Source organism: Leptinotarsa decemlineata, unplaced genomic scaffold, assembly GCF_025532065.1.
Source record: "Leptinotarsa decemlineata unplaced genomic scaffold, Ldec_3_MD MMD2_tig00001719_RagTag_RagTag, whole genome shotgun sequence".
In the NCBI taxonomy this organism is placed as follows: domain Eukaryota; kingdom Metazoa; phylum Arthropoda; class Insecta; order Coleoptera; family Chrysomelidae; genus Leptinotarsa; species Leptinotarsa decemlineata.
In genome coordinates this window covers 1646371-1702139 of record NW_027412569.1, presented here as the reverse complement: position 1 = coordinate 1702139, position 55769 = coordinate 1646371, and the positions used below count along the sequence as shown (strand labels likewise).

Below are 55769 nucleotides of genomic sequence, written 5' to 3'. Positions count from 1 at the left end.
GTGAAGTGAACTGTATTATTCAAGAAGCAATGTAGAATATTTCGTCAAAAACTCTTTACCTACGGTATTCTTGATGAAGGAATATTAACAATTTTCAATGTTGTTTATAGTTATTTCAAAAACTACTATGGTTCTTCATCAAGTAACGGCCGAATAGATCAGAAAACAAATATTTACATTTGGGAACGAATTTGATATTAGGTGACAGATTTTTTATTTTACATTATGGTCCATACATTGAAGATCAGAACAAAATACGCGTAACCGATTTCTCTTGAACTATCTATCAACATTAGTAAAACACTAGTGTTTCTATGCATCTTGGCATTATTATCAAAAACTTTGTTTTTCTGAATGTTCGTGAAACAATGGTGAGTGACACTGACGTTTGGTGAGAGTTATTGAAAGTCAAATCGAGTTTGAATTGTAGACTATTTTAAAATTTCAAATTGGAATTTCTAAGACTCATAAAAATCAAAATTGATTAAAATGTATAACTGGAATCTCTGGCGTAGAATACATCCAAAACAGTCACTTTTTCCACAAACTGAAATTGCAATAGGTATTTTTTTCGATGCACGTTTCTCCAACCACGTTGGTGTCTTCAGGAGATGAAGAAACTAGCATTGCATTTGCGTTTTCCTATTTTCGGTGAATACAGAATATGGTATATGAGGTGATTAAAATAAGCATATTTATACTCATAAAATGCTTTCTGTAAAATTGCAATGAAATGTCATAAATGACGCGTAAAAAATTGTGACTAATTTTTTTTGCATTAGTACAGACTTTGATCCATAGATGTCATCGTGAACCTTAACAACAGGTTCAAAACATGTTAACTCAGGTTTTGTTAATTGCATTTGGCGCAAGAATTACTTCAATTATTAATATCTCTATCTGTGAGAAAATAACTGAACACATATCTCTTTTATTGAAATGATATAATTGTGAAAATTGAATTTGTACATTGGTAGTGAACATAACATACATAAAAAATGTTAAATTCAAGAAATATAATATGAATACTATTTACTATTATCAGGACTTGGGAACATTTTCCTCCACATAATATGATAATTAAAGGCGAATTTTGTGGAAATGAAAAAAAAACAAAATAAATTTAAAGTGTAATTTGAGTTATAATTGAAGGGAATTGAACGAATATTCAAGCAAAATTACTATTTCTGACTGAAGATTATTTTGCGCCCTTTCATAATCGAGTTTGCATTTTAATTGTGGGTAAGCGTCAAGTTTATTGAAGTGCTTATTCCCTATAAGAGATCTTTATTTCCCTGGCAGCCACTCCTGACGCCAGCCTTCAACTGCGACGCTGTAAATACGCATTACCCATCAATCGGGTTTTGTCGGATTTATTCCAGCTGGCAGCCATGTAAACATCGTTTAAACATGGAATATAAAAATGAGAATAATCTGGAAGTAAAAAATACTAAAAAACTGACACTGAATGAGAGCGTTGAGTTCAAGCATTAAAAAAAAGTTGTATTTAAACACAAATTGAGATGAGAGAAAGATGAAAGATGAGAGAAATACACAATAAGCTCACGAGACTGCAGTGTTTTCCAGAGATTCGGGAGAAACGAGTAAGACGGCTCGACGGGTCCCAAGTTGTAGAGAAAAACCTACAATAACTGACACAATTTACTGCAATATTTTCTATACACGGGTTCAATATGTTCTGAACTTGAAACAGTTGCAGTACTTTTATGAAAATATGATTATAGATCTGACTGATGAATCTACTCGAGAAAAGCTTCTATCACCCGAATAATTCGTCGCTGGTATACATAAGGCCATACGAAAGGCTATGTCAGATAAACGTTCTGCAAACTCTGTTTTCGCAGAAACAAAGATAAACTCTCTGATGATGTAGAATCTAGTTTTACCAAAATACGTTGCGAAAATATGTGGCTTCAATATTGTATGCTTCCTTGAACTAGCTCAGACTCTAAATCATTAGGATACACTTTTTCTAAGGACAGATCCTTTTTCGGAAGGGTTGATAATGACAATTCGCTCATTTTGGTGAGAAATGAAAGTTTTTCATTGAAAACAGTCATGCCAAAATCTTTTTGATTTCCATGATATAGCAAGAAAAGGTCCCTAAATTTGCCGCTACAAAAATCTGCCGCCCTAGGCTCCAGCCTACTGAGCCTGCTGGTAAATCCGCCAATGATCTGCTTCTGTCCATCTCAAATATAGAATCAAGAGCAAGAACTTCTCAGTTCAACTAATTATGATTCTGTTGACAAACTTTGGAGACTAGGTGGTGCAACCAGGAAATGATTCATCACCTCCTTATGAATCTATTTTTCACCAAATTCTTGAGCAGTAAAGGCAGAATCTGCATCAAGAGATAGAATAAACTTCCCCGAGCGGGACAGCAAATGCTTTCACTCGAACGATGATTCATAGAACCATAGACAAAAAAAGTCCTGCATGGCCGAATCTTGTGTATCGTCAGGTAAATGAGTTGACTTAGACAGCGACACAACCGACTCAAATAACTAGTTGCATCAATCTGTAAGGATTTCGTAGAAGCATTCACACTAGCGCAATCCGACTGGTTGTGTGCGACTGGACATGCAGGTCACATCGCGATCAGTTGCATTGGTTTTTGTATGTATCGTCATTATTTTCTTTATTTTAAAACAAAATGAACGATGCATGCCAGGAGTAATTAGGTCAAGTAGTTCTGAGAAGGTTTTTGGACTCATCCTATACATACCTATATTTAAATTTAACCAGGTCATGGAGGTCCCTTGCAGCTACAAACATTCTTCGTTCAAAATTTTTTACAAAATATGGGTGTACCCAAAAACATCTTCTTTGTCTCCTACGAGAATACCAAGAAATGCTAACATCCTCGTCTTCTGACGACTCTATTTCGACTCGATTATAGAATCATCAATTGTAACTTGGAACTAATTGCATGAGTCGGTCGTGTGAGTTGCGTGTGTAGCTGCCGTACAGATGCTTTCATATGGAAAGGTGGAAATCTTGCACCTTGAACAATACCAATATCGACCAACCAACTATAATCATTTCAGTATGCCATTATGGCTTCCTCAGAGGATATTCCAGAGAATGGTCCACAGGTACGGTTTCAGAGAGCTTCCTCTGGCTGGTATGTGGGCAACTCCCTGAAATAAGTTACAAGAGATCTACTTCTCAAGTCGCACATTTGTGTTGTTCACCTATCTGACGAAGGTAGACGCATACTGACCACTGATCCGGTCTTCATTAGATTGAGGAAAATATACTAAGGTCTGTCAACCTTGGCGTGGAACGATCTACAGGACCTACGTAGTCCTCTGAGGTTGATTTGAAAAGTTTAAAAAAAATCGGTACATTAGTAACTGTAGTTATCCCCGTGGATTGGGCTACCTATCGGCCGCGTCCCCAGGTGGCGGATAGGGGAACGGCCAGAGGACTGGAGGCCCTGTCCGTGAAACCAATGTGGTCTTACGAACGGGGTCACCGGACTCCTGGTCAGTGGCAGAAATAAGTAGGGTGAAGGGAACTAAGACCCCTCAAAAGCTTTTGCAAAACATGCAACCGTGGACCAGCCTACCCCAGCTAAGGTGTAAGGAATCGTGCGACAGCTGAATGGCGGCAGGGTGATATGCGGTCACTAGCGATCCCCTTGGGGAACTGGGCGAAACCTCATTGTGATCAGCCTACCTCTGGTAATGCGGGGTTCTGCCAAAGGTGACCAACTCTTTCCTTGCTACTCGTGGGAACACATATGAATGAAACAACACAAAAACAGAAACAACAAAAACGAAAACCAATCCCGAGGCTGGACTGAAGTGCTCACCTCAATCTAAGGTGGTGGCTGGGGACGAACAGAAATGTCCACCCCTATCTACCGCTTGGAATGAGGCTGGATATAGCAGATCACCTCCAACAGCCAGGACAATTTCTGCGGCGGCAAAGGCAAGGAACCGGCTGCCCTGCAGGAAAGCTCCCTCACTTGTGCACCTCCACGGAGGGAACCCCAAGAAGGTTGAAGAAGCCGCGCAACGACAGTAATATCGCTGCACCTTCCAAAACCTTCGCGGAGGCCACCGTGAGACACCTCAAGGTTGCCAAAGAGAGTGTGTGTTCGGCGAGTCTTGGCCTACACCTGCCAATATGAAGGACATGTGTCATAGTGACCTGTTCACCTTCCTGGAAAGGACAGGATAGACGATGACCTAGGAGGAGAACTCCTCGGGAGGATGTAGAATGGGTCACATGTGACCTAAGTGCTGTGAGTCTACACTCACCCTTTCTACTCTACAGATACCAGATATACAGAGCTGTAGTTATCTTTGTATTTCACCTTGTTGATATGAGGGACTTTGGTGGCTGACGAAAAACTGGTTTTCATGGGATTTATGTCCGATAATGCCATAGAATCTGCTCCAACCTGGACTTCCAATTGGCAGACTACTTTACCCATGGGTTTTTTACCTTTTGTTTGCCATAATGAGCAATTTATGTTTTCCACTCATGAAATCGAAAACATTGTTACATTAACGAAATGTTATCTGGAAAGAAATTTCATTCTGTAATGCTATCTCATCATTGATATCTTAAGGATTCAGGAATATAGTAAGAAAAAGTACAATTATTTTATTCGACTGATATATTTACAAGTGAATTATGTACATTTTGCATAAAAATCGCATACATTATTGAATAAATAAATACACTCTACTGGTATACGTTAAAATTGTTCGGAAAATGGATCCTTTCAGCGTTGTTTGCAAGTTTTTGTACCTAGGTACTTGATATGATGAATATTCTGACTCGCTACGAGGTGCCTTATATAGAAGTCTCAATTAAATATCATTTTTCAATCACACAATGTTTGCACACCATACGTCTCACTTTTCTTTATACGTGGGATTATCTAACCCTATTCTTATCACTTTGTCGTCATCTCCATCTTCATTTGTCTCCCTTAGTTCCTCCACTTCACTAGTCTCCACTGTTACGTACTTGTATTTCATTGCCAAGAAAGTGAATAGAATCATGTCCACTACCATCAAACCAGTATAAAGGAAGAAATCATTGGACTGAAAAAAAATATATTTTTGGATTATAGAATGATACAAACTTTGAAGCCATTGTCTTGAAATAGAATCAGTTAGATAAAGAATGCTTCACATTTCATTGGATAACTTAATCGAAACGGAGAAATCCTGGTGAGTTTCAATGTTGTGAGTTAACCCTTAGATGCATATTGCTTTTCGGCAACACACTTTCTACTTTCTATTATACCATTAAGACTCACGCTAGCGCAAATATTAATTTGCTGCATGATGAATCCATTCGACAACGAAATACTTTATAATAGGCTACAAACTTTTGTTGGTAGATGGCGGCCATGTCAGAGTATTATTGACATTTCTCAGTCTGCAGACAACTTTTGAGTAATGTGCTTATATCAGTTTTTCTATTGACTATAGTTTGGGTCAGAGACGTGTTTCGTTTCAAAAAAATTTTAGAAATTTTACCGGTTTAAGTGACGACGACATTGATTTTAGCAATACAGATAGCGATGGGGATGGTTTTTTGCCCGAAAGTGAGGATAAAGTAGAAGTGGAACACGCTGAAAAAAGTGCTCGAGGAATTGGTGTTCTAGAAGATTCAGAGGACGTAGAAGATAACTTGCCTATCTCTTCTTTCTGTTCGTTGATACGAAGTAAGGACCCCGTAAAAAAGATATACTTTGGAAATCTAAGTCTTTAATCTTGAATGATGATCAGCTGAGGTTCCATGGAGACAACAAAGTTTCAGAAGAAACTTCAGCCTTGGAACGGTCGTTATAGTTATTCAATTACTTTTTGTCGAGTGAGTTGGTAAAAAAAATTGTTGAAGAATTCAATTTGTATGCTGTTCAAATCGAAATTGATAGAACCATTCTCCTTTACCAAAAATGAGATAAAGCGTTTTTTGGTATAATTATATATACTTCATTAGTAAACATGCCCAACACGAGGCCATTTTGAAGTGATCAACTAAGATTTGCACCAGTAGCTGATGTAATGTCAATCAACAAATTCGAGATGATAAAAAGGTTTCTACGCTTCAACAATAACTACTCTTTCATACCCTTGATCATCCAGCACCTGATAGGCTTCACAAAATTAGGCCAATTGTTGATTGGTTAAACAACAGATTTCTGCTGTTACCTTGGAGCAAAATCTCAGTATTAACAAGCATTATATGAAACAATATATGCCAATGAAGCTCCACCAATGGGGATTCAAATTGTTTGTTATGTCAAGTATTTCAGGATTTGCCTATAAATTCGAAATATATGCTGTCCAAGAACAAAAAGAAGTGCCAGTTGATGAGCGTGACCTTGGAGTAACATCTAGTGTCGTTTTACAGCCCACAGAATAATCTATGAAAGATGCTAGTCGTGGTACAAGTCATGAATTTGTTGCAATAATTGATAGTGTGGATGTTTCATCTGTTATTTGGAAGGACAATAAATATGTGACATTAGTATCCTCATTTGCTGGAAAAAATCCAATTTTGAAAGTGAGAAGATATGATAGAAAGGAAAAAAAGTAATAGAGGTTGATTGTCCATATATTATCACCGAATACAACAAACATATGGGAGGCGTGGATCTGTTGGATAGCTTTATGGAAAGATCCACCTACTACCTTTTAAACTTGACCTTAGTGAATTCTTGGTTACTTTACAAGCGAGTTCATTCTAAGAAGCAACCTGGATGCAAATTATTAAATCAAGTCCAATTTCGTTCAGAAGTAACTTGTGCCATATAAGATCAGCTACCACTGAACGCGATCGCTCTGGTAATAGTTTAGAGCAAGAAATTGAAAATAAGAGAAAGAGAGGAGTGATGAAGCATATTCCGCCAGCGCAGCGGAAGTTCGCGCTGACCAAACTGGGCATTGATAATAAGAAAATGAGATGAAAGCTATCCAACTGCAGAGGATTTACCCATAGCAAGTGTAAAAATTGCAGTGTAGAACTATGAATCAATAAACATAATAATTGTTTCAAAAAATTTCACATTTAATTTTTTATCATAATATGCACGTAATGCGAAATATTGCCATTTGGATACAAACCTTTTTTCAAATAAAAAAATTGTTCAGAATGGAATATCATTTTTTTTCTATTTTTCCTTGTATCAGTAATACTCTTACTTCGTAAGAAGGTATCATCTTTCCCTCCAACCGATTTCCTGGAGTCTTTGAAGTCCACTAGATACTCGTTAGGACAAGAGGATTGTTCCGAATTCTTGGGCTTCTTGTTGAATACTCTTCGTGAGCAAAACAATAGCAAAATCAATACTCCTGACCGCTCTGGACTGAATGATTCCGTACTGCCCATCTCGTCTTGTGTTTGTAAATCGCACAAACGAACGGAGTCACCAACAGGAGCCTACCGCACATTTGTGATTTCAATTAGGAGACCTAGAATTTCTAGGATATCATAACATCACCGCGGAGGCAGCTACAGCTACCTGCGTGACTTCCGAGTCCAGGATATAAATATATAGAAGGAGGTGTTATCGAGTGTATATGATTTAATTCAAAAAGGAAAGGATTAGTCGGAACAGCACTCAAGAAAAATTATTGGCAAACCGCGGACACGTGTTTCTGGCTATTGGCATCATCTGCGCGGTGTAGCCAAGTGCAGAGATGGGCAACACTTGGTTGTCAAAAAAGAAAAAACAGCACAAAAGAACGGAGTCACCAACAGGAGCCTACCGCACATTTGTGATTTCAATTAGGAGACCTAGAATTCCTAGGATATCATAACATCATCACGGAGGCAGCTACAGCTACCTGCGTGACTTCCGAGTCCAGGATATAAATATATAGAAGGTGTTATCGAGTGTATATGATTTAATTCAAAAAGGAAAGGATTAGTCGGAACAGCACTCAAGAAAAATTATTGGCAAACCGCGGACATGTGTTTCTGGCTATTGGCCTCATCAGCGCGGTGTAGCCAAGTGCAGAGATGGGCAACACTTGGTTGTCAAAAAAGAAAAAACAGCACAAACGAACGGAGTCACCAACAGGAGCCTACCGCACATTTGTGATTTCAATTAGGAGACCTAGAATTTCTAGGATATCATAACATCACCACGGAGGCAGCTACAGCTACCTGCGTGACTTCCGAGTCCAGGATATAAATATATAGAAGGTGTTATCGAGTGTATATGATTCAATTCAAAAAGGAAAGGATTAGTCGGAACAGCACTCAAGAAAAATTATTGGCAAACCGCGGACATGTGTTTCTGGCTATTGGCCTCATCAGCGCGGTGTAGCCAAGTGCAGAGATGGGCAACACTTGGTTGTCAAAAAAGAAAAAACAGCACAAACGAACGGAGTCACCAACAGGAGCCTACCGCACATTTGTGATTTCAATTAGGAGACCTAGAATATCTAGGATATCATAACATCACCACGGAGGCAGCTACAGCTATCTACGTAACTTCCGAAATATATATATATATATATATATATATATATATATATATATATATATATATATATTATATATATATATATATATATATATATATATTTATTTGACTGGCTATTATATAACTATAGGTTATTTTTGAGTTGGGTATTTCAGTCAATCTCTGCGGGCTAAGAAAACACTATTTTTTCGAGCCCCTCTTGCTAGAGGTCATTCCGAATCGAATGAGCCCTAGATCATAATTTTCTGTGCCCTTGGACAGAAGTTCCAAAAAAGGATCTTGTGACCCACACTATAATGGCATCAATATATTTGTAGAAAGATGCCTCACTAGGACATTGTTTCTAACCCACATGCACTTATTACACAATCATCAAAAACCCAATAATAACAACAATGATCCCAATGTTATTTTTAAGGTTCTGTCATGAGAAGAAAGCTTTTTCTTCTTGAATATTGTTGATATACTAAGCTATATCTGTTATATATCGTTTACATCGTTCTCTATAATTTTCGAGGTCACTGATACTGATAGTGAAGCAATTTGTCTGTAGTAGTTAAATTTTCTTGCCTTTTTGGGAATGTCTTGCAGCAAGAATGAAAAATAATATCTTGTAACACAGGTCGAATAATCTACAAAGTAGTGGAACAATTTCATTGTTGACTTTCAAAATTGTATGTAATCAAATGTGGAGAGGATTTCGTTCGTTACTTAGACTTCCGTCCTATTAGTAAACGCACTGATGATGCCGCATTAATAGACGAAACCGTTGGTACTTCAGATACCATTCGACCATGGCCTACTAGTCCAGATTCTGTACTCTTCAATCTCCAGTCGCTTTTTATGTCTATTTGATTGCTTTTGTTGTTATTTTCAGTCCAACTTTACAGCATTTTGTCAAGTCAAGTTAAATTCATTCTAGATAAGCTCAACTTCTTACCTGCTTTTCGAATATTTTCGCAGACTCAATTATGACAATGATCAAGTTTCCGAATGCAGTCGTCAGGAGCCAGCAGGCTTGCATCAAGGATTTCATGGAACTTGGCGCTTGCGAGTATGAAAATTCCAAGCCGGTGATGGAAAACATAATTTCTCCAGCAGTGATGAAAACGTATTGGGGAAGCAACCACAGCATATGTACACTATTGGGTTTTGTAACCGTAATCACCTTGTGCTGCTTCTGTAAAGAAAAAGTGAGCAAATGTGACAAATTAATGATAATAATAACAAATTTTCGAAAGAGATTAGAAATATCACAGTTTGAGGCGAGATTTTCATAGTGAACACAGGTTTTGAATACGGAAAAGGTTTGTTTTCCGAAACTTTAACTACTAAAAGAAAGCTGAGAATCAATAAATAATTTTTTCAATTAATTTTTTTCAATTTGTAGGCAAAATTTATGAACACGAGAAGTTACTGACTAATTGGACTCTCCAGTAGTTTATATTACGGGGTAAACTTTTCAGTGTGCCCTTTACTATATTTCAGCAGATTCTCTATTGATTCATCTTCCATTTTTTTCAGATTGTGGAAAATGATAAACCCAAAAATGCAGTGTGAAATATTGAGTCCTCCACAAAAAAGCCGTTCAAAGAATATTTACAAAATTATCTATCCATCATTATATACCACGACACAATAAAATAAAAATGTATTGAGATATGGAGCTAAAAACACATGACATTAAAACGGACAAAACTTTCTCACCGGAAGAACTTTCGCCAATGAGGGTCAGGCAAAAACGGCCTTCGTCGACGTCATAGAATCTCGAGCACACAATTTTTATGATGACGCCACTTGTGTTACGTTGGCAAACGTGCCCTGATTTAAATGGGGATTATTTTGATTGAATTGATTGAGTATCCACTGAGATATTACACTTTAAAGTAGACTCATAAAAACGGACAAAATTTTTGAAACAACCCAATAGAATTATAAGTGGACCACTACAGCTACATTCTAGTCTTCGAACAATAATAATTATTACATTGATTATTTAAAAGCATAAAGGTGTCCTAGGTTAGGTCTAGTTTAGGTTAGGTTGGGTCTAAAGTGAGTGGGTCTACTCGATCATTCACTGCAACCCGCAAGGGTTTATTGTGGCTCACACCTATTCACACTCGACCAAATAAATCCAGCTTCTTAACGAAGCCGATTAGTTTGTATGGTGAGTGGTCTTTCAGGTCAGATGGTAAGATTACGGCTCTGCCGAACTCCAAAAATCTGATTCGGTCCCCATAATATGGGGGTTCCATAATATGGAACCCCAGACAGTGTATTCTCGAGCCATTCATCCATTAATCTTTCTTGGGATTCAAGCCCCGTATTGTTTGAAACTGGGTTGGAATCAAATGGTTTGATGATGCTCTGAGAAGACCGAAAATAAACAAAACTTATTCGTTCCAGAATCACTTTGAAGCAAATGGTCATCGTTTTTCCTAGAAAATCGGGTTCTAATGGTACCATTGAAAGAATCGAGGATTTTTTACGTTAATCAACTGTTTTCCAAGACTAACAGTCCAGATTAGGAAAAAGGCAATATCTTCCTCATCTGGCATATAATTTAACGATTTTTTTCTGCTTCCAAATGTTGAAAATACAAGGAAAATCATTTTCGAAGCCTGATAGTGGTTTTTCAGGACGTCAAAACATATGCTTTCAAAATATTTTTCATGTGTTCTTCCCCACTTTTGAATGAAAAAGAACTGCTGGTGGTTTATGAAGATTTAAAAGGATTTACGTAGAGTCATATATAATAGGTATTGTATACTTCAGTGCCGAAATTACCACAGACCAGTTGGTATTATTGACAGGAACAGTATATTGAAAAACGTGGAGGTAATATTTCAAATGTCCATCAGTCATGACCAGCGACTCTGACACCGAAGCCAAATTTTATTGACTTTCGTTTGCAAATTTTAAATTCGTTATGATAGGGATCCCTGTTTTTGAAATTTAAATACTATGTTAATCACTGACAATTTAGCTTACTATAGGTGAAATAGTATTTACAATCGGTTGAGTAGTTTTTCAATTTATCTATTACAAATGAACAAACATTTTCTCTCCATAATATTAGAATATATGCAGTGACGGCTCGTGCATTGGAGAACAGGGGAGGCTTAAGTCATATAGACTATATACACACAGAAAAACCCGCCGGAGGCGCGAAAATTTTTATGTTGTTGCACGCTTTGCTTAATACTTAAGTTAGGGCATCTGCATAACAATGCGTAAAAAGTGCATGAGGAGCTATGGACTTTATTTTAGTTTGTAAACCATTTAAATGGCCGGCCATGACCGCATCCCCATCATAGGTTTGCGCAATTAACTTTTGCCTAAAATTATAGATATCACACGTACGAATTAAAAAATTAAACAAATCGTTAGCTGTGCGCCCAGATGAAACATCATGAAAACCCATAAAACGTTCTACCACATTACCATCTTTGACATCTAAAAACGATTGAAAGTTGTGATTTTCAGGTAATATTGGTAGTTTCATCAATTTCCCATGCAAAAAAAGAAACACTTTCAATTTCCGTGTTTATATTTTCCTTAATAATGTATGCCACACTGTCTATAATAAGCTCATTTTGGATGGTTTTTGAGGTGGCCGAAAAAACGCTACCGTTTAAAAAAGTGCCAAATTGTGAATCATATTTGCCCCATAACACGAGGTACATTTTTTATATTGAAATAGGAGTATCCTATTTTAGACCACGTTTGGTATTCGGTTTGTACGGGAAATAACACACAGGGCCAACAAAAAAGTTTTTCTCGTTTAATGGAGCCGGTTAACCAATCGCATTTATCGTACCAACTAATATTAAATCCACGATTTTTTCGATTATCTGACGATTTAATTGAAATCAAATTTGGTTGAGGCCTTTCCAGAGTTTTAATAATGTAAAATTTATTATCATAAGATAAAGACTTAAAATTATTTGTCAGCAACCAATCGACTATATCGTCAGATTTTTTAATTTCGTCCAACTTATCCATAATAAATGAAAAAAAAAAAACTTATCGAAAAGTGAAAACCCGAAAACACCTTGAAATTGAAAGAAAACACTTTACAAACACATTAAAAATATTATCAAAAAGCACTGCTATATACACAAATATTATCAAGAAACACTGAAACGATTTACCGGAATATTTTTTAGTCCTGGTCCGTCACGGTATCCCGTCTGAATAATTGAATAAAAAACAAACGCATTCGTACACTAACGGAGACCAACTGGAGGCAAGCCTCCTCTGACGCTATAATTTCTGCAACTGAAATTACAAATCGGGACGTATGTCTCTGGTTGGATCGGTCTTGTGGAGCCTGTGTTTTTTAAAGCGGTCGGAGGCTTGGCTCCCTTGCAACGTATGGCATTTATTATTTTGGCTTGATAGTTTATTCGTTATTCGTTCATGGGCGGTGCGTTTGAGTTTCGTTGATACGTACTACGTAGTGAGTGATAGTGTTTTTTCGGGCATATTATGTATTTATATTAAAAATTAATGGTAAAGTAATGATACCCAAGCACTTTTAGAAAAAAATAATCATAATTATTTGTCAATATCTTTTAATTTATTGCGATGAATAGTCTCAAATTTTATGGGGAGGCTAAGCCTCCCTTGCCTCCTCTGACGAGCCGCCGCTGAATATATGAACTCTAAAAGTGTATGAGATTTGGTACTTACTTCATTCAACATGACTGTATAAATTCCCCCCAAGGAAAACTTGAAAGAGAACCTTTCCCCATTTCTTCTTCCAAATTCATATTTTCCCGGTTCTTCTAAAGATACTAGCCCATCATTTCCAGCTAAAACGGCAACTGAATAAGTTTCCATTGTGTAGGTTACGTTTTCATCAGCTGAGTAATCCAACGTCCTTCAGAAGAAACAAAAGGGAATTAGAGGTTGTTAAACTATTTTCAAATGGTATCACGTGGAAAGTGCTTCAATTTTCTGGAAATATAGAGATATGGTTGAACTAGTCTGAAGAGAGGATTTTTAAAGGAGAACATATATTGTTTCACATTCGTTATGGTAAAAAAGTTACGAGATTGCAGAGAAGTCATTCCACGTAATATCTGAAAAATGTATCTCAAAATTTCAGTAAAATATCAAATATTTCTTGTGATTGCTATTGAATGAAGAACTTGAAGTTCATACCAGTTTGTTATTGAACCATTTCAAATAATTGAAAGTGAAATTTTTGGTATTCTGCTGAAGATTTTGAGTCCAACTACATTTCAATCACAAAACCGTTTATGAAGAAGTCGTAATATATCGGTTAGAAACAAACTTAACAAGTGCAAGGGAATTGAGTTTATTGTAAATATCGTTATTTGATTTTATAATTGATCTGGAAAAATTTGAAAAATTTTCAATGATTTCATTTTGAGTGTTTCCAAAAGTTTTGCTATTCGTTTACATTCTCACTCACTCCTAACTGAAATGGTAGCTTATTGAATCTCCCGTGGGTATTATGAGAACTGAACTATATACAAATATGTGTAGATCATGAGAAGTAATTTTCAGACACAAACTGGGAGAAAACCTCTCTCGACACAGCTACTTTCATAAAAACATTGAATTACACGAATGAAAATTTGGAAACAAATACGTGTCTATGAATACTCTATTCAGTTTGTGTTCCAAACATTCATTATGGACTTGAATCAGATATATTTACAGTATTCACACAATATTGTAAATGAAAGGGGTGAAATTTCACTTACACGGAACACTGTCATCCTCACTTGGGGACATCGGTATAAGACAGTCATCTTAGCGGTTTTTCAGCACCAGATCAGATAAATATTATAAGAAAAAGCACTCAATTGATACATAAAATTAGGAATGAGTTCAATCTATTCATTAATTAAATTGATTAAATCCCAGCCATACGAATCTTGTTTAAATTGAAAGAGGTATATTTTTAGAAGAGATTAATTTTTAGTTAAGATAGGTTTTGGCTTTCTACTTCCCCATCTTTATATAAAAAAATATGGTAATCATAATGAATGTTATAATGAATTGTCAGAAGGAATTAAAATCTGAAATAAACAAAATATTTTTCAAGAACATCAAAGATGAAAAAGTAGAAAGACAAAATCTTCATTTCCCAAAAAATAATTTCTCCTAAAAATATAACCCTTCCTTCCCTTCCCTAGTTGATATCTCAAAGTTATTTCTTTGCATGATCTACAAATCTTTGTATAGAGTAAATTTTTTGAAATTGTGCTTCCTTTTTTCCATTTCTTTCGAATGAAGATACAGAAGTAGAAACCCGAAACTTTTCTTCCCAAAAAAAAATTGTTATTGATTTTTACTTAACATATGTCAACTTCCTAATACCAGCATGTGTTATTTTTTAAAGATTTTCACTGAACCAAAACAAAATGAATGAAAATTATTATTCAACCATTTCGATATACTGAAAACTCACCTCACTCTTGGAAAACCAATTTCACTTTTCGCAATCTCATCCAGGTAGTAATGAATTTCACCATTTGCGAAATAAATACCATACGAATTTCCTCCTTTTACCGGGACGGATATATTTCGAACACTTTCGCAGGCTGCACAAGATAACCGGAAGGTTAAAGTTCTGTGTTCCAAAAGCTCAATGTCGGTTTTCTCGTAGTAACCCATACTTTCAATACTCTGATTCTTCAAGTTGAGTTCATCCACGGAAATAGATACATTGTATGGAGACGGATTGTATATTCGCAGCTGAATATTTCCTTCAGATGGCAAGATTGGGTCAGTATTTTCCAAGGCAATTGACACCAAAGCAGACAAGGCAAACGCAACAGCTGCTAACATGCCTCCTGCAGCCATTCTTTGCAGTGGAGTCTTCAACAAGTTGCACTTCGACAGGAGAGGATAAACCCAGTAAGAGAACATTGGAATGAAAGCTAGAATAAGCAGCGGATTAACCACTTGCATCTGGTCAGGAAGGATGGTGTAAAATCCCATGTCTCCATCCATTCGAACAGCTTGAAGGGTCCAACCTGACCCTTGCTGGTGGGATAGCGTCCAAAAGAAGGGAAGAGGAAGATAAAGTACCAGAACACTTAGAGTGGATTTGATGTCGGTCACCAATTTGGCGCCATATTTTTCTTCTGCGTGATCAATCCAGTGGTCCTTTTTGTCTTTCGATCTGATTTTCTTTTTGATTGCGTACTGAAACAGAAATAGTTGGATTCACCTAGTCCAGCGGTTCCCAAACGTTTTATTTCCGGGACCCATTTCAGCCTGAACATTTTAGCCGTGACCCCCGTTTTAGCGCAGGTGTCTGTGAGGGGAAGGGCAAAGGTAGAGGGGCTAGCTATAGCAGAAGCAGTGGGTGGGGCGGTCCTTAGGTACCCAAGATCGGGCTACAAAGAAGAGCTGAGTATTACATCTTAACATCTGTGGCTCTGAGAATTATCATACCCTTTGCAACACCCTTTCTCTGCGAACTCGGATTTTCTATATTGGTCAACATTAAAACTTAGCCAAGAAATTGGCTGGACGTTGGAGACGACCTTATTGTATGTGCATCTAAAATTTTCGGGTATAATCCAACGCTGTTCGTGGTATTAGCCAGTGAAGTAGTTGTTTTCTGAAAGGTGTCAGTCCATTCAACCTACTGTGGGCTTGCACATTTTAAGTTCATTTCTTTAGATTTGAAACTGAGCCAGATTTTAAGAAATTTTTTGACAAAAACAGGCCCATATTTCTCATTGAAGAAGTCATTTTTACTTAGAAATTACATATCAGAATGATTGAATGATTATGTTTTGTTTGACAAAATCTGTAGAATATATAGTGGCCGATACTTGATGAAAATCTATATTAAAACTCATAAATAAACTGTATTCATGAGTATTTTTATATAGTGATATTTTGTGATATTCAAAACTGTCGATGGCCGTCTGAGTTTGAGTACAGAGTTAACCATCATTTATATACATCTCGCGACCCCTTTGCGAATGACCCGCGACCTCTCCGGGAGCCGCGACCCCCAGTTTGGGAACCGCTTACCTAGTGTATTGCTACCTATTGTATTACTCTACCACTCAAATAACAGCCCTCGTTAATAAAAGCTAATGAATTTCGTCGTTCATCTGTTGACAGTTTCAGTCATTTTGGACGTCCAAAAACGTGTTCGAATTAACATTTCCAACGCTCTGTTGGCGCAGTTTAGGCGCAATAAATCCGAGTTTTGACGCCAATTAATTACTGTAGATGTAAGTTGGACACACCATTATACGCCAGAGACCAAAATACAGTCCAAACAGTGGACGGCAAAGGTGGAACCGGCTTTAATAAAAGCAATTTTTTTTTGGCTGGGAAAGTGATGGCGACTGTTTTTTGGGATAGTCAAAAAGGAAAATTCATTACAGGAGCATACTGCTTATCATTACTTGCGTAAAAACGGCCACATTTGCAGAAAAAAAAATGTGTTTCACTAAGATAACGCCTCACTCACCAGATCTAGCCTCAAGCGACTTCTTTTTGTTCTCTCATCTGAAAACTGCGCTCATCTGAAAACTGGCAGTCAAATATATGCGTAATTCCGCATATATTTGACTGCCAGATTGATAGACCAACATACATCTAAAGCTCCACCGTTTGTTCAAAAAAAGAAAAAACAAATTCTATTAAATACTTGTAACGAAGATATCGCTGAAAATAAAAGCATGTCTGATGAAGCAGGTACACAGGGAAATACCTTTGATGTTGGAAATCGAGTTAATAAACAAGTTTTTCGAAGATCAAAAGCTACACAGACCGTAAATATTATATACCTACCACAGAAAAAGAAGGACAGTGAGAATTCGAGTATATCAGACATGACTTCTGTTGATACATCATCAGATTCTACTTTGTCTGGAATATTTGTTCAAAATTGGAATTCGAAAAACAATGTTTGTTTGAAGGTGATTGACAATGTTTTATGATGAATTTCACTAGTTCGGACTTCCATTGTCTACTGTACAAAATGATTCGAAATCCCTGAAACAACTTAAAAAGAAGAATTAAAAATGAATAGCTGAAAATAACAATTATATTAAGCAAAAAAAACCTGACGTGAGATAATAGTGAAATAAAATACAAGTAAAAATAGAACAATTGAATAAATAAAAAATAAAGAAATGAAAAAAGAAAAATAAAATAAAAAGTGGAGAGATTTCAAGTCACGTTAGTTCGCGACGTTTCGATTGTTAGTATCTACAATCGTCTTCGGGTGATGACTGGACTGATTCCTCCGAGAGATGACTATTTATAGGTCGTTCGAGTACTTTCACTTATCCCCGCTTTAGATTTTCCGCTTCACTGGTTCCGTGGGAGATGACCGTTTTGGCGGGAGTTGGGAATTTTTCGCTTGATGATGGGTTTCCATATGTTGCGTATTTCTACGCTGGCTTGGCTGAATACGTTGTTGGACAGCATGTATGCGGCTTCCCTGAATTTTCTCCTAAACCAGTGTTCCTCTCTGTGCAAGATCTCAGCTTGTTACCACTCGATGTTTTGTTGATGGGTCCAAACATGGTCTGCTATTCTTGATTTGCTGGTTTCCTCTCGCTATGTGTGTTTCTTGTGCTCGGCAATGCGAACATTCAATGGCCTCTTAGTTTCACCAATATAGTAGACAATGGGAGTCCGAACTAGTGAAATTTGAAAAACAATATTGAGGCTAAGATCTATTCACGTCATGGAGAAAAATCCGAAATTATTTTTTGGAATCACAAGGGATTATTCATTATAGAACTTTTGTCTCAAAAATGCCTGTCACCTAGAATTGATATATACATTACTTTGAAGAAAATTAAATTGAATTGATGATAGCAGCGATTCATAATAATCTCCAACTACAGCCCGGTTGCCACCGTTCGTTGCCTGGTGTGACGTCAAGATGTACCGCTCTTGCTCAGTTGTTAATTGACATATAAACCGAAAAAAATTGTGGGAGATGATTTAATTTTATAATATATAATTTAAAAACAAACTAAAATAGCCATAATGAGCCCATTGTTGTCTGACTCAAAATCATAATCGAAATATCACGTTATACGAGAAAAACATTTCCCTACGGAGTTTTCCATTAGAAAAAGTTATCTCCCGATTACGATCTGCCTGCATACTATTGAATTCAATAGTATATTGATTATACTCCCAACAAAATTATTCAAAAACTTGATACTCACTGTTATGCAATTAGAAACATCTACTATAACATTGCCTCCTGGCTTCTCCAATTTATACATGGGTTTCCCAAGAGCGAAAAGGACTGAAAATGATGAATTTTATGAACATAAAATACATAATTCATATTTTGGATGAACCTGGGTGTACTGAAGTAAAAAATATAGGTCACAATGAAATAGAAATCAGTTGAAAAATTTGCAAGTGAAAATTGAATTATTTCAAGAACAATTTACTAATTTTACCAAATAATGTACAAAACCGCACTATGTGAAAACTTTTTAGGCGTGTTTATCTGAATTCTAAATAGGAACATGTAATAAGAACTCTCTGTGTTCTCATTTAACCTCATTCAAAATCATTCACCAATTTCATCATCGAGAATAAAGTCAACATACCTACTACAGCTTGAATTTCACTAGTTCTGACTTCCATTGTCTACTATGATTTGAAATCCCTGAAACAACTAAAAAAGAAGAATTAAAAATGAATAGCTGAAAATAACAATTATATTAAGCAAAATAAACCTGAAATGAAATAATAGTGAAATAAAATACAAGTAAAATAGAACCACTGAACAAAAATAAATAAAAATAAAGGAATGAAAAAAGAAAATAAAAATAAAAAGTTGAGAGATTCCAAGTAACCTTAGTTCACGACGTTTCGATTGTTAGCATCTACAATCGTCTTCGGGTGATGACTGGACTGATTTCTCCGAGAGATGACTATTTATAGGTCGTTCGTGTACTTTCACTTATCCCCGCTTTCCATTTTCCGCTTCACTGGTTCCGTGGGAGATGACCGTTTTGGCGGGAGTTGGCCATTTTTCGTTTGATGATGGGTTTCCATATGTTGCCTATTTCTACGATGGCTTGGCTAAATACGTTGTTGGACAACATGTAAGCGGCTTCCTTGAATTTTCTTCTAAACCACTGTTCCTCTCTGTGCAAGATCTCAGCTTGGGACCACTCGATGTTGTGTTGATGGGTCCAAACATGGTCTGCTATTCCTGATTTGCTGGTTTCCCCTGGCTGTGTGTGTTTCTTGTGCTCGGCAATGTGAAGATTCAATGGCCTCTTAGTTTCACCAATATAGGATTTTCCGCATTCACAGGGTATCCGGTAAATGCAATTCTTGGAATCGCAGTCCGCATTTGGCGGCCTGGTTTTCGGGAGGCTGATACGGATAGTGTTACCGGATCTGAAGCAGGTTCTGATGTTGTACTTGGAACCAGCAAATCAGGAATAGCAGACCATGTTTGGAACCATCAACACAACATCGAGTGGTCCCAAGCTGAGATCTTGCACAGAAAGGAACATTGGTTTAGGAGAAAATTCAAAGAAGCCGCTTACATGTTGTCCAAGAATGTATTCAGCCAAGCCAGCGTAGAAATACGCAAAATATGGAAACCTATCATCAAGCGAAAAATGGGCAACTCCCGCCAAACGGTCATCTCCCACGGAACCAGTGAAGCGAAAAATGAAAAGCGGGGATAAGTGAAAGTACTTGAACGACCTATAAATAGTCATCTTTCGGAGGAATCACTCCAGTCATCACCCGAAGACGATTGTAGATACTAACAATCGAAACGCCGTGAACTAACGTGACTTTGAATCTCTCAAGTTTTTATTTTCATATTCTTTATTCATTTCTTCATTTTTATTTATTTTTGTTCAATTGATCTATTTTACTTGTATTTTATTTCACTATTATTTCATTTCAGGTTTATTTTGCTTAATATAATTGTTATTTTCAGCTATTCATTTTTAATTCTTCTTGTTTAGTTGTTTCAGGGATTCCAAATCATTTTATATAGTAGACAATGGAAGTCCGAACTAGTGAAATTCATCATGAAACATTGTCAATCGCCTTCAAACAATAGTACAGCTTGTCAAGTCTAGGAAGCGACTTCGAAGTCTCGGCTTAGGACCTCTCTAGAGATGCGGGTGATAGAAAACCCTAAAGACGATCGGAGCTCAGTCTTAACGACCATTTTGTAGTGTCCCCTTCGGTGAAGCATAGTACGCGACAAAAGTCTGTGCTCTAAGAAAATGGCATTCGAATCGAAATTTGAAACGAAAAGTTTTGTGTGGTCAAGCGAGAGAATATATTGCTAATGTACTTTTTTCATGCAACAAGGAGCTGATAATGGCATAAGCATGGATCTGAAAAAAGTACAAGAGCGTTGTGCAACAGCGGCGGGTGTAAGTTTGGTTAGCATTAAAAAAATAGCTCGTGAAATGAAAACAATTGAATTAGTCAATTTTTCATAGAAAAACTGGCGAAGAAATTTTCTCAGAGACATGAGGAAATACCGTGAAGAAGGCCAAACAATGTATTTCATCAGTTCGAACTTCCATTGTCTGATATAATATAAATTGATTTGAAATCCCTGAAAGAAATTGAAAAGATTAGCCGAAAAATAACAATTATTGAACAAAAAACTGAAATTACAAAGAAATAACATACAAGCAACAACCGAAGGAACCCGAAGACGATTGTGGATACTAACAATCGAAACGTCGTGACGTAACTTGGTTTAGAATATTTTAATTTCAAGTTTCATTTCTTGTTAATAATATTTTTTAATTTTCAGCTTACATTGACTTTTCAATTTTTTAAATTTTTATTTTTATTTTTTTTTTAGTTGTTGCTTGTATGTTATTTCTTTGTAATTTCAGTTTTTGTTTATTGAAAATTGTTATTTTTCGGTTAATCTTTATAATTTCTTTCAAGGATTTCAAATCGATTTATATTATATTAAACAATGAAAACAAAGGTCAAACAATAACTTATATGGATGAAACATATATCCATGCTTCACATACATGAGAAGAGTTGGAATGATGGTTTGAATGAAGGGTTACTTGCACCAATTTTAAAAAGGCAGAGACTTATAATTGTGAATGCAGGAGGAGATAATGGATTTGTGAAAAATTCATATCTGAAATTGAAATCCAACACAAAATCGGGCGACTATCATAGTGAACTCAATTACGACAATTTCAAAAAGTTGTTGCAAGAAATTTTAATTTCCAATCTTCAAAAAAAGCATGCCCTATACCAGAATGAAAAGTGCCTAAACATGTCCTCGAGGAAAGATGATATGAGAGAATGGTTAAGACGACGGAGCATTCATTTCACGGATGATATACTGGAAATTGATCTCTATTCCATTATTAAAATCCATAAACGACGATTCAAGTTGTATGAAATTGATAGGATTATGGAAAATCATGGACATACTATACTCAGATTGACTGCTCATCATCCAAATTTGAACCCAATAGAATTAGTATGGGCATCACTGAAACAATATGTGGGCGATGAAAATATAGATTTCAATTTCAAACTCGTAGAAAGTTTATGTGACAAATTCTTCACTTCATTTTCTCAAGAGCAGTGGAAAAAAATTGCGAACACGCTGATTGTTTCGAAGAATTTTATGCTTCGAAGAAACTTGCTCTTGATTTTGCAATAACAAAATTATTATGAATTTTCAGGGAGGATAGTGATAACTCTACAAGCGATTCCAATCTGTCTGGAGTTGAGCCTTTGTGATTTTTGGATCACAACACAAATTATTTTTGTTTGCATTCATTCATATTAATAAATATAATGTTTTCCGAAAAATTTTCATTTTGAAATTGAATCCTTAACCCAAATGAATTACATTATCAGAATAGGTCTCTCAGGTCACTCGAAAACCCAAATAGGCGCACTAAGTAGCACGGTAGATTTCATCATTTTCAATCCTAATGGATTATTCTCTGTTGTTTACACAGGTGGCGATATACAACAAAACAAGTCACTTCAATTACATTATCAGAATAGGTCTTTCTACCTTTCCTTGATAAACCCGAAATTAAATGCAATACAGACTGCAGAAAAATGAACTTATTCAAATTCAATTACGTGAATGCCGTATTATCATACTGAACTAATAATTGACCATCAATTAAAAAACCATCACACTTTATTGCTATTCTCAGGTCACTGGAAAACCCAAATAGGCGCACCAAGTAGCACGGTAGATTTCATCCTTTTCAATCCCAATGCATTCTCTGTAGTGTACGCAGGTGGCGATATGTAACAAAACAATTCACTTCCTAGATTTGACAACCTCTAGTATTCAATTCTATTTCGACACAAGGCAACTTCTTAAATTTGCTGATTTCTTGATATTCCAAAAGTTTCAGTTAACCATCGTCTTTCAAATGTAATACATTTCAGTCATTATTATTTTCATGCACACTGCCAGAAGATGGTTCGGAAATTTTGACTTGTTTGCTCATTCGAATAACTACTTTTATGTTCTTTCATAAGAAGAAGAGCAATATCTGCCATGATTTATCATGTGCAGATATTGAATTCTGTTCATTTGTTAGGTTAGTTTAGCATTTATTATCAAGAAAGTTCTTTTCGTTTGGCTAATATGAAAGATGGAAAATGAATCACAAGACAACACCCAACACAAGTCACAACCAGTTCTTGTACTTCCCTACTTCCCCCACATCAGAGGATTGTCGGAAAGGATAAGAAAAATCGGGTCCAAGTATACCATCAGAACCTGCTTCAGATTTGGGAACACTATCCGTAGCAGCCTCACGAAAACCAGGCCACCAAACGCGGACTGCGGTTCCAAGAATTACATTTACCGGATACCCTGCGAGTGCGGAGAATCATACTTCGGTGAAACTAAGAGGCCATTGAAAGTTCGCATTGCCGAGCACATGAAATACAGACAGCGAGGAGCAATCAGCAGATCAGGAATAGCAAAGCATGTTTTGACTCATCAACATAACATCAAGTGGTCTCAAGCTGAAATTATCCACAAGGACGAACACTGGTTTAGGAGAAAACTCTGAAAAGCCGCATATATGTTGTCCAACAACATATTTAGCCAAGCTAACATAGATATACGAAACATATGGAAACCTATAATCAAGCGGAAAACGGCCAACTCCCGCCAAACGGCCAGCTCTCGCTAAAACCGATGAAGCGGAGAGAGGGAAGACGGGATAGGTGAAAGCACTCGAATGACCTATAAATAGTCAGCTCTTGGAGGAATGAGTTCACTCATCACCCGAAGACATTTTTGGATACAAACATTCGAAACGTCGTGAATTAATTCGGCTTGAAATCATTCAATTTTAATTTTCATTTCTTTTCAATTGTTCAGTTTTCAATTGTTGCTTGTATTTCATTTCATTGTAATTTCCGTTTTTTGCTTGATACAATTGTTATTTTTTTAGCTAATCCTCTCACTTTTATTGATTCTTTCAGGTCTTTCAAATCATTTTATATCATATTAGATAATGGAAGTCCGAACTAATGAAACCATGAAACATTGTTTACCACCTTCAAACAAAATTTTTCTTTATATCAGAAAAACGCTTTATTTTTTGTTGCAGCTGTGAGAAAAATTATGTCAACAGGCGACTTGTTTTTATATGCTATGTCCATATCTTAATTGATGATATCAGTTTCTTGAGAAGGGTTAATGTCGGAACAATGTTTTATCCATCGTCACATATCCACGATTAAATTAAGGTTTTTTAAAGTGGAAAAACTTCCAACACTGCTCAGAATCATCAATTCGTTGTTATTTTCGGTCGATTATGATTCAATACTAGTAGCACCGTCTGTGTGAGACCCTACGAACTTTTTAGTCAATCTAGGGAATGATGTTCTCCTCATGAGTCAGCTAAATTTTATCAAGAGAAGCGACACCAATATGCTTCTCTTTAAGAGAAGCATATTGATATTTAATGCAGCAACTTATCAGAGTTGGCAATTGCATGAAAGTTTTCACTAAAAGTGTTCTAGTTTTTGGAAGGTGAGTATATCCTTCAGAAATGACCACAAACTTAAAACTTTGATATAGACAAAATCATCTTTATTTTTCAACATTTCTTCTACCATGCTCACCAACTTACCTATTGACAGTATCATCAAAACTCCGGGTAATGCGAAGGCAAGTGGATAACAGCTATTCTCGTCGAAACAGTGGACATTTTGCCTCAATACCGGAGTTACAGAAGTCGATATCAAACTTCCGGCGTTGATCGAGAAGTAGTAAAGAGAAAAAAACAAAGCCAACTGAGTCTCCTGCTGCGGTAGGATGAACTGATCTCCTCCAAAAGCGGCAACGCAAGGTTTGATTCCTCCGGTTCCAACAGCGATGAGCAAAAGTCCCAAGATGGAAATTTCCCTCTGGGGAAAATTCAGCAGTTTTATGGACGTGAGAGCCAGGAGAATACTTCCAACCGCGTATATCATGGACACATATAGTATAGTCCTAAACTTTCCTAAGTAACTGTCCGATAAGATAGCGCCCAGAACGGGGAAAAAGTAGGCGAACATTGTGAACGAGTGATAAATGATCTTGGCATCTGCTCTTGAGTACTGTAGAATGTCTGTGAGGTAGATGACGAGGATGGCTGAAAAAAAAATGAGTGAAGATATTGAAATGCTACTTTAGATTTTGCGAAAGTCGGAATGACAGTTTTTCTAACAACAGAAACATTGTGTGGGGAACCTACTTGCTCTTTTTTTTTTTTCGGGACTCTGATAACACTAAACAACTCAGTTCGTTATGTTCGACAGATAATGCAAAAAAATAAGGTATTGAAAGAGTTCATTTGCAATTTCCACACTAAAAAAATAATGTTGAGAAGTGTGGTTGAAAAAAAAGTAACTTATATCCAAAAAAAATCGCATATATTCAGTTCCATCTAGTGTATATCCATAAAAACTACGTTTTACATTGGTGCCGTTATACTAATTAATATACGATTTTTTTTCGAAAAAGCCTCGAGAAACCCATCATACATATAGTTAAAAACCTAAATAATTCTGTCCCCGATTCAAAATGTTTCAAATAACATGAAGAACAAAACCATCATCATCAAAATCGGAGCTACTTCTGATTTCTACAGATAATAATAATTGTACTGGAGATGTCAAGTCATATATTCCAAATCGTTGAGACCACTCAAGCCAATGTCTGAATTTCGTGAATTTTTTCATATAATTATGTTCGATTTGATATCATTTTACCTGTAAGTTATGTTAGTTTTTCAGGTAAGTCTGTTTCTGGGTTTGTGTATTATGATCATCACAAGGATTATTTCCACAACGTTTCGGCAAAGTCTCATTTGCCATTTTCTGGTGATGTCTGAAGTTAAGGACCAGACTGATTCACTCGAAATCTATTTCTTAATTTGTAGCGGTGGATGCTACCAGGTACCTACTACTCTATGTTGGCCATATTGCCTATGTTGGCCCTATTGCCTGTGTTGGTCTGATCCATAACTGGAACCACTTATTGGTGTGACACCCAAGTCAACTTGTCAAGTTTTTATGTCACTAATGGTGGCTTGACCAATCAACCGACAACTATGGTAGCAGAATTTGGGAAGCTACCTTGGAATGATTTTCATGGAATTATTTTCCAGTAGCTTGACTGTATAAACATTTCTTGATTTCATATCATTTCTAGAAATATGTGGATTAATTTTCCAGTGGCATGCCAGGATAGTTTCCAAAATGTCTTCTACCGCAGTTGTCGGTTGATTGGTCAAACCACCAATACTGACATAAAAATTTGGCAAATGGACTTGGGTGTTATAGCAATAGGTGGTTCCACTTATGTCTCGCTTGCGTTTACGCAGTTATTTTTATCAAGTACTTTTCTTGGTTATTCACATTTTGTCTCCACCGAGTTGCAGGCCCTGAGACTGGTCGAAAATTCTATCCCAGACCTTAACAACAGGAAGACAGTTCATCTAGTCTTGGACATTTCGAAAGCCTCCGACCGAGTGTGGCATGAAGGCCGGCTACACAAAATGCTCGATTTCGACCTGTCTCAGGGCCTGATCCGATGGATCAGATCATTTCAGGTCCGAGTTGAAGGAACCCTGTCTTCCGTCAGGAAATTCCAGGATGGAGTGCCTCAAGGAGCTGTGCTGTCTCCACTATTATTGTACAGCCTTTACGTGAGCGACCTTCCAAAGTTCGATCACATGAAGGTTTCCCTTTACGCCGATGATACGGCTCTCCTCGCTTCTTCCATGGGTCGAGCGTTGGCGGTCGTCTACATGCAACGCGCATTGGACGACTTCGAACGCTGGTACCTTGACTGGAAGATTCGAGTGAATCCAGATAAAACTCAGGCAATAGACTTGGGGAGACGTAATGTTTCTCCAGACACAAGGTAACGATTTCAGGCAGATAGATCGAATGGCAAACGCGAGTTAAGTACCTATGTCTGTGGGTATATCGCCGACTCACCTGGGCAAATCAAATTGATTATATCAAGAGCAAAGTGCAGTCAAGGATAGCTAAACTCTATCCTCTGATTAACAGAAACTCAAAGCTCAATCTTAAAAATAAGATTCTACTATACAATACGATGTTCAAGCCTGTCATGTATGCTACAGACACCTGGGGACAAACCGCTCTTTCCATTTTGGAAAGATTGCAAAATAAACTTCTTAGGATGCTGGTGAGTGCTCCATGGTTCGTGCGGAATGAAGCCATCTGCGGAGATTTGAAGCTGTTAACTATACGACAGTCCATTCAATCGAGGAATCAGAGAGTTTTCGAGTCAGTGGAAACTCATGATAACCCATTAATTAGGGAAGCTGTAGATTATACTATAGACGACCCCTCCCGATACAGAAGGCCCTGTCCCTCGGTTGAGTGAAGGTCCCACGAAGTCTGTTGAAACGAACAGTTTGTTGATCAAATACCCCAGTCAGGAAGGGGTACACAAGGCCAGAGCGGCATAGAGGTCATTCATTGATCTTTATGTCGTCAGCAAAAAATACACCTTCAGTTATGAATCATTCTTCCTTCTGACGAAAGACAGTTGAAAGGGTAAGGGAAAAAATTTCCAATCTGGAGAAAATGAAGATGACAGTACCACATTTTGTCTTCAATCGAGGACCGCCTGCCCGGTACATTCCAGGCATTCCAGGATAGAGTCCAAAATTGCTGCTACCACAGTTGTCGGTTGATTGGCAAACCACCAACACTGACATAAAAACCTGGCAAGTTGACTCGAGTGTCACACCAATAGGTGGTATAATTTGAAATACTTACTGCTCATTCCATAATAACTGAACCTTTCGCAAAACTCGTTGCAGATGATGAAGAAAACCGACTTGGGATAGGGTAATTTCTGAAAAAAGAAAAGCAATGAGAAAATACTCTAATGAAAGTCCCTTATTATCAATATTATCTTAGAGATGATGAAGAGACACATTTTTTCAATTTATGAAAAGAAAATATATATTTTGTTTTTTTATTATTTCTTTACGGTCTGGAGATCCAAACAAAACTATTAACCTTGAATTGATTAGGATTCTAACAATGTCATTATTCGATCAACCAATAACACAATCCTTCGATGAGTAAATGAATGAGATGAAATGATGGATAAAGAATGAAGAAACGAGAATTGAAACTTTGTATGAAAGTGGTTAAAACATAGAAAGTTTAAATTCTTTTTTCTTCATTATGATTTTTTACCACATAGTAACGGCTACATCCATCAATTTAATCGATAAAGAAATTGTAGAAGCGACATTCACGCACTTCCGTCGGTTCTTTTGAAGTCAATTCTCTCCAATCCTAATTATATCTTTAATCGATGAGTTGGGAATTCTTGTGGACTGTACAAGCTGTTTCAATTAGACGATGGCATTGAAACAATTATACAAGGAATGAATATGCTGATCAACTGATACTCTAGCAAAGTATTTGATTGATTTGATCTTCACAGGCTTAGTAAAATCCTAGAATTGAGATAATTGATGTTCAATAGTATTATAGGCAGACATGTAAATATATTTCAAAAATTTTTATCTCAACATCGCCGAACAGATTTTCAAGAATTTCATCAAATAAATGTTATTAACGATAAGTTGAATTTCTTGCATGAAAATATCTTGGTAGTTTTTATACCCGTGCACCAATTGATAGCGAATATGAATAACAAAAGTATATACCCCTCAGATTACAGAAAAAAATCAGGCTAATGATCGCTTTGAGAAACACCGCTTATACAACTTATATGATATGCATAATGGAAAAAACTTATCATCAACATATAATGCATATAAGTGGAGTAGATGAAACGTGGACAAGTTTGGAACTTTGCCGAAAATAAGGACAATAAACTGACTTCTCTCAAATCGTGAAGAAAGGTTATTTGATAGAGGCAAGGCAAGTTGGCACAGCCGAAGGCAGAAGAGACGAAACAATAAATTGGAGAGACGTATCATGATATATAATAAAAATACCAATAAATATATTGGTATTTATATATATATATATATATATATATATATATATATATATATATATATATATATATATATATATATATATCTGTATATATCTGTATATATATATATATATATATACAGATAGAGATTTCATCGAGTGTGTATGATACAAATCAAGAATGAAATAATTCGTGGACACAACACTCATCAGGCACCGCGCTGATGAGGCCAATAGCCAGAAACACGTGTCCGCGGTTTCCCCCCCTTTTTTTGAGTGTTGTGTCCACGAATTATTTCATTCTTCATCTCGTGAGTAAAGCTCCAAGCGAGAAAGAAACATCCCATGTACCAATACTCTAACAGGGATCAAAGCGTGTCTGAAGACTGTATCGAAGCGAGACTACCTACGTCGTATGTTCTGGTAATTGCCCGACGGAAAACTTCTACTTCCTCGGTTGATATCACGGTGGGTATATATATCTCCTCGATACAGTCTTCAGACATAATGTATAATATGAAACAGAAAAGAAAACAATAGCATGGCAAGTATTGCTATGCTATTGCATTCTGCGCCCTGTGCGATAGAGGCAGGATGGACTCAAATTAATAGAAACATGATGTAAGGAACACTCACTGCCGATCATTCCCAAGAAGCTGAGATGGCCCTTCACACCGGAAAAAGAAGTTTATCGGGCTTAAAACCTCTCTAAATTTTCAAAAACAAACTAAACTTCTCTGAAAAGGTGAAATACCTTGCTACTATCCTCGACAGGAAGCTAACATGGAACTCTCACCTACAGAATAGAGCAAAAAGAACGTAATATATGACTTATGAGCAATGTCGGAGGATAGTGGGACGCGCATGGGGTTTTCACCCCGTGTGGTCACCCGGATCTACACTGCAATAATAAGACCTATGCTAACGTATGGAGCCATTGCACGGGGACCAAAAGTTCTACAAGCAACGGTCATCCAAAAATTATATCAAATACAGCGATTGGCTTATTTAAACATCACAGAAGCCATGAGAACAACACCAACCGCGGCAACGGAATTAATTACTGGTCTGACCCCTCTGGACCTGTACGTTGAGGAGGTTGTGTTAATGACCATGTTACGATTGCGCACGGCTGGTGTAAACCTCGAGTTGGAATTGGTCTGCTGAAGACAACCAGTGATGCAATTGAACCCAGGTTTGTGTTTAATGAACCCTACAAAATACAAATGAAACAGAACACAGAGTTAGATGCCACAAATGCAATACGCATATATACAGACGGTTCAAAAATCAGAGAAGGCTCAGGATGTGGAGTGTACTCCAGATTACTAAGCCTAAGGATTAAATAGGGAATGGAAAAAAATACCAGCGTGTTTCAAATAGAACTGACTGGATCTCAATCACCACAAAAGAAATAACAAGGAAGGGAATTTCTGGCGAAAACATAACAATCTCCACTGATAGCTGACAAGCCCTATTAGCCTTGAACAGACAACGTGTTTCCTCAGGGCTAGTACTAGAGTGCCACAAAGATTTAGCCAAATCTTTGGTAGATAATGATATTATCCTGAGGTGGATAAAAGAGCACGACATGAGTAAAGGTAATCAGATTGCCAACTCTTTAGTCACGGAAGCGGATGGACTGAAAATTTTAGAACCCACTGGACCCTACGGCCTGATGACATTGACAATTGCGGAACTAGCCAATGTTACACCCATGCTGAATCCATAAAGAGATGGGATGAAATCAAAGGATGCAATCTTGCCAGGATCTCATTGGGCGAGCCTGGGAAGGTGGCACTGAAGAAATATCTGGCGATGACCGGGAAAAATCTACGCTTAGCAGTAGGATTTCTGACTGGCCACTGTCAACTAAGGAAACACCTCCATAATATGGGGCTAGAGGAGTTATCATCAATAAGAGAGTGTGTGTTCGGCGAGTCTTGACCTACATCTGTCGATATAAAGAAGATGTCTCCCAGTGACCTGTCCACTTTCCTGGAAAAGGCAGGATGGACGATGACCTAGAAGGACAACTCTTCGGGAGGATGTACAATGGGTCATATTTGGCCTAAGTGCTGTGTGCCTACACCCACCCTCCCTAATCTTGGGTTCATCTATTTTAGCAAATGAAAATACAGGTTTAGATTCGAGGAATTTTAAAGACGAGTTAGGTAGAGAAAATAAAATTTTTGGGCAGAACCGGTTATTGGAGAAATTGGGAATTTTATGAACAAGATGTTGCTTTTATGATAAAATCGGAACAGAAAAATTATCAGAACGAAATGGGTTTAGAAGATGATGATTTAGGATGACTGGAATATTCTTCAGATGACTTAATTGAAACTATTAGCATTGAGGTATCCGATAGAGTTTTCAAAAGTGACTGGAGAAAAATAATATTCAATATCCAGTCAGTTGATTTAGTTACACAGAAGAACCCTCGAGGGAGGGAGATTCTTTAACTAAAAAATACCGTTACATCTTAAACCTTTTGGAAATATTTTCAAATAACTTGACATGGGAAATAAGGCTTTACCAAAAATTTATTGGTAACATACAATACTCACTAAGCACAACTGAAGTCAATCTAACTTTCCCAGCATTGTTTATGAAACAATATGATCAATAGTCCACCAAATAGCATTCATAATTGCATATATCATAACTGGGATGACTGGGAATTTACATTTTTGTAAAAACTGGGAAATGAAATCCACAAAGAGATATTTGTGAAAGGCCATTTTCTGCTTTCATAGACAGTCAACGAGCACTGAAATTTGCCGAGAAAAATACAACATCTAAATGATTCAAAAAAATATCCCAAAGTATATGGAAATTCAAATTCTGTAATGTTACTCAACCATGATTTCAATGAAAACTTGAAAAAATTGAGGATCAGACATATAGATGTGACTGTGGTCAGCACACTTAGTTTCCAAAACCGACATCTAAATATTCTACCTCTATATTTTTTATTCGTGTTGTTGTTGATGACAGATATTTGTATTGTAGGGTTCAATGGAACATCAAATATTTCAAATTTGTTCGATATCTTTTATCCACTTGTGATGCACTGTTTGGGACCTTTGGTGTAGTAATGAATATTACCGAAGTTTTTTGCCAACACCAAACCGTTATTTTAACACATCGACACTTGTTTCGATCACAAAGTGATCATCTTTCAAGAGGAAGATCAAACTAAACTCAGTTCGAACTAAACTCAGTTTAATCTTCAAAAGAAAGATTAAACTAAACTTAGTTTGTTTGATCTTCCTCTTGAAGATGATGACTTAACTTAGTTTCAGCTTTCTCTTAAAGATGATCACTTGATGATTGAAACACGTGTCTAGGTGTTAAAATAACAGTTTGGTGTTGGAACTCAACAAATTGATCGATGAAGTTTTGACATGTTTATGTCAGGTTTCAATTATTTTCTGGTCTTCACTAAGAACTGAATTTTCCTATTGTTGACAAAGATGTGTATTGAAAATGCAATGATTAAATAGACAAGTTTTATAGGCCCTTGATGTACAGGAGAAGAGGTCAGAGATAATACTAGAGTAGATGAGAAAGAGGTCAGAAAGATGAAGAGAAGAAGAGTTAGACGAAGATCCATTTATGGTCACTGTTGTGTCATTTTGTATTAAAAAAACTTTGTAAACAGTTTCATCGATTGATTTATTTTATTCTTTATTTTTGTAGAAGTTCATTCAATTTCTATATAATTATGGAGAAATGAGAGGCCAAAAGGTTCCTATCCCAAAAAATAATCATCCGTAAGAAATTTTCCTCTTTCTACATACTCTTTTTCACCATTTGCATAAATCGATATGACGATGAATAGAAAACATTACCTTGTTTTTTGCATCTTGTCCCATCTTGTTCATGTCCATTTGAGACCGATTATACGAAAGTGAGGTAACTAGGATCCTACGTTGTTTTATTATCACACAACATGAATTAACTTTTGATCGGAAATATAACAGATAGATATGATCTAACTGCACAATCCTTTCCCTCAATCGGTGGAATCAACTCCGTACAATTGCAGGATATTTATGCTGCATTCTGGGCATATTTAAGTTTTTTAATCGGCATTGTACTAACTGTGCAACTCTTAACTATATCACGTTTTGAACTCGAGCAGGAACAATTCGTCAATGGCTACAAATATAGTCGGTGAGAGGATTAACAATGATTTAAATTGTTAATATATTTACAATTCTTATCGAGTTTACCCGTAATCCACCTGTTGCCTTTTAGATAATAACGTTCTTATGCTATATTAGCATACAAATCAGGCAATGAATATGAATTCAAAAATTGTGAACATTCAAGCGTTCCCTTCCATTCTAATGCCGTATTACTTCTTGATCGGTTTTTTTGTGTGGGTACCTGGAGAATAGGATTTAAAAGAGGTTTGGTTAGAAAATAACCTCTTTTTATTTTTTCCTTTATAACTTTCACTTTATCGTCTTTAATACATTCCCTTATCTTATCCCTAATTTTTCCATTCGAACTTTTCTTTATTCAGAATAGTAATTCAAGTCAATTCCTACAAGCATTTTCATAGTCTTGTCGCCTTTTCTTCACAACTTTCACTACATGAAACCTGGCCCTTTTCACTGCTTTCCTCACTTTCAGGAACATGAAAAAGTCACACCGAGCAGTTGTAGTGAATAGGGTGGATGCTTCCTCACAAGGATTCCATCGTGCTTGATCAAAAATAAAAACAGTCAGATCTGGATCAGTGTCCTGATAAAGTATCCAACACTTATTCTTCCGCAATTGTGATCGATTTCTTCTTGGTTGCTTGAGGAGGTTAGGTTGGGTCCAAAGTGAGTGGCTCTATTCATCCCTACTGTAGTCTAACATCTGTTTGGTATCAAGCTTCTTAGGGTGAATAAACGACTTGGAGTGAGCAATCCTGGACGATTCTGCTAGAAGTCCATACATCTTCGTGCCATCCAGATGTTCAATCTTTATTTGGCAAAGCCTAAATCGATGTTAATGACAGGTTATGGTCCGATGAAACTGCTTTTAGCACCCTCCTTTGCAAGGAAGTCAGCAGCCTCATTGCTTTCCAGGCCAGTATGGCCAGGAATCCAGACCAGAGATAATCTGTTAAGTGTTTCTATAGAGGAGAGTCGTATTTGGCAATTTGCTACCAGTTTAGACGTTGCTCGGTAGGAGCCGAAAGCTTTCAACGCCGCTTGACTGTCCGATAATATTTTTATTGACTTGTGTCTCTCCGCACACAATTCAATAGCGTAAATTTCAACTTGAAATACAGTCGCATAGGTTCCTAGGCAGATTGATAGTCGCATAGGTTCTTAGACAGGTTGATCTCTGTCCTGGGTTTGCGACTGAAAACACTTGCACCAGAGCCGGAAGTTGTTTTTGATCCATCTGTGAACCAACAACTATCTGCTCTTAATATTTCCTTCTCCCGGAGGATCTAGTCCTATCTACTCGGGAACATTACTTTATAAGGCAGTTCGTAGTTGACAGTTGGATGCATAAAGTAAGAGGTCATTTCCAGAATGCTGTGACTTCCAGTGTCAACCAAGAATCTGTTGCACTCTGCATTAAATTGATTTGTGCAATTGGCAATGTGCACAAGTCTATATGCAGTCTATCTAGCGTCTCTCTCCAGAAAAATATGGAGAGGGGGTAAAATTCAAAAGGATCTTCATGGCCGCTGACGGTGTGTTTCTGATGGCACCACTGATGCCCAGAAAAGCCTCTCTCTGTATCGATCAAGGAAAGTGGCTAGGACCTCAGAATGATATTCTTTATTTACTGTTAGTCCCACAGGAACCCATTTTACAAACAGAGTTTCATGTATGTCAAAAAACATTCTGTCTTTGAAATTGGATTAGAACCGTCGAGTTTTCTCAATTATGGTGACTGCTTATTGTGATTCTTCAGATGCAATAACTCTTTCCAACAGTTCTTCATCTTTCTTCATGTTTTTCGGAATGTTAATGTCGAATGTTCATTCATGAGTCCTTTCCTTCAGGCGTGGATATTTTAGGCACAGTTTTAGAACACACTCTTCTTATATTCGGATATATTCATTATTATCATTATTGTTATTGATATTATTTTTTTCTGATGATGAGCTTGTCGGGCCCTATCCTCGAAGCTTCAATACAGTCGTAAAAACGCGCCAACATTATTAACCAATGATCACCGTGGGATAAGTGATCATTCGGTTCGAGAATCATGTGCTCCAAGCAGACGCAATGAACCACGAAGGTAAGGCGCTTTGATAAGCTAAGGTCTTTAATGTTGTTGAAGAAGTCTCCATGCATTCGTTTATCCTTGTGAAATGATTTCTGCTGCTTCTATGTGGGCCTTTGGCTGAAGGTGTTTCAACTCGGTATCAGAGTTGTGATCACTTCGTCCAGTTTCGAAATCTATTAACATTATTAGTTTTTAACTTGAGTTTTCGCTGGTCAGGCCGCATCCCCCAGAGCCCCGATACATTCAGGGTGGCGTGCCAGCATTATGGGGTAAGTGATCATTGGGCTTGAGAATCATGTGCCCTGACTAAGCGTAGTGAACCGAGAATGACAGCCTTTTACATTTGTCCGGCTAGTATTTCTGTCTTAGTGCGGCAAGCCGCATGATTTTGAGATTTGAGAGTAGGACTCCAATAGAAGAACCATCTTGACAGAGTGGACTAGATAGAGTCTGCGGAGTTCGAAGAGAAAATCTCGATATTTCATCCGTTTCCCCCTTTTTTAGGGCGATATTCGTCTCGTCAGGAGCTGAAAACTTCACGACAAATATCGTTTTGCTCTGGTGGTCGAGATGGACTACGTCAGGCTCATAAGCTTGTAGGAGCCAGAGGGTGGAAACGAATAGTTCCAATAAATTCGGGACTTCACAACAGATTCCCTACACTTCGAAGAGTAGAGCCACACTGGTGTCTCGTCAATACCGTAAAATTGTCGTTAAGTGAATGAATTTTTGATGTTTTCTATTTTTTCTATGAAATAAACAGAATATCTCCCGCTAGGTACAGTAATTGATAAAATATTAGACTCTGGTGATGTTCACTAAATAGCTCAACTTTCATTTATTCATAGCAAAAATTTCATCTCAAATACGCCCCCCTCAAAAATTCCTAGAACCGCTCCTGGCTCATGTTTCAAACTAAGTGATATAAATCATATTTTCGAACGAAACTAGTTTGCTTAACGTACCTTTTGGATCGACTCTTCATCTTTAGATGTATCTTGAAAATTGTCCTTGGGTTCTGTAATTAGAAAAAAAATCTTGATAATGTTGTAAAGAAGCCAACATGATTATATTATAAAGATCTTATCACCTTCATACTATGGCATGATGAAAAATTGAAATAATCGAGTATATTGAACTTCAAACTCACAAGCTACTATTTCAGAAAAAAAAAAGAAATTTTGTGTGGTGTTCCACAAGTATCAGTTTTAGGACTCATCTTATTCTCATTATATATCAATGACATTGCAAATTTGAGCATTTCTGCTCACTCTTTTCGGTGATGACAAGACGATAAGGAGTGGTGTGATGCTAACTTGCTATCCAGCAATATCACTAAAACAAACATTTTATCATTCAGATGTGCTCTTGATGACCTGTCATTTGGTGATAACTCAGTGATCAAAAACTAAACCCAATCTAAATTTCTAGATATTCACATTGACAATAAGTAAAGAATATTACTGGAGTTTTTTCCCAACACCAAATCGTTATTTTTACACCTCGACACGTGTTTCGATCACCAAGTGATCATCTTCAAGAGGAAGATAACGATTTGGTGTTGGGAAAAAACTCCAGTAATATTCATTACTACACCAAAGGTTCCAAACAGCATATCACAAATTGACAATAAGCTCAATTTCATTGAACATATCAAACAACTTAAAAGTAAAATTTGTTCTGAGTGTTATGCAGTGAGAGTAACTTCAATAAATTTGGGAATCAAAACAGCCAGAACGGTGTATTATGCCCTTGTTGAATCCCACCTACGTTTTGGAATGCCGTTTTGGGGAGTATACAATTCATCAGCACTTCTGTCTGTATTAGTACTGCAGAAACGGGCTATCAGGTATATATGTAAGATTAAAGCTCGTGATTTGTGCCGACACAAATTCGTTGAGCAAAAGATTTTAACAGTGATTGCTTTGTTCATTTCGGAATCGATTTGCCTCATTTACAAAAATATCTCCCTAACTGAGGCTTCATGCCATTCTTAGAGCACCCGTTCCACCGCGTTGAAATTGCCAATTCCTTCAACAAATTTGGTCAGGAATTCTATTTATTAAAATGAGGTCAAGATGTTTAATCACAGATATAAGACAGGCAAATTTGACCAACAAAAAGTTTAGAATAAGACATGTTTGGCTGATAGACCCTATTATAATATGCAAGAGTTCTATAATGATAAATTTACGTGACAAAATGTTCATATTTGAATTTAGGTTATATAAGATTTTTGTTTATATTCTTGTTTGGATATAAATCTTTGATTGTCTGGTGCAATAAGTGTGTTTATTTATGTTATATTATATATATGTATATGTGTTTATATGTCTATTATATAAGTGTTGATAATTTTTTTAAACAAGTCTGTACACAATCATGTTGATACAAAATTTCAGCGTTGAACTATAGTGTATGTTCAAATTTTAATTTTTTGTAGGTGTTTTTATATTCACATTTTATATTTCTATATTTATATTTGTATTTATTTTTCACAAGCTTTGTCCACAAGATTTATTCTTAATGACAATGAAGTATATTATTATTATTATTATGAATCCAGGTATCATATGAAGTATAGTTAATATTAAACCTCAATCATTCACTTAATATTCTTTCAAGATGAAAGAATGTGGCTACCTACAGGCCGTTTTTTTAAGGTGATCCCAATATTGCTATCCCGAAAACGGTAAGACTTACAAGGTCGCTTGAATTGAACAAAAGTTTTCTATTTTGGAAAACTAGATGAGTCTCTTTCCAAATTTGAAAATATCAGTGGTTGTTTTTTAAATATTCGTCTATTTTCGTTTTTTGGCCCTACCATCTCTATTTTGAAGAATATAAAAAGGCAGAAAAACTTTCAATACACTCTTATACTTTCTATAGTCTGATATTAACCAATTTGCGTTTGCGACGTTTCGCTCATTAGATTTCATCATCAACTTTTATTTTTTTAAAACGGACATGTATTGTGATACAGAGATTGAATTTGACATTTCACAATATCTCATTTGCTTAGAAATCAGTAATTTTTGATCGATGTCACCCACTTGTTAATATCCAGATGTTTCGTTACATTGCTTTGGAATTCATAGAGAGCAGACTCTTTTTATTTTCTTCTTTGATGAAATCTTGCTGTGTTGACGAGAATTGAATATATTTGTCGAAGAAAACACGCATAACTGATTTTTATTCTTCACTTCAGATTTTTGAAATTTCGAAAGATAATATTGACCTAAAGTTTTGTAAATCACTCCAGTTTTTTGATCTAGGAGGGAATTTGGAATTTTGGAAAAAGTATCTATCCTTGTCAAGTGATGTTGAGTTTTTTAGGCTGAGAGTTGATTCAGAAGGTCATTGATGATGATGAGTAGCTTTCTATAGGTGAAGGAATTTTTAAAATTGGTTAAGTGATTTTTGAGTCCATCCAGTACAAATCAAAAATCAAATATTTTCTCTTCATTATCTAAGTTTAGACAAACACATTAATTGATTATTAAGGTATACGATATAAATAGGTGAGATAAATGAATCACATGAATCATATTACAAATCAATGAATCAGATCATTTGTTTCAAAACAATAACCTCACGCGAAATAACAGTGTGGTCCAACAAAGAGGAATTTTTTATTCATTGCTTAGTCGATATTTGAATTTACCTAAAAAAAAGGATATTCATCTTGGAATTGATGAAAATGTTTTTGCAAAAATGGTAAGGATATCAGTTATACTCAAACACAAAGTCACTCATTGAAAGTTTTTGTAAATTTTTGATTTATTCCTGTATAAAATATGTTTTCAATATCCAAAGGAGCCACAATTGAGTCGCCTCATGCTTGTTGCAACTACATTTATCAGAATCATATACTTCTTTACAAGAAAAATGCAACTCTTCGATTTGGAGGTATTTAAAATTCTTCTTATTAAAACATATCAAAACTTTCGGGAAAGAAAGGTATCGCATTTTTACTTCTCCATCCTCATACAAAAAAATGTGGTAGGAGTAGAAAGCCAAACCTTCATTATAAAAAAAATCATCTCTCCTAAAAATATACACCTTCACATTTATATCAAAACTATTCCAACAGGCAACTGAACATATTTATATAATTAATTTTGTATCAAATGTCTCTGAAATGGAAAATGTTGAAACCTTATTTTGCGATGTTTTGTGATTCTAAGACTACTCCAAGTAACTATGATCATTCACGTTTTTTAAGAGAAAAAAAACAGCCTCTATTTTGAAATGCATCTTAGTATATATACACGGTATTTATTTTCCCAAAAAGTTTTTTTTAGACATTCACATGCGGACTTTCCCATAACTATCAATACTTTTAGATGGTTTTCTTCTGCACATACACTTTCGGTACTCTGAAAATTATTTTGATGATTTTTTTTCTTTCAAACGTTTGAAAATTTTGAACGATAGTCATTTTGTGGAGGAAAATCAGTTTTGTATTGACCTTCTTTGGGTATTTTCACCTTCCACAGTCTGAAAAATATGAAAATAGTAATGGAGAAGTTTATACACGTGTAGAAAGGGCAAACTTTTCAGGTTACCCCGATAAGTTACTATTGACCAGTAACTTGTCGTATTTATCAAAAAAGAGCTAAGAAATTGTGAAAAATACTTTGAATTTGCGCAGTAACTCATCGAGGTGAAAAAAAGTTTGCCTTTCTATGCATGTACAAAGTTGTCCATTACAATTTTCATATTTTTCAGACTGTGTAAGGTGGAAAAGTTTCAAAATTATATTGATTACCGAATAGTGAACATTTATTTTCTGATTTTTTTTTATATTTGGAGCCTTGGCATTGTTATATAACCATTTCTACAAATTGAAACTAATTCTGCCTTTTCAGATAACATAAAAACACTGGACGAAGCATTTGTAATTACCAATATTTAATGAACAGAAACTTTTACAAATATGAAGTTTAAAAACTAATTTGTCAAACTACAGATTTTTCAAGTGCCTGTTTGTTATTCGTAATGATTTTGGCGTGTTTTTTGATATCTGTTCCAAATGGGAACATTTTTACCCATAATTACAAAATTTCTTGATTCTTTCAACTATCAATTTACAAAATTTAAGGGAAATTGCAATGTGAATATGTATTAGACACTGAATAAATATATCACACAGTAGTAACTGAACATTATTTGAACTTTCTTTAAGAACTTCAATTGTAAATAACATTTTATAGTATTTTTCGAAATGAAGCTCCATTATCCTTGAAAAATTCAATATTTTTGGACCGACTGAATAGTGATTGAAATTTGAAAATTTTCAGCAAACAAAAAAATTGAAAATAAAGAAAGTTTCCTATCCTATTTGAAATCGTGAAACTTTTTTTAAATTGTTATTTTTTTCCTCATAAACACTGTTCATTTCTTGCGAAATTTGTTTGTTTTTATCGTTATTTTGAAGTATTTTTGTAAAAATTCATCCTTTACATAATGATCATCAATTCGATCCGTGATTTAGTCGCTCACTATGTATTCACAAAGAAATATGAATTCAAAAACGGTTTTAGAACATGAAAATATGTGTATCAAATATATTTTCATGAACTCTATAATGAAAATTTGAAATGCTACACAGAATAAAGAAATCAAAACTACAACAATTTGCTGGTGTGTACAAAGTTATGAAAAATTATTTTATGAATTTAATCTCGAAGAGGTCTGCAATCTAGCTGCCTGTCAGTTTTAGGTTATAGTTACTCTTAAAAAAAAACAGTCATTTGCATGAAACAAATTGAATTTGACAGGTTCACTTATTTTAAATTCCAAGACTTACAGTGATATATTAGTGCATATCATGTATATGAACAAGTCACAATCAATTATTATTGCATACATCGATACATACATCTTCAGTTTGTTGCATTTAGCGTTCAAAATTTGCCTACCTTCAACGGGAACTGGTTTGAACGTAGTTGTTGTATTTTTTATACTTTTCTTCGGTAAATGAGACATCACAAAACAATTGTAACGACCACAATCTAATCTGCACCACACACTACTACCTTTCAGGTTTGATAACAAATAAATCAATTCATTTCTTGTCGAAATTACCATCAAATCGCGATAATGGGTTACACTGTTTCCACCGGCATTTTTTTGGAAGAATTAGCAGGTAAGACTATCGGGTAGTCCCCTTTTCCGTCTGAAGTCTTATAGTGGGTTTTTTTGGCGTCATTACATATGCTAATAGAAAGTAAGACATTAAAACAGAGAATAGTTAACAGTCAATAAACTCTCAATTTGGGATGAAGAACGTACACAATTGTGGTATATCGACTGTTAGAAAAGTCATTATACATGGTGTTTCAAATTTGATCCTCACTATTGGGATTTCGGAAACTATGAGAGACACGAAGATGGTTAACTCGGGGCAAAGTTGCGCGTTTACCTGACTAACAATATTCCGTTGAGAAAGTTCTGAAATTTCGAGTATATCCGGAGAAATCCGGAGAAAACAGAAATTTCGGAAAATGGTTTTTACTCGGATTTGAAAATAAATTGCACTTCCATATTGCAATTTTTTCCCTGCTTCATAGTGGTGTTTTCAGATTTGATATCCGACGTTTCGTCTTCCGGCCACCACCATCAACTTTATTTCCTCTTATGGGCGCTACATTGGATTCTTTCTGTTTTGAATAGAGCCAGATTTAACCTTTTCAATGATATATCATAAGTTATCATTCTTTTTCGAAAAATTGGAAATATTGAAAAAAAAATTATTAACATACCTAATAGGCCTTGACTTTGATGTTTCTAAATTTGACTTTCAATTTGTTACACTCAATGACACTTAGTTATACAAGTCGTTAAATTTTTGGCGAAAAGTGGCTTTCACGAATGAAGGAAAAAGAGATATGATACAAATTTAATACAAATAGGATAGGAACAGTGTTAGGACATTGGAAATGTATTTAAACTTGTATCCCGAAAGACAACAACGACATCGACTGTGTTCAAGATATTGGATCAAATATCATTTGAAAAGCTAATGAAAAAATACTGAGACAGAAATGACAATCAGAATTTGATAAATGAGGTGTGTATGGGGTAAATTAGACAATGTCCTTTTCAATGAAAATACAGTTTTGAACAAATAACAATAATCAACCTAAATGTAAAGACAAAAGTAAATCACAGCGAATGCTCAAAATGCAGGCCTTGTTCATGCAGGCCTTGTTCATGATAACAAAACTGCGCCCTTCTTCGAATATTATTCACTAGAAGATAAATCTCCCTTTTCCTCAATCTCCCGAACTCACTAATAATGCTGTGTTGAAGGTCCTCAATATTTTGATATTCCCTCTGACAATAAACTCTTATTCTCAGTGTTCCCCATAAAAATGTATCCATAACACTTAAGTCCGGAGACCTTGCTGGCCACCTCACCGGCCCATTATTCCATATCCATGCATCACCAAACCTTTCAGTCAGGTAATTAGATACTCGTCTGGTAGTGTGCGGTGGAGCACCATCATGTTGAAACCAGATGTTGTTATAGTTAGCCAAAGGTAGATCATCCAAATAGATTTCGAAAATCGACATTAAAAACTGGTCAAATAATTGAGGACTTAAGATTCTTCGTAAATTCTTGTCCACACGTTAATACTAAATGACACTTGAGGTCGAATTTCTCGGAACTGCCTGGGGTTGTTTATGCTCCATATGTGTTCGTTATTTCGGTTGAATATCCCACAATTCGTGAAAGTGCTTTCTTCTGTCCAAATCACATTTTTCAGGAAAACAGAAAAATCAAGTCTTCTTATTAGCCAATTACAAAATTCTAATGTGTATTTTGTAACATTTTAAACCGCTTTTTTGAGATGTCTCCAAACACTTGTATGACAAATATTCATTTCGGAGGAAATTTGACGTGTAGATTTCCCCGGGGTTCATGTTTATCTGCAAATAATCGATTTTTATTGAAAAGGACACAATGTCTAACTTACCTCATACATAACTCATTTATAAAATTTTCTTTAGTTTCCTGGTCCATTCTGTCTCCGTATTTTTTACTCGGATTTTCAAATGAACCAAACTCGGTGATGTCTAACTTACCTCATACATAATTCATTTATACAATTTTCTTTAGTTTCCTGGTTCATTCTGTCACCGTATTTTTTCCTCGGATTTTCAAATGAACCAAACTCGGTGAGATTTTGATCCAATAACTTGAACATAGTTCGATGTAGTTGTCGTCTTTCGGGATACAAGTTTAAATACATTTCTGATGTCCTAACACTGTTTCTATCGTATTTGTAATACATTTGTATCATATCTCTTTTCTCTTCATTCGTGAAAGCCATTTTTCGCCAAAAACTCAATGACTTGTACAATAACAAAATGTTATTGAGTGTAACAAATTGAAAGTTTGAAAAGGTTGAATCTGGTTCTATTCAAAACAGAAAAAATCTAATGTAGAAAAAAAATGCTGAAATTTCTCTTTTTTCCGATATCTCCGCATATATAGTGGGAATTTCAGAACTTTCTCAATGGTATATCGTTAGTCAGGTAAATGCGCAACTTTATCCCACTTTGACTATCTTCGTATCTCTCATAGTTTCCGAAATCCCAATGGTGAGGATCGAATTTGAAACACCCTGTATGTTTCGAATTTTTAAATGTTTCTTCAAAAACTTTCAATGAGGGCCAAAAACATGGTTGAAGGATGAACAAGGTTTTTTGGAATAGTTCTGATAAAATCTAATAACAGTATAATGGAATGGAAGAATGAAATGGAGAATGCAAACAAATATTTTTGACACAAAAAACTAGCTAAAGTGAAGCAAATATGGAAAAATAAAAAGTTTATTATTATCTGTGCTGAAAAACTATGGAAAGTTGAAGCCAAGTATCTTTTACAAAATTTCACGGTGATCGGTGATTAAATACACAATGAAAGATTGATGACTTTGTAAGACTGTAGATGAGTCCTGGAACTCTGCGAGTCAAAAAACTGTTTTCAGACGTGACATCAACCCTGTAGAATAACGAACATTTCTTTATTATATTTTTTTGTAGAACCAAATTTGAAAAATTCAAATATTCATATGAAAATTTATGCAATTGCTAATATTGAGGGAAATTAATTCGTTTGAAATGCTCGAAATATTTTTATGCTTTTTTAAAGGAAAAAACACAAGCACTACAGGAACATCCTTAAGCGCTTGGTGCCCTCTAAGAGCTGTGCCTGTACGAAAGTAGCATTGGATTTGAATCGATGGAGATTAAATCCATTTGGAAAACCGTTCTCAGGAAGTTTATTCCACATAAACGCACTTCTCCAAATGAAAGAATTCTCAATTCTCGAGGTGTCCTGAGTTGTGGCATTGAACTGAACTTGGTTACTTTCATTCTAATTCCAAATCTTTTCTAGATCCTCAATAGGATATACAACCTCCTGCTGCCGGTGAAGATGTACATCCGCAGCCGATGTCCTGGAATCCAAATGGAATGACGAGACAATATATTGGATTCCTGTTTTTTCCAATATACAATTTCCAATATACAATAAAAAGATGGTTGGAGACAATATGTATCCCTGAGGAATACCAACGTTGATGGTAAAATTACTCGACAGATATCCATCGAAGGCTACTTTTAGAAAGCTGGAGCTATACGAAGATTGGACAGCAAATACTCATGCCACATACGGTCAAAGGTAGGGATACAACCGTTCAGCTGTCTAAATCCGGAAGAAGAAAAAACATTAATTATCATAACCTTTTATTTAATTTTGAACTTATATTTTATATTTGAACGATCCGATTTTAAAATATCTGGTCTAGAATAGACAAATTTAAAAAACTCTCTGCAGACCATTTTAAAATTGAAAAACGTTTGAATTTCCGCCTTGACATGTTCTTCATTTAAACAATTTCTTTCCTTTGTCCTTATATCGAATACTATGCTAAAAACACGCTCGTATGCAGCGTTAGATACAGGTACAGATAAAACAAATGAAACAATTTTTTTTAACATAACAACAACTCCATTTTCGATGGTTGAAAACATTTTTGGCCACCTCAAATCCACTCTTTCATTTGATTTAACAATGCTGTCTTGAACTTCCCTTAAAATGCAAAAATCTTACAGTTTATTTTCATCAATGGCCAAATCTTTCGAATCATCCCACGTTATCGGTGTTTTCATTGAAAGTATGCTCAATTTACTGTTGGTACTTAGAATTTTCAAAATCATACCATTCATTCAGGAAATCCAAACATCTCTGAAAGAAAATGTCTGCTTCCTTGTAAAACGTAGCATTGTCCGTTTCATTTGGTTTTTTCAAAAGATCTTTTACTGAACTAACAATTTATAATTTTTTGGCGGATTTCAGTCATGACATCGTGCAATTCTGGGCAAGTTACAAAATCACTTTCAAGAACTTTAATGACAGTGTTGAAAATCTGAATCGTATTGTGTAAAAAGTATATTGTGTAAGTAACAGTAGCATAGCGTAACGGCAGGGAGTTTTCATCGTTACTTTTGCACAACTTGTTATTCCGAGAGAATTTTGCATATTTTAAATTCCTTCCGGGAGCCGGGAGATTTTAATTTTCAGAGCTCAAATCCGGGAGACTCCCGGAATTCCGGGAGAGGTGGGAACCCTAGGCAAAGGATTCAGAAATATCAAGCGCAACAGCTCTTGACTCTTCATGTTTCTCGATTGCGACATATGATAGAAGGTCGCCTGTTGATCTTTGTTTCCGAAAGACATATTGATGTAGGCTCAAGATGCTAAACCCATCCAAATATTTGTGAAAACACTTATAGTAAAGCGACTGCTCTATAGTTATTTGGAAGATTTTTCTTGTCCTTTTTAGGAATAGGCTGAACGAAAACAATCTTCTAACGAGAAGGGAAGACCCCTTCCTTGTGAGATAGGCTGAAAAGTCTGCAAAATACTGGTGTGAGTTCATTTGCGCTCTTTTAAAGTACGATGACATCAGGACCAGACGCCTTGTTGGTATTAAGCTGTTTCAAAATTTGTCTAAATGGACGTTGTCGAAAATTAAATTCGTTTGTGAGTGAATTGTCCATATAAGCTAAAGCGACATTGGCAGATTTCCAGCCACCGTGGCTCTTCAAATTTGTTCCACCATTATCAGCAAATATCGTCGCTGAAGTTTGACGAATAGTGTGGCCTGTGTAATTTTGAGAATTCGGTAAATTTAAAAACTCTGCAAGTCTCAATCTGAGAATCCGAAACTGTGGATACCAACAGGCGGAATCGAACGTCGTTAAAATAAATTTCGCTTGTTCAACATCAGGTTCTTTTGCCCAATTACAACAAAAGTTCTTTCAATATGTGTTTTGGAATCTGGTATTTTCACAAGAAACATGACTTCCTTTTCGTTTATTAGATCAATTGACATTTTTGTTAGTTCTTTCCGTTCACACGCACCGGCTAATCCAATAATTGTGTCTACCTGAAAATAAAGCAAATTAAGTTGATACTTTGATACCTTCAGCATTAGATATGTTTCATTATTTGCTTCCCTTATGAATTCTTTGATCTGTTCGCTATTGACGACATCTGATTCTTTTGCTGTATTGCCATTCTTCCTTTTGAGAAATGCAATAGGGGAAAGTGGCTATATTTACTTTTTTTTCACTAAAGTAGTACTTGTCAACATAGAGTAGATGCTCCATAAGGTGAAGGATTTGATAGTTTCCGATTTTTGCGCCAAATAAGCCAACCAAACTCCACCAAATTACATAAAACGGTTAAGGCTTTCGCGACCGAGGTTTTCAGTGTCACTGTTTATATTAATAATATCAATAACAATAATAATAAATCGTCTTCATTCATCTTTGAACACACATGTAAAGTGATAACAATAACAAACAAAGATAAAGTGATGAAGTGTCACCCGAGATGTTTTTCAACTTAACCATGGAAATACAATATAAATTTACAATTTTCTTAATTATCTTCGCTATAATATCTACGATGAGTTCTATCACATTGTAGAATAATTTTGCTGTCTGAGATCTATCAAATTAATTAGTACCTTGAATTCATAAAGTGATTGACTGGTCATTATCCGTTCTGTAGATAGAACGGATGTATGCCCTATAGAATTTACAGGCATTGTACATGAAAGATCGCTGAAAAATGAAGGTTTTATGTTTGTACATTGCCAGTAACTCCGAGTTACGAGTCTTATATCACTCAGGTTCCCAATTTTGATAAGTTTCTCATTTAGATATGTTGGTGTCCTATATTTCAGTACTTTATGAGTCATATTTGATAGATGTAATTTTCTCATATCTAGCAATTTCAGTTTTCACATTTCCCGATATTTATGACTTATGTGCTCATATTTGCGTATTCCGAAGGAAAGTCTAATACAAGAGTTCAGTATTTTTTGAAGTCGACTACTGTCAACACTCAGAAGTGCGGGTCCATAAATGTAGTCACAGTAAGCCAGTTTCGATAATAAAAGGGATTCACAAACACGAGTTTTCAGAGAGGAACTCATGAATTGTCTACTTGGCTAAAGTTGTTTCAGTGTATTATATGAACCTCGGCAAAGTTGATTGACATGTTTTGTGAACCTCAATTCATTGTGTAACCAGAGTCCGAGGTTTTTTGTTTCATATTTTATTGGAATTTTTTCCTCACCTAAAACAATATCGATTGAGGTACTGGCTAGATTACGTTCGAACTTCGGTCCGAAAAACAATGCACTGGACTTATTCGCGTTCAACTTCAGATTATGTGCTTTAGATACATTTATCAAGGAATCCAGATCCGAATTTGAAGCAGCGGTAACATCAGGTTCCACTTCATTAAAAGATAAGTACAGCTGGTTATCGTCCGCGTAGTGGTGTATGCGGCAGTATTTGACGAATGAATGAAAATCTGAGATGTACAAAGAGAATAATAGTGGGCCCAATATTGATCCTTGCGGAACACCATGGCTCAAAGCAAGGGTCTCTGAGGATTCAAGGTCATGAACCACTCTCTGCGTTCTTCTTTTCAGGTAACATTCCAATAGTTTCACTGAATCGGGGTGGAATCGGAAGAATTTTAATTTACTAATGAAAACCTCATGATCCATAGTGTTTTTATTCGGGTTTGAAGGCCGCCAATTTTTGGAATTTTCTCCCGACGTTTCGCCGGCGGAAATGACTAGATTCTTCAGAGGTTTATAAATCCTGATTTATTCCGATGACTAGATATTACGGCTGTGTGAAGCGTATTCATGTTGACTCATGTAGTTTGGTGTGCTAATACCTGTACTTGGATTAAGTAGGTACAGAAATATATCGTACTTGGCTATAGTACGCGCCAACTAAGATGAGATTTTGATGCACATTTGTACCCGACCCAGAAGATAGCTGTTGGTCACACAAACTAATAAATATGAACTAAGTGGGTGGAGTCTATATCCGTCTTAAAGAAAGATTTGAATAGTGGCCAAATTGCAAAAGACTAATATCAGAGACCACCTTGTACTACATCGAATGTTTCGGGAGTCAATCAACAACACTGAAATATTTTATATTTCAAAACTCCTTTGACATCTGTCGAGGCCGTTAAGATAGGTATCTGTACAATTTCTTATCTCTTTTTTTGATAGGCAAAGTTACTGATGAATGGAAAACTTTTGTTTGTGAAAAATACTTTAGATAAAAACGATAAAAACTGATTTCCCACACTGAAATGGAAAATTGATATTTTTGAAAGGCAGCCCAAAAAGACTTTGGCAAGATGATAACATAAAATCGATCAATATAGTAAGTAGTATAGTCGAAGTGAACGATATTATGCACTCTTAAAGTTAGCGGCACTCTCAAAGGCCAAAAAAACCAATACTTAGAAACGAACCGGCAGCAAACTAGTCCACGTGGACTGTAGACTTGGCGGTTCGTATCGGAAGTTTTACTAACCGAGTTTTATGATTGGCCGAAGAGTCATAAAATTAAATTTGAAGTCATGTTACGGTGACGAATAGAAATCGGGAATGCGGGGATGGTTATCGCCGTCGTGTTCAGTTCAGGAACTGATCGGGATTTGAGTATTGAAATTCGATATTGGTGCATTTATAATTACTTGACATTTTTGTTCAAAATGAGGTATCCTTGGAGAAGTACAAATAATAATAAGTGTGATAACAACGCAGACTTTTTCCACTGTAGTGATTCCAATAGTGATGGTGAAGAATGCGAAAAAGAGATACCAGTGAATAAGATTCGGATGCATTTGACTATTGAAACACAGAGAGTATGTTTCAATGTATATAAGAATCTACATCTCAAGTTTGGTTTCGACCGAAATTCCTTTCCCAACTGTACGTAAAATAGTCAAAAACAAACCTTATGAACGCAAGACGCGATGTGATACAGGATTGTCAAAACCTTCAGATGTTCATCTAATAAAATCGTTGAAAAAAACAATATACGACTGTTAAAAAAGCAATGAGATACCTACAATTGAAATCATAAGGAAGAAATTGAATACTTCCGGCCATAACGTGAGCTGCTGTGACAAAACTCTTCAGAATTAGATAAAGAAACTTGGATTTAGATAATAAACAAACGTCAAGCAGTTATGGAAAGCAAAAGAAGAGTGGAATTGCATAACAAATATTTACTCGTAGAATAAATAACTAAATATAGACAAGTACAACGGCAAATTTTCTATTTGAACGAAACTTGGTATGACACTCACGAGACAGTTACGAAAGGGTGAACTGATGGTTCAAAAATGTATACGCCCAACATGCCTGCAAACAAAGGATCGCGACTAATCATTGTAATAATTCTTGATAACGCTTCCTATCATTCGCGACATTCCTCGAATGAAAATTCGAGGAAAAGTGAAATACAAAGTTTTTTAATGGATAACAATTTCTATTTTGGAGATTACTATACCAAAAAACAACTACTTGAAGTTTTACAGACAAAATATTTGAAAAACTGTATGCCCTCGAGAGTATTGCTGAAAAGTATGGACACACCATATTGAGACTTCCTTCCTATTTTTGTGTTTTTAATTCCATCGAGTTGATTTGGAGAAAATTGAAACAAAGCATCAGGCGTAAAAATAATTTTCCAAAATTTGATAAGAAGGTAATAGAGGTAGTTACAGAAGAAGTATCTAATATTATCGAAAAGACTGGCAGAAAAGGATTAAAAAAGTAATTTTAGTTGAAAAAGACTATATGGAGATTAGACACTTCCATATTAATGGTGGAAATACAATCATTATTGATTTGCATTGCATTTCGTGAAATGGTAAAAGAGACAAAAAGATGTGGAACGAAGCCTGGAAAAAAGCAACGTCTGAGATATGGCAAATTGTCATAAATGAAACCGAGACTTGGTGAGAAAAATGGAAAAACATAGAATTAATTCCATTATAATTAACATTGAACAAAGTGCTAGCGTTGAAATAATCCTGTATGAAGATTTTGATATGTAGAAACTGTATAGATAATGAAACACATAACTATAAAATATAATCTTTTGTAAATATCAGTTATTTTTTGGTCTATAATTAGGGTGAAATAATATTATATTATGATTATCCATTATACGGGTCTGAATATTGGTGGAGTTATATCACGACACCAAAATGTTATTTTTAACAGCTCGACACATGTTTCAACCATTAAGTGATCATCTTCAAGAGGAAGGTCTGTTCGAAAAATACGGTGAATGTTCAAATTTCGCAGGCTACGTAGATTTGATTAAGATTTTTTTTTATTTTTCACGTTGGTACACTCGTATCAAACTTATGTTCACAATTTCCGTGTTCAGCGATTTTCTGTTATCGAAAAAATTGGTCAATGAATTTGCAATAAATTTTGCGTAATGAATGGAATTAGTTGCTCAAAAACACTTTAAATGTTGACAGTGGCATACGGTGATTGAACTCTGAGCCAGAAGAATGTTTACAAATTGCACAAGCTTATCACAGAAGGTCTAGAAATGGGGTTCCTAACCGGTGATATGCGTACCACCAGTGGTACGCGGTAACGTTTCAGGTAGTACGCGTGAGTGATGTGAGCAAAATGCTGTTAATAGCAAACATGTCTCAGTCCACGGGTCGCTAGAAAAACGAAATACCCGTAACCCAGTGAACTACCTGATATATTTGTTTTTCTATTACATTGGAAATGATAATTCCTAGGTAATAAAACAATAAAATACTTTAGGAATTTTTACCTAGGAATCCATAGATAGTACAATTGGTAAATAAAGGGTGTTTCATTTTTTATCTGTGGGTCTTCAAAAGGATTGTCTTTTACTCTCAGGTTCATTATGGGTGTTGTAATTATTAATTCTGATTTCGTATAAGAAAACTGAACTATGAAACGATTTCTGAGGTCCTCTTCTACTTTAAAGGATTGTGCTAAAAAACCTAAATTACCGGCCAATCGTAAATACGATGAAAGCTAGTTACAGTACGGTTTTATAGTGAAGCCAGGGACTGAAACCAGTGACATTCCTATTCCTCAATGTGTTATATGTCTTGAAACACTTTCAAACCAATCCATGAAGCCTTCTTTACTAATGCGACACCAAAATACTAAGCACCCTCATTCGATTGGTAAGCCCATTGAATTTTTTAAAAGAAAATCTAATTTTTTAAAGAAAGAAACCCAATGTTTGACGAAGTTTGTCAATACTGATACTAACATGATGAAGGCATCATACCTTGCTAGTTTAAGAATAGCACACTTTTACTGCTGGCTTCTCTGGATATGGTTCAAGCCGTGTTAGGAGAAAAGGCAGCCAAAGAAATTAAAAAAATGCCACTGTTAAATAACACAGTAAAAATACGAATTGACGATATGTCTAATAATATTGAAGAAAAACTGGCTTTGAAACTCCAAGAATGCACTTATTTTGCGCTTCAAGTTGACGAAAGCACTGATGTTACAAACATGGCGCAGCTACTTGTTTTCGTGCGATTTGATTATAATGAAGAGATGCAAACCACTTGAATCAAATACCACACGGAACAAATTTTTAAGGTAATTAATGAATATGTAGTCAAAGCAGGTCAATGTAGTGTATTGTCTTGTGTACAGATGGGGCAAAAGCTATGTCAGGAAAATTGACAAGGCTAACAGCAAAAATGAAGGGAGTTGCTCCTGAATGGAAAAGTACACATGGTGTCATTCATCGAGAAGCATTAGCTGCTAAAGATATGCCGGAAAATCTTAACTCCGTTCTATCAGATGCTGTGAAAGTTATTAACTTCATAAAGGCTAGGGCTCTAAACACAAGATTATTCTCCTTGATGTGTGAAGAAATGGGTGGCAAGTTCAAAACTTTACTCGTGTATACAGAAGTGAGGTGGTTATCTCGCGGGAAAATTTTGAACCGTCTCTTTGAACTGAGATCAGAAGTTTTCATGTTGTGAAAAAAATCATGACATGAAAATTTTTTTGCTGATGACGAATGATTGTAAAGATTGACTTACCTAGCCGACATTTTTGACAAACTCAACACACTGAACCTGGGACTTCAGGGACCAAACACAACAGCCTTCACACCCAGTGACAAAATAAACTTCTTCAAAAGAAAGTTGGTCCTGTTTTGTTCACAAATAGGAGAATTTATTTCCATATCTCCAATACCAGATGTGGTTGCAGATATTATGGACTGGATCAGAAATCCTTCTTCGGGAACCTCACCAAATGAATTGGAAGTAAAAGAAAGTTTCATCGACCTTATAGAAGATAGTTCCATGAAATCTTTAACTAATTTCTGGATCGGATGTAAAACCGAGTACCCTTTGCTCTTCCGGCAAGCTCTGCTATTTTTGATGCCATTTGTTACGAGTTAATTGTGTAAGAGTGGATTTTCTGAACTCTTGTACATAAAAAATGAATATAGAAGCAGAATAAGTGTTGAAGATAACTTAAGAGTGAAGATCAGTTCCATTACTCCTAATGTTAATATTTTAATGTAAATTAATAACATTTTAATATTTTTATTCCTCCTTTATTAGAAGCATGTTATAAATAAACGAATATCTAACCATTAAATATGAAGTTTTGTCAGCAATTTGATTGAAAAAGCCTTTGAACACTTTTAGAAGAGTGAATATTATACGTTTATTGAAATATTTAGGTCTGCAAAAAGGTTGAGAACCCCTGGTCTAGAAGATGTAAATAACAACGCTCGCCCTGGACACACCAGCACATCAACAACCGATGAAATAGTTGATGAAGTGAAGATTGGGGTTAATGTAAAGGTGTAAAGGTGGAGTGTTCAATTTAGTCTATTGACCTTTCTGTTCTGATTCAGATTTTCAATTAATAACAATTAATAACTTGTATCCATCTGTCCCATTCATCTCGTACCACGCTCTCTAATCATTCGTTCGCAATGCGTACCCATTCACTATTTCTCCCATTTCTATCTTCCAGTTGCATTCTACCCCTTTCCTGTTCCATTTTCTTTCTATTCTTTCCACCCAACCTTGTCTTCATGCGTACATCTCTCAAGTACGTGATCTGCCATTTCAGGCTCATCCCACCCACATGGGCAAGGCACTTCCGGTTCCAGGTTGAATCTAGCCAGTTAACCCGGGAAGTTGCCATGCCCTGTGAACAACTGGGCGACATTTCTCGACAGATTCAGTGCTTCATACCCGATTGCTCTACAGAACCTGTATAGCAGTCATTCCATTCTTGCTGCCATTCTTCCTTGATTCGCTCTTTCATCCTTTTTCTCTCTCTTCATTCTTATCATTTATTCTTTTTACTTCCCAGGTAACACGATCCTTATTAGTACCTTTAGTGGCCTATTCATGCGCTTTTTTATTACCAATGGTATTGTTTCGATGTCCTTTACGCCATACCTACTATTTCAGTCCGTGCTCCCCTCACCTTCCTCTCTTCAATCATTCTCTAGATTCTCGCTACTCTTTTATTCCTCACTCGTATTGCTTTCATTCTTTCCACCGCGATGGCGGAATCGCTGACGTTTCTTACTTTTTCATTCACGTGCTGACCATTCTCTCTATCGTGATCAGTTAAGCTTCATTCACACTATTCTGTTCCGAGATCCTTTCGTTCCCTATGACCCAGTCGTCCTCGCTCCTTTCATACGCCCAGCCTATGCCCATTCGCCCGTCCTCCATTCTCGCTCCTGCGTCCACGTATACTTCAGTCATTCCCTCGTCCTGCTCCTCCTCTAGTAACATCCCTTGCATTCAAGGGAGTACCTTGTCTATTCCTTTCATTCTATCTATTTTGTACGATTAATGTACAGAGTGTATTTATATGAATGAATATTTAAAAGAATATGTACTTATCTAAAGGGCACTACAATGGAGAATCGTCGAATCACTATTAGAGAAGTTGTTGAGGATGTCGGCATATCGGTTGGCTCATGACATGCAATTTTTTCGAAAAGTTTGAGCTTAAACGTGTGACAGCGAAGTTCGTTCCGAAATTGCTGAACCAAAGTCCAATCGTCCCAATGGAAGAGATTAGCTTAAACCAAAAAAGCACGTGAAGTTCGATCAAATGTCGAGGTTTCGCTCACTGCTCACCGTGGCGTAGTACATCAGGAGTTTTCGACACAAGGTCGTACGGTCAATAACGAATATTATCTTGAAGTTATTCGCTACTTACGAGAAGCAATACGAAGAAAAATGCCACGGCTCACAGCTTTTGCGTCAAGATAATGCACCTGCTCACATGGCATTGCTTAATTCACCATGCCACATCCACCGTATTAACCAGATTCAGCCCCATGCGACTTTTTTCTTTTCCTTAGATTGAAGAATTCCATAGAAACGGCATTTTTCGACGATTGAGGAGATAAAAACCGAATCGCTAGAGAGGTCAAGGACATACAAAAAAGTATCTATCAGAATTGCTTTCAAGATTGAAAAAACCGCTGGGGGCACTACTCTGAAGGAGATAATATAAAAAATGTTGAATACGTAAATGTATTTTGGTGAAAATTAATATTTATTTTATTTTTTGAACAGACCCCGTACATTCTATCTCTTTGCCATTTCTTATTTGCCACATTGAAAAAAACCCATTAAAGTAACATGATCAGTTTGCATACTAGAATAGCATAAAAAAATGTAGGCATGTGAAAAATTTGTTTTCTTCTTGTTATATTCGTAATGTATATTCAATTAATGTACCATTTTGAAAGTTTAGTGGTCCGAATAATTATTGTAACATTTTCAGTTTTCCAGAAAATTTTTCCATCTCTGGAATCACAAATAGAAATGCCTAATAATGTTTGAATCAGGTTCCGTTTTTTTTTCATATACAAATATCTTTTTTTGGTTGAAATATAGGCGAACATGTAATACATCCACCTATACACTTGAAAAACTTTTTTTTTGAAAATTAATTCATGGCGCAAATAACGAATTTATCAATATAGGTATGCGATATAATCAATTAGTTCGGACTTCCATTGTCTAATATTATATAAAATGATTTGAAATCCCTAAAAGAACCAATACAAATGAAAATTATATTAGTCAAAAAAATTCTGAAAT

The 55769-nt window shown here is 35.9% G+C and overlaps 1 protein-coding gene and 1 long non-coding RNA gene across 4 annotated transcripts; one reads left to right on the top strand and one right to left on the bottom strand.

Annotated features, from left to right (window-relative positions):
* Positions 1 to 4636: 4636 nt before the first annotated feature.
* LOC111508676 (peptide transporter family 1) lies at positions 4637 to 41291 on the bottom strand. 3 transcript variants are annotated; one of them, XM_074176265.1, is made up of 9 exons: positions 41155 to 41291; positions 36196 to 36248; positions 27794 to 27872; positions 24625 to 25128; positions 18688 to 18770; positions 14937 to 15676; positions 13184 to 13373; positions 9429 to 9668; positions 4637 to 5087 (listed from the first exon to the last, which is right to left on the bottom strand). In XM_074176265.1, the coding sequence occupies exons 1-9, from the start codon at positions 41219 to 41221 to the stop codon at positions 4896 to 4898; spliced, it is 2148 nt and encodes a 715-aa protein (XP_074032366.1). In that variant the 5' UTR covers positions 41222 to 41291; the 3' UTR covers positions 4637 to 4895. The 3 variants fall into 3 exon arrangements, with proteins under 3 accessions (XP_074032366.1, XP_074032368.1, XP_074032367.1); XM_074176267.1 differs by lacking the exon at positions 41155 to 41291 and adding an exon at positions 41043 to 41060; XM_074176266.1 differs by lacking the exons at positions 36196 to 36248; positions 41155 to 41291 and adding an exon at positions 32836 to 33155.
* Positions 9544 to 13652, top strand: LOC141482668 (uncharacterized). The gene is made up of 2 exons (XR_012465647.1): positions 9544 to 9681; positions 13341 to 13652. It is a non-coding gene; the product is annotated as an uncharacterized lncRNA (long non-coding RNA).
* Positions 41292 to 55769: the final 14478 nt, after the last annotated feature.

Coding starts and splice junctions, on each gene's coding strand:
- LOC111508676 (XM_074176265.1), bottom strand. CDS start 41,221: ATGTCTCATTTACCGAAGAAAAGTATAAAAAATACAACAACTACGTTC. Junction 27,873..36,195: donor ATGAAGAGTCGATCCAAAAG/GTACGTTAAGCA, acceptor TTCTTTTTTCAG/AAATTACCCTATCCCAAGTC. Junction 25,129..27,793: donor CAGTTATTATGGAATGAGCA/GTAAGTATTTCA, acceptor TTTTTTTTTCAG/CCATCCTCGTCATCTACCTC.